The 72,089-nt window shown below is 43.4% G+C and overlaps 3 protein-coding genes and 2 pseudogenes across 3 annotated transcripts; 4 read left to right on the top strand and 1 right to left on the bottom strand.

Annotated features, from left to right (window-relative positions):
* Positions 1–3,302: 3,302 nt before the first annotated feature.
* Positions 3,303–6,149, top strand: LOC136521660 (putrescine hydroxycinnamoyltransferase 1-like). The gene is made up of 3 exons (XM_066515413.1): positions 3,303–3,565; positions 3,781–4,215; positions 4,915–6,149. The coding sequence occupies exons 2-3, from the start codon at positions 3,787–3,789 to the stop codon at positions 5,884–5,886; spliced, it is 1,401 nt and encodes a 466-aa protein (XP_066371510.1). The 5' UTR covers positions 3,303–3,565; positions 3,781–3,786; the 3' UTR covers positions 5,887–6,149.
* An 8,456-nt stretch (positions 6,150–14,605) lies between these two features.
* On the top strand, positions 14,606–15,455 carry LOC136522784 (low temperature-induced protein lt101.2-like). The gene is made up of 2 exons (XM_066516587.1): positions 14,606–14,829; positions 14,938–15,455. Exons 1-2 carry the CDS (start codon positions 14,737–14,739, stop codon positions 15,073–15,075), a joined length of 231 nt encoding a protein of 76 aa, XP_066372684.1. The 5' UTR covers positions 14,606–14,736; the 3' UTR covers positions 15,076–15,455.
* Positions 15,456–38,533: 23,078 nt separating this feature from the next.
* Positions 38,534–48,104, bottom strand: LOC136520239 (DNA-directed RNA polymerase 3, chloroplastic-like). The gene is made up of 19 exons (XM_066513693.1): positions 47,204–48,104; positions 46,244–46,441; positions 46,027–46,160; positions 45,796–45,862; positions 45,503–45,561; positions 45,249–45,366; positions 44,630–44,743; positions 44,371–44,502; positions 43,850–44,266; positions 43,541–43,591; positions 42,838–42,908; positions 42,270–42,354; positions 42,018–42,170; positions 41,835–41,909; positions 41,595–41,684; positions 40,390–40,437; positions 40,200–40,314; positions 39,443–39,546; positions 38,534–39,316 (listed from the first exon to the last, which is right to left on the bottom strand). Exons 1-19 carry the CDS (start codon positions 47,933–47,935, stop codon positions 39,206–39,208), a joined length of 2,874 nt encoding a protein of 957 aa, XP_066369790.1. The 5' UTR covers positions 47,936–48,104; the 3' UTR covers positions 38,534–39,205.
* Positions 48,105–49,057: 953 nt separating this feature from the next.
* Positions 49,058–51,140, top strand: LOC136520242 (uncharacterized; annotated as a pseudogene).
* Positions 51,141–52,787: 1,647 nt separating this feature from the next.
* On the top strand, positions 52,788–54,923 carry LOC136520241 (uncharacterized; annotated as a pseudogene).
* The last annotated feature ends 17,166 nt before the right edge of the window (positions 54,924–72,089 follow it).

Raw genomic sequence — 72,089 nt, 5'->3', positions numbered from 1 at the left:
TGCCGATAAGTGGCTTGTCAACTTCCCAAGTACCAACACGTACTACTTTTATCATTTTTTATCACCATTTGCCCTTCTCCAACTACTTGTCAATTGTCGCCCCTATCTCTGTTCTGTGCCAGGATGAATCGACTACCAAAACCAAAGCAGAGTTCTAGGCGAGGTTCTCGAACTCAAGCCAACTATGCTCTTGTCTTGCACCCTGCATCTGCCGGTGCTCCAGCCGTCTGTTGTTGCGGCATCTATTAGCACCTCATTCATGCATGATTTCTCTCCTAACAAAACATAATATGTCCCTTTACTTGTACAGTGCACAGTAGTACTTGCAAAACATCATTTGATGAAAGAAATAAAAAGTATCAAATAGGATAGCATCATCTGAATGTTCGCAGTCCTCACAAAGGCACTAATTATGTCATGTTAATTAGATGTTATTTGCGGGCATAGTTCCAAAATAATGTAGCTAAAACTGAAAGACTATATATATCGCTTTCATGAAAACCAGTGGTAGCTTCATCTCGTACATGATATGAGGGGAGCTAATATTTTTTTCGCGGCCGCGGTTCCAAAATTGTAGCTAAAACTGGAAAAAAAAACTTCACATGTCTTTTTTTTTTACTTTTTAGGAATTAGCTCGTCAAGCTTTTGTTTCTAAAGGTTTTTGTATATAGGTTGATAGGTTGATTCACCCCCTAGTTTAATTTTTCCGTGTTTATCAAATGATGTAACATTGTTATCGGTTGAATGAAAGATTTGCCTGAAGGCATTTTTTTTAATTTTTTTTAGGAAGTAGGTACCACTATCCCTTTATTTCTTGTCAAAGCCCAGCCGCCTGGTCCATACATCCCGGGCGTGGGCCTATGTGACCTACTCCGTATGCGACACAGGCATACGACGAAGCCCATATTGCCACAGATGCCGGGCCTACATGCTTAGTACCTTGGAATCCGTTCCTTTAAGTCCCAGCCAAGAAGCATGCAACCCCAGATCTGAATCGTGGAAGGCCACAGCAAGAGCCACGAGCTGACGAGCATGCAACCCCAGATCTGAATCGTGGAAGGCTGGAATTCCAACAACGATGGTTTAATAAATCACCATGCTTCACATGTGGCCTACGTAGTGTATATATATAGTTAAAATATGTTTTGCCCTCTCGAAGTCACGATCCAAAGCTCGATGCGTTTTGTGCGCGCCCGAATCCCAATGCGGTCGTGAACCAAGTTGTACTCCTACTTGCGATGCCACACGTTCTGTCACGAGGCTAGCATGGTATAGGGCGATGGCTATGTGGCTCCAGTTCGGCCAACACCAAGATGCCCACAATTAGTAAGGAGGGCCCGTCAACCCTTTAGCACGTTGAGAAGGCAGGGCCAGCTAGGGCTGGATGAAAAATTCGTGGCTCGCTAGATTGCTCGGCTCGGTGCTAACTCGACTCGACTCGACTTAGCTTACTTTTCCTAACGAGTCGAACTAGCATTTTATCTCATTGAGTTAATGGGCTCGAACAAGCCAAATATTTTATAGTTTGACAACCTAAGCTAGTTACAACTAAGCTCAATTTTATGTTATATGTATGATATTGAAGTCTAAAGTTGATGTATGCCATGCATTAAACTTATTTATTTACTTCTCTTGATGTATTTATAGAATAAATTAGTATCTATTGATTTATGCATTGGTTGCAATAGTTAATGAGCTAGCTCGCAAGCCAAACGAGCTGGCTTGCAAGTTAAGCGAGCCGAGCCGTGCCAGAGTTTTAGCTCGTTTACTTAACAAGCCAAGTCGAGCCAGCTCGTTATCCTAATGAGCTCTAACGAGCCAGGCTCGTTATCCAACCCTAACAACAACCCTCCTCGCCAACAGCCAACAACCAGGCACTCACCTAACGGCTATAGCGCAACTGTATAGCGGGCCGCCAGCGCTAGGTGGGGTAGCGGAGCGACCGCTTTAAACCCATGAAGGGGTCCTCTTCAAGTATAATATTGCATGGTTTCCTTTGGTACTTCATCAACTCATCAACCAAACGATCAGATCACCATACGTGCACAGCAGTGTGCCACTAAGTTAGCATCCCTACCCACCCATGTAACTCTAAAATCAACAAAACTCCTGTCTAGCTCTGTAATATGGAAACAAATACCTCCGATGGAGGACCTCATGCCTTCACTGTTCTCCAGAAGGGACTTCAAAATGCTGCAGTCAATTTCAATGATCACTCTTTCACAGTCGATTTCCATCGCTAATTCAAGACCCTCCTTTCCCGCCATCGCCTAGGTAGTGAGAGCATCCGGGACATGATCAAACCAGCGAGCAGCTCCTGCAATCACCAGCCCCTGTTCATCACGGATCACCACCCCACCACTGCCAGTGCCGGATGCAGCATTAAAGGCAGCGTCGGCGTTCACCTTCACCTAGCCCGCATCCGGCTTCTTCCACTTCACTGCCAAGCGTGGCTGGGCGTGCCCTTTTTTGGCTAGACTATATCCCGAAGTGGCTTGTGGGATTAGCGGCCGTTGATTGTACTCCTGTCATTGATTAAAGAAGCTCTGTATAAGGGGAAGAAGAGCTGAACAAAGGAGCCTTGCCTCTCACTCGCGTGGACCCAACACTCTTTTTTTTTCCGAGAACGCGTTTTGCATGTATTTAATTAAGAGAAGAATGGAGAGTTTTTTACACACACCGTCCACCTCCACATATGCATATCTAATAAATCCTGTTTGTTTTTTATACATGAGGGTTTTTCAATCAGATGAACAAATGCTAGGGACTAACAATGAATTCCAGTGGTGGGCAACGAATGGGGTCAAAAATAGAGGCAAGCCTTCAGGATTGTTGTTTGTTCCTAGATCTTACTGTATTTTGTTTGTCTTTGTCTATATATGTGCAAAATGACATGCAAAAACTAGAGGCGCATGCATGTATGTTTCGGTCTAACATCCAGTTCATTTGTACAGTACAAGTGAAGCAGCAAATCGGCAAAGAGCAGTTGCAGACCATCTCGCGCGAAGCATCGGCTCCGACTGCATCTGTGTGATTCCCTCTGTCAATTACTCATCGCTAGGTCATCGGTCGTGTCGGCGGCTACTGCGGGTGCAGCACGTCCACGCGAGGGCCTAGCTTGAAAGCCACCGACACAAAACCTCTAGCGCTACGGCTAGCCCGGAGCCCCGGATCGACTCCAAGAAAGCTCGCCGGTGATCTCAGCGCCGGGCCGGGTCCCTCCATCGGCATCTTCAGTGCCAGGTCAGGATTGGGGCTCTCACGATGCGATCTAGGGCATGTGCGTGCGCCGGGTGGAGCATCGATGTGCCGGGCCGCATCAACAACCCTGCGAGCCCCGCAAGCTGCTCCCGTTATAGTCGTCTTCCCCCGCTCGCTGCACATGGTGGGGAGCCCTCAACTTGGCTCCCCCCCATGTGCGCGCGCATGCAGGGACGACTCCCTTATTTAACTTGGCTCCCCGCAAGCCCGCAACTCCATCCTGCGCTCCTCCCTCTAGCTCCCCCGCCCGCGCTCGCCGGCCCGCTGCCCGTCTATCGGAATTGTCTGCCATCGCACAACGGAGGTAAGGTTCTTGGTTTATTGCAGACCATGCATGCTCACAGTCGTAAGTCCGGCCCCTTGCCTTTAGTTACTTTGCCGTTAGACATCTACTAGCACATCGATCCGAAACTCTACCTGTGCTGCATACTGTATTTTAGAGGTCGCCACACTATTTTCAGGAAATGGCTGATACATGTGATCTCGAGCATTATTCACTCTCTGTCGTGTCCCTTGCAGAAAACGATGGGATCGATGGCTTTCGATGTGCAGGTGCTAGAGTCGTCGTTTGTAGCGCCGAGCGAGCCGACGCCGAGGAAGGGGCTTTGGCTCTCTTCCTTGGACACCGTGCAGGCCAACAAAGGCCACACCCCAACGATCTACTTGTACAGCCCCAAGGATGTTGCCGCTGCGGCTGATTTCTTCGACGTGGCCAGGCTCAAGGAGGCTATGGCCAAGGCCTTGGTGGCCTTCTACCCCCTCGCCGGCCGCCTCGGCATCAACAACGGCGACGGTAGGGTAGAGATCGACTGTAACGATGAAGGTGCACTCTTTGTCGTCGCTCGCGCTGATGATCTCACCGTCGATGAGGTCAAGGAATTTAAGCCATCGCCAGAGCTGAGGAGGCTGTTTGTTCCACGCATTGAGCCATCGTCCATCATATTGGCCATACAGGTCCACTACTTCTTTCTCTGCTTCCATGCTTTTTAATATTTTTCAACTTTCAACCTTTTTTTTTTTTTAGTGAAACAGGAGGGGTTGCCTCTACTGGAACTTTATTAAAACAATAGTAAAAGCTTTACAGAGTAATCTCATGAAACAAAAAAGATCAAACAAATTACACATGGGCTTCTAGCCATTGAGAAATAAATTTCAACTTTCGACTACTTACACGGTAGTCTGTTTTCCGACATTTAACTATGAAATGAAGCAGATAAAATGGGTCCTCTTGTAGGTTTCAAAGATGGTTTTCTATTTTATAAAAATAATAAATAGTTGGTCTGCTATCTAAAAATAAAAAATAAATAAATTATTTTAAATTAGAAAAATATGAAACTAGTATGTATTTTTTCCTAAAAATGTTATATACCTATTTATGTTCTATATAATTATTGGGAACTGATTTATTTACGTTCCTATTGTCTTATTGCGCGTAGTCATGATTATGATTTATTTAAAACAAATAAGAGCAAAAGAAATTTAAATAAAACACTAACAGATACACAACAATTTTAGAAGAAAAACTGGTACTAGTCAAAATTTCCCCCTTTCAAATAAATTAATCATAAACTTTTAGAGTAAACCATACATTTTTTATTTTTAGAAAATAGAAAACCCTATGTTATATATCAATTGTCATGCTTATGATGGCAGGTGACTTTCTTGAAGTGTGGAGGGGTGGCGTTAGGGACAGCTCTCCACCACGTTTCCATCGATGCCTCGAGTGCATTCCACTTTTTTCAGACATGGTCGGCCTTCTCCAAGCATGGCGACCGCGCTGCCGTGGAGCTCCCGTGCCACGACCGCACCCTACTCCGCGCACGGTCCCCGCCAACAGTCCACCCCGACGCACTCTTCACGCTGCACACTAAGCTCGCCGTCTATGACCCGTCAGGACCTCTTTCCACCGAAGTCTTCACCATTTCCAGGGATCAGGTTGCCTCCTTGAAGCACCTCTGCGGTGGCACGAGCACATTTTCCGCCGTGAGCGCTCTCATCTGGCAGTGCACGTGCGTTGCGCGCCGGCTTCCACCAGATTCTGAAGTGCGCCTCGTGTTCCCGGCCGACCTCCGGTCTAGAATGAGACCGCCCCTCCCGAGACACTACTTCGGCAACGCGGTGTTCAGGCTACACGCCACCGGCGTGGCGGGGCATATTGGCACCATGGCGTTGGGATCCATCGCTGCCCACATCAAGGGCGCCATCAAGCGGATGGATGACGAGCTGGTGCGGTCCGCGATTGACTACTTCGAGATGGCCGAGATGAACAACAGCCGGCCTTTGAGAGGCAGCACCCTGCCACAGACAGACCTAAGTATTACCAGCTGGTTAGGCAGGCCACAGTATGATGCAGATTTCGGATGGGGAAAGCCGCAATTGATGTCGCGGGCGGAGTCCGCCCGCGGAGGCTTAGTGCACTTGATGAACACTGAGGGAACGACGAACGATGGTGGTGGCAGCGGCGACATCCGCGTGCTCGTGTGCATGGAGGCTGTAAATATAAAGGAGCTAGGGAGGCTGCTTTATGTAAAGCTCAAGCAAGCTGCTTGTGGAGTTGCTCCTGGTGAGCTCTCAAAGGATGCGCTGCTTCAGGTGCCTACTCCAATTGTTCAAGAATCAAGATGAAGATGAAGCCAATGGATCCTTTCGTCGGCTGGAATGGAAACCCTGGTGCTCGGCCAAAGTCTTCTTTATCTTCTCCTCCTAATGGCACCCCTTTGGTTATACCATTCCTCGTCTGGTTGTCCCTATTGTTTTTTTTTTTCTTTTGAACAACCTTTATATGCTCGGTGATGTAAACTTTAATGCGTGCACTTTTTCTGGGCCTGGTACTCTGCGGCGATCAGCTTGCGTTGTCCTGTTGATCTTCTATCTATCTTATTATGGTTTCCCTATGAATTCTCGTAATTGGCATATCTTGTGTTGGAATATCAATGGCCTCAATGCCTCCGATAAATGGGATGATGTGAGCAACAAGATATAAGAGACTGCATGTTTTATAATCTGCCTTCAGGAAACAAAGAGAGAACTTGTAGGTATATCTTTTATCCGTCGCTTTGCCCCCAAGCACTTCGATCGTTTTGATTTTGACCCCTTTGTTGGTGCTTCGGGAGGATCATTGTGGTATGGATGAGTTCTATCTTCTCGGCTGTGATCCTAGACAGGCAGCGCTTCGCCCTGACTCTGGCCTTCACATCAAATCACAATGGGGACTGCTAGAACTTAACCACAGCCTATGGCCCTTGTACTAAACAGGAGCGAATCGAATTCATCATGTGGTTCAAGGATCACAGTATCGTAGACGAGGTCAACTGGCTTTTCTTGGGTGACTTCAACTTCTACAGATCACTCAATGACAGGAACAGGCCGGGAGGCAACCTCCAAGATATACTGGTCTTCGACGCTATTGGGCTTGGGCACCTTGGCATGGTAGAATTGCCACAAGGGACGTGCCTACACTTGGAGCAACATGTAGGTCGATCCCCTCTTAGAACAGCTAGACGGGTTCTTCACTTCAGTGAATTGGACTCTCTCCTATCCGAACACCCAGGTCCTTCCGCTCGCCAAGATCACCTCGGACCACATTCCTTGTAAGGTGATGATTGACACTAGGATTCCAAAGACCAATCTCTTCAGATTTGAAAGTTTTTGGACTGGGCATGGAGGCTTCTTTGATACGATCATGAACTCTTGGAGTCAGCAAGTCCCACACACAGATTCAGCCTAGGTCATTGCCCACAAATTCAAGAATCTTAGGCATTCTATAAAAGCCTGGAGTAAAGATCTGTCTAACCTCAGAGTCCTCATAGGCAATTGCAACACAGTCATATATTTTCTGGACACGTTGGAAGACTTGAGAGTCCTTTCCAACCCTGAAGCCAATTTAAGGAACTTGATCAAGAAACAGTTGCCTACTCTTTGCGCTACAGAAATACATACTGGTAGGAGCGTTATACTGTAAACAGAAAAAAAATTGGGGATGAATGTACAGAATTCTTCCATGCAATGGCCACAGTATCTTTTAGAAAGAATTATATTACTGGTCTTCTCAATGATCAAGGAGTCTGGATCTATAATCATGACGGCAAGGCAGGGATGATCTGGAATCCCTTCCGAGGAAGAATGGGGATCACTACGGCACCAATCATGTCTTTTGAACTGGAAAGCCTCTTCACCCCTAGTACTGATTTGAAGGATCTGGTCTTACCCTTTCAACATGTGGAAATTTGAAAATGTGATTAAGCATATGCCACCAGATAAAGCCTCAGGGCAGACGGATTCAATGGGCACTTTATGAAAAAATGTTGGCCAACCATAAAATGTATATGTACACAGGCTCTGCAATGATTTCTTCGTGGGCAATGTCAACCTTGGCAGCATCAACTGCTCCTATATCACTCCGGTCCCAAAAACCAACAACTTAGGGTCGTGAATGCACTACCAGAATTTGTGAAGTTCCCTAGTGCTTAATAGATCCCCGAGTGTTTTCTGAAAACACTCGAGATATTTGCCGAGTGTTTTAATTTACACTCGGAAGAATCCAATACACTCAGTACATTACGTAGTTCCCGTATGTTTCTGCCAGCCTTCGGGATACTTTTATATCGCTTCATCAATGGCTTCATCTCATACATGATACGAGAGGAGCGAATCTTTTTTTGCAACCGTGTTCCAAAATGTAACTAAGAGCATCTCTAATAGTTCCAAAAAAAAGTTGGTAAATGAGTTTTAGAAGTGGATAAAAGGCATATTTGTTGGGTTCCTCCAACAATTTCCAAATTCTAGCTCCTAAATGTAGATGGCAGTTTTGTATCAGGAGTCTCGAACTACAAATCACCATAACCATTTTTATACATTTTTCCTCCCTTATACATTTGCGTTGGGGACCTTATTTTATTTCTTATTCTTCATCACGTCTTTCCATCTCCAGATTGGCGGATCGATACGTGGCGCGTATATTTCTGCATGATGGAGTCGGTTTTCCCAAGTGTGAAAAGATTGGGAGTTGAGATAGGAAGTTGTTGGAGAGCATTTTTTTCAATCTTGCCAAAAATATCAAGATTGGGAGAATGTGTTTTAGAAACTCTTGGAGATGCTCGATCTAAAACTGGAAAAGAGATAAAACAAACATCTTTTAACTTTTAGAAAGGTAGAACAACTATCCCTTTATTTCCTGTAAACCCCAGCGGCCTTGTCCATACGGCCCGAGCGTGGGCTTAGCTACGGCCTACTATGCGACACAGCCATACGACGAAGCCCATATTGCCACAGCCTACATGCTTAGTACTTGCAAAGCAATCACCACAGCAAGAGCCACGAGCACGCAACTCCCTCCAGATCTGAATCCTGGAAGGCTGGTTCACGATCCAAAGCTCGACGCGTTTTAGGCGCAGCGCCCGAATCACTATGCAGTCATGCAAATCCTAGAACCGCGTTGTACTTGCGATGGCACACGTTCTGTCACGAGGCGTCGGTCGGTTACTCCTACTCTTGCTAGCTGCTCAGTTCGGTGAGTGACTGAGTGAGGTCGTCAACACTCAACAAGCAAACTTATGTGCCACTGGCCACGGCCATAGGTGATTGTACTAGAAATATGTTTGTTTATTATCCAGGAGTTTAACTAATCGTGTACGCTTATATACGTAAGAAAAACTAATCGTGCACGCCGCCAACAAACGCCGTGTGTTACTCCTACTCCTATAATATGAGTAAATGTGGATTCATCTATTGGTGGCTGGCTCATATATGATGAGGAAGGAGGAAGTCACAGATGAACGGATAACACAGATGGCATCTCGAGTTCTCTTCTCGGCCAGGAAAAGGCTGCGAATATTGTGAAGTGGAAATTCGCATTGTTGTGGAAGGCTAGCATGGTATTGGCTCATGGCTATGGCTCCAGGTCGGTCAACACCAAGATGCCCAACTATAAGGAGAGCCCCGACAACCCTTTAGCCTGCTTGTTGGAAAAAAAAAACTTTAACCCTCTTGCAAAATCCCCACGGTTTGAGAATTTGAGATGGCAGGGCCAGCGATGGGTGGGGCACATGGTCATGTTTGGTAGTGTTTCTGGCACAGGCTTTTCAACCAAACACTTATAAATCTAAAACAGCTCTATTAGAGAAGCATCAACAACCATAATAAATGAAGCTACATACCGGAGGTCAGTGGCGGATGCACGATGCGGGATAAGGGAGGGCTAAAACAATGGAGATGTTGATTTGCACGAAGATTTAATGGTGAAATTAAGCTTTTGCTACAGTGATTAGTGGTGAAATCAAGCCATTAGGGGGGCTGGAGCCCCCCAACCCCCCCTTTGGATCCGCCCCTGCCGGAGGATGAGTTGAAAAAAGAAGCTTCATCTAGCTCCCTTCTCACTCCTATGGGCCCCAACGCTCATCTATGGCCCTGAGGGCACAGGAAGGAGAGGAGGGCGACGCGGGAAGGGGCAACGGGGGCCTACGTGAGGAGGGACAGAGGCCGGCGTGGAGAAAGAAGGAGGTCGACATGGGCATGGGAGGAGGTTGGAGGCGGATAGGGTAGAGAGAAGAGAAATGATGAAGGGAAAAATAAAGAAAGAAAGAAAATAATATATATATTTCATCATTTTCAATAACCATGAGAGATTATACCAAATGTTTTTCTAGCCTGATAAGCTAGAGCCAAAAAAAGCCGCATTACCAGAGAAACTAAACTCAAGCTATTTTGGCCGGAGCGAAAGCTCTACCAAAACATATCGTAGTAGTACTATCACTTCATATATATGGTCTAAAAGTTTAAAAAATCAAGAAGTAAGTTGTGACGTCCTATGACGCCACCTAAGCCATACACGAGTTGATCTAAATTGTGATACTCGTGAATTTTCTAACAGGTCATTATTTATTAGTCTAAAGACTATTTATCGGTTAAGTACTCAATATTATGAGTCATTACGAGTTTTGGTTATAAGTATTTATTAAGGGTCTCCGAATTTTAGTTTGTCTGACAGTCCAAAAAACAACCGTATGGTTGACGTAGATTCTTGTGTCTTCGGCTCCTCCTACTGCTACCAGAATGTGGCAACACTGTTCACATAAGCTTTTGTTTCTTTCACCTCCCAAAATGAATGTGGAGCCGGGAGAAGCCACGGTTCGTGGCTCCTCCACTTCGACTTCTCTAGATTGTAGTGTGAAGCCAAAGCTTAAAGGAGCTAGGCCAAACAGGACCTAAGGCCAAGGCTACGAGAAGGGATGTTGGCACGTGCCTTTTTTCCAAACTGTATTTACTAGCTCTGCCCAGGTGTCGCATCTGTATAGAGTTGCGGACAAAAGCAAAACACGAAATACTCTTTATGTTCTAAACTATATGACAATATAATTTTCAAGATATATTATTTTTACTATACATATAGACGGACATAGTATATCTACAAAAATAAAAAGGTCTTATAATCTCGAATATAGGAGTAATAAATCAGTAAAGCACAACGAGCTGACCGTTGTTAGGTTGCCGGATCTGATCCTGACCCGTTACCGGCTTACCGTGCCCGCTTGCCAAGATCTGGAGTAGCCACGCTGACCTGGCCGCATGTGTGTTGAGTGTATATATGTCCATGCAGCCCAAGCCCGTCGGCCTGGCCCAAGCACGGTCCGCCCCGGCGGTGAGCGGGCCTGGGCTGGCATGGCCCGGAGGAGCAGGCCGTGCCTGGGCCTTACCCCAGGCACGTGGGCCGGCATGGCACGACCCGCTCCTCACGGCAGGCCCGCTAGCGGCCCGACCTGCCGGCAGGCCGCCTCACCGCGCCACCGCAGCTCCGCTCTAGTATATAAGCGGGGAGCGTCGCACGCTCGCCCGCGTATCTGCAACCACTCGCCCGCTCCCAACCATAACCCTAATCCCCACTCAGTCTCTCTCGCTCGCCGCGGCGCAATCTCTGCTCTCTCTCTCTCTCTCGCCCGCATCGGCCGCATCCACAATCTGGCGAATCTGAGCTCTCTCTCGTCCGTTGTCCCCGACTCCGGTGACCTCGATCCGCTTGTCTGACCCTGTCTCCACTCTCCTCCCTTCTCCCTCTCTCCTCTCGACCTCTCGCTCTCGGTGAACTATGTGGGTTCATGATCGTGTTCCCGTCCGTCCCTCCTCCGTTGTTCGCCGTCGTTTCTAATCGGTGTCTCTCCTCTAGGTGGCCCTTATCATCTCCGACACCGGGCTCCTGTTGCGCAGGTAGTCCACGAACCCTAACCCTAACCCTAGATCCGTCTTCTTGTGTCTCTGAGACTGAGTGACTGATCCTAGATCTGGATCTCTATCTCTCTATTTTTCTCCTCCGCGTAGGTCAGTTGTCGATGCCTCGTCCTCTTCCTATGGCATAGACCGAGCACGGCGGCCACACGCACCATTGAGGAATGGTGCTGGAGATCAGCCGTTCGCGGTCAAGGTCGCTATGGCGGATGACGACGATGTCATCTATCCACTCACCGACAACGATGACCTGATCGCGGCAGGGCTGGTCCCCGAGGACGACGACGACATCCATGACGACGCTGTTGCGTTGTTGGGTATCGATGTCGGTAGTGGATCTGCTCTGATTGATCTGGATGGCGGCGACGGTGGTGGAGGGCGGTGACGGCGCCGTCGGCGACGACGACAGGGACACCGGTCGGCTCCAACAGCACAAATGGTATCTCATCTCTTGATAAGCGTAAATCTGGTGTCTGGGTTGATTTTGATGAGATCTATGAGACTATGAATGGTTCACAGATTCGAACTGCTGCTATCTGTAAAATATGTAAGAGTAAATTGTTGGCACTGGTCATTTGATTAGGCACTAGAAATCTTGTAGGAAAAAGGCTGATCACACTGCTAGGGTTCAGTCTAGGCTTTCTTTCAATCCTGATGGATCTGTGCATAACTAGAACTACAATCCTGTTGTTGCTCGATCTAAGTTGTGTCGGTTGATTGCTAGGCTTGACCTTCCATTAGGTATAGGTGAGACACAGGTCTGGGAGGATTACATTGTTCTTACTCATAACCCTAGGTTTGCCAAGGTTTCTAGACATACCACCACTAGAGATCTTGGTAAGCTGTTTACTGAACGTCGTGGTATGCTTAAGAATTTTGTGTTGCATGTTGCTTCTTCTGTTGCTTTGACTTTAGACATTTGATCTGGTAATACTAAGAAGGGCTATATTAGTGTTGTTGCTCACTATGTGAATGCTGATTGAGAGTTACAAAAAATAGTTATTGGTCTTAGGCTGATTGAAGTTAAACATTATGGTAAAAACATTACTTAAAGAATTGCTACTGTGGTTGAGGAGTATTGTCTGATTGACAAGATTTTCTCTGTTACTTTAGACAATGCTTCTTCTAATGCTAAGGCTATGAGCGCTTTGACACCTCTATTTGCTGGTTACTTAGGTCCTGATCCTTTAGATCCTAGTAACCGTAAGTACATTCTTGTACATCAACGCTGTGCTTGTCATATCATTAATCTTATTATAAAATCTAGATTAAAGAGGTTGAAACCTTACACAGAAGATTTTAGAATTGCAATTAACTTCTTAAATTCCTCTAATCAAAGAATTGCATTGTTCAAGGAATATTGTAATGCTAAAGGTGTTAGACCTAGAAAGTTTGACTTGGATATGGATGTTAGATAGAATTCTACTTACCTGATGCTTAAACACTTGCTTCCATACAAGAATGTATTTTTTGTGTTCATTAATTCCTATTATGGTTTACGATCGTTGACTACAAATCATTGGAATTTTGCTGAGAAGTTATTGGAGTTCCTAGAACTCTTCTACGACTCCACTGTTGTTCTATCTGATGTTTATTATCCTACAAGTCCACTTGTTCTGCACCATATCCTAGAGATTGCTTCTCATTTGCATGCATGTGAAAATGATCAAAATCTAAGAGCTATTGTATAACCTATGAAGCTTAAATTCGTTAAATATTGGTATGACATACCTCTGTTATATTCATATGTATTCATTTTTTATTCTAGAGCTAAGATGAGAGGTTTCTTTAATGTGCTGCAATTACTTGGTGAATACACTGGTTCTGAGTACAATTCATATTATGCTGATGTCATAACTGAATTGTATAAACTGTTTAACAAATATGAGAGCAAGTTTGGTGCAGCTAGGTCTCAAAGGGTTGCACAACCATCAAATCATACAGGTAAGAAAAAACAGACATAGAGAAGAATCTTTGGCCATGGATCGGGTGTTGTTGGTCCTTCTCCTCTCCCTGTCACTTCATCTTCATCTACTTCTGCTGTTTGTGAGCTTTAGCTTACTTAGACAGTGACAATGTCACTTTTTATGGGGATGATTTTGACCTACTTCTGTGGTGGCGTGACCACAAGCTAACCTTTTCAATCCTGTCTATAATGGCTACAGATATCATATTAGTTTCTGTATCTAGTGTGTCTTCGGAGTCTTGTTTTAGTTTGACAGGCAGGATAATTGAGGGACGACGGCGGCGCTTATCACCAGAGACCGTGGAGATGCTGACCTGCATAAAGGACGGGGAGTTAGGAGAAAAAAGGGAACATCATGTTGTTGACAACTAAGAGCTGAAAGACTCATTCAAGAACTTGTACCTTGATGAAGATGAAGCTGCTGGTGGTGCTCCTGGTACTTAGTGAGGTTGAGACTTGACTCTTGAGAGTGTGAGTGTGATCTGCGACTGTGAAAGAGTGTCTGTGAGACTTGTCTATCATTTGAACAATAGTTTGTAAGACTTAATTAAGAGCTGGCTGCACTCTTTTTTTCTTTCTAGGGTTTCTTACAAGAGCGAGTTTTACCTAGAAAAGTTTTTAATGAGGCAACATTGCACTAAACAGCCCGTTTTGGTTATTTCTGTTATCTGTTGGCTTTGGAGTTTGATATCTCTGTTGGACTGTGAATGTATTGGACTTTGATTATGTATCTGTATGATTCTGTGAATGAAATGAAAGTATGAAACTGTCAATGTATTAGACTTTGATTCTGTTTGATTATGTGAATGCAAAAGTAACGGGCTGTGGGCTGACACGGCTCATAATTCTGGTCATGCTTAGCGGGCCGGCATGGCACGAAAAACGGCCCATAGTGCCGTACCTAGGCTTAAGGCCAGACCCGTGGTCCTAAGAGGCACGGTCCGGAAGGCCCGGCGTGCCGTGCCGGCCCGACCCCCATCGGGCCATGCTTTCATGGGCCCGTGCCATGCCGTGCTGGGCGGGGCCGGCCCATTGGCCATCTATAGTTGTGTGGCGGCACGCTCACGACTCTGGCCCAGCAGCTCCTGAGTCCTGAGATGCAACGCTACCATCGGCATCTTCTCCTGGCAGCCAGTGTCGGATTCCGCGTCATTCCCTTGCCCAGTTGTCCCCTCGTATACAAATTAACATCGGCCAACCCCGAGTCCGGCAGAGACACCGGCTGGCCGCCGGCGCACTACCTAAGCTAAGCTTCCGGCCTTCTGCGGCCTCGGAGGCCTGGCACCGGCAGGATGAGCTCCGGCGGCTGCTCGACCTGCCTCGAGGTCATCTTCGCCATCGTCCTCCCGCCGCTCGGAGTCTTCTTCCGCTACGGCTGCTGCAGCGTAAGCATTCCTCACCTCCACCACACACCGCGACACCATTTGCACTCTCTGGCAGGGGGCGCGTAATCTAAATCTCTTTCTGTGCTGTCTGTTCCCGTGTGTATGCAGTCAGAGTTCTTCATCTCCCTCCTTCTGACGGCGCTGTGCTACGTCCCCGGCATCGTATACTCCCTCTACGTCATCCTCCGGACGCCGCCGGAACCGCCGGGCATCGACGGGGAGCGGCCCTACGACATGCTCGCCTGACGGCCTGCTTGTACACAACTCCACCCAATCCCAACACGTAGGCCTGTATACAACACACCCTCTCTGTAGTTTTGCTGTACTTTTCGTCGCCATTTGTGATGAGCTGTAGGTAGCAGGTAGTGGTTCACTGGTTCAGGACATTCCTGACTGTGTTCTCCAGTAGCGTCTCTGTTTCTCGTCCCGTGTGATGATGATGATTGTTTTGGGTTGGTGTGTGCATGCTGTGTGTAATTGGTCATTATTGGTTTGCTGATTCTTTCTACATAGAAATCTGATGTCAGTTTGTCACCTTCACCTAGGGTGCTGGTGATTTGTTTGCCGACGCAGCAGTTGCTAATTGGCAACTGATGTAAGATATATATGGGTGTACTCATGTATAAATCCGGACCAGTGATGCGTTTGGAAAAGAAAACTATTGTTTGTAATGAGATTACAAATCGTCTGTTTATTTCACTTTCTGAAAACTGCACTTTGAACCTACAGCTAGCCTATGACTGGACCTTTTCAATAGAATTGAGTTATTGAGGAATGCACGCAGTCGCAGAGCACAAGTTACTTCTGAAAGAGACTAATGACACGAGGCTGAAGCTAAAACAATGGATAGAAACACATCAGAGAATATCAAAGAGCACATGTATCGAATTATGCAGTAATTCCTTCACTATTTGCTAATCCGCAGAAACAATAGTAGCCTCATAGTCAAGCTCTGAAGAATTGTTCTGCGGTAGAGTACAACAGAAAAGGAACAATAACTAAAAACAACGGAGCAGAACTGCAGAAGCAAGCAATTCGAGCTTCATACCCTTCTGGGACAGTTTATGTTCTCTACCAAACAGGGAGGTCAGACTGGATGCATACACTTCCTTGGTGTTGCTGTCCAAAATCAGGACACCAGTTGCTCTGAAACGAGACTGCATGTTCAGAATACCACGTTCAAATATGGGATGGATGGAAGTGGAACCCCTTCAGTTTTCATGAGCCTAGTAAGATAGAGAATTTGCCATGGACCACGACACTGAAACTGCATTCGATCTGTTCAATGTCAGATTCAGCAGCAGCAGCAGCATGCCACTTGGCTCAGACAAATCAGCGAACAGTACTTTTCAGCCTAGCTTATTAGTCCATGGTACTAGTATTTTTCTCTCACAACAAATCAGCGAAATAGTACTTTTCAGACTTGTCTTTTCAGCGAAACGAACGGGAGCCTAGTCTCATGTGCCTTGTCGGTAGCTGCTGAATTACCAAGTACTCGACCAGCATGAGCGATTGAGCGGTGTATTTGACTATTTGTCGCCAGGGCTACATGCTAATCAAGTAATCATCATCCTCCGTCACACCAATCCACTAGGCATCGTTGCCCTCGCCGCGACCTTTCCCATCCAGATGTTCACTGCCACCCATGACTGACAGCTCTCGCGGTCTCGCCTAATTTATGTTCGACAACCATGAAATCCCTCCCCTAACTCCGCCCAATGATGTTGGTGCTGGCTGATTTGTGCATCGCCTGAAATTGACATCAAATTCAGATATTTAGACAATAGAAAATGTGTACCAGTTAAAAAGCATTCAGAGTTACCAGTAATATGCATGGCTTACATAATTCACGGTTTGTCCCATGATCACAACATCACACTTTAAAAACAAATCAGAGTTTGCATGTTCTATCTCAAATCAAGATCTAGATCTTGAGTCGCATATACTACATCAATACCTAATTATGTCATTTTAATTCTGTTCTAAGTCAAACTTCTCTATTTTAATTAATTCTATAGAAAATGCACAATCATCTATAACTTCAAATTCATCTTAAAAAATATTTATTTAGTATTACAAATATTAACATATATTTTTTTCAAGAAAACTCAAGTTAAGAGTATCTCCAAGAGTTTCCTAAACTTTCCACCTAAAACAGCATGTTTTCCAACTCCTAAAAAGATATTAAGAGAAAAAAAGAAGCTCATCTCCAATAGTACCCAATATTCCACTCCTAAAAAAATTAAAATTTAGTCCACTTGAGTTTTTTTCTTTTTCGGCAATTTTTTCCGCGCGAGAGTCTTCGAGGCCGCCGCCGCTCCTCCTTCCTTTGTCGTGCCCTAGCGCCGTGCAGTTCCAGCCGGCCGTGGCCACCTCCCAGCCACAGACTGGCGGCACCTCCCAGCAGGCCGGCCATACCTCCCGACCTTGAGCCACAGGCCGCCGGCCACCAGTCCCGAATTTTTTATTTTTTAGTCCTATTTTCGAAAAATAGTCACATTTAGACCCTTGGAAGTTTTCTTTCATTTTCGGGACCCTGAGCTCGGCGTCGTAGTAACTGACGGCGAGCTTACACGTCTCGGCGTCATGATCTTTGGTGCCGAGGTCCATGATATGGCTGCTTGCGTGGCGTGGACGTGGCGCTGGCTCGGCGCCGTTGATCTTGGCGCCGAGCTCGGCGCCACTTCTCCTTACGCCAACCTGACCGGATTGCTGCAGCATCTGGCAACTGCAGACATAGGCGTCCAGCATGGCAGGGCGCACGCCGGCTTGGCTCGGCTGCTCGGTAGCACCGCGGCAGTCGGCACGGCTGCTCTGTGGTGCTAAATCAGGTGGGAACAAGTGGAGGCCGTGGTCGTGATGCATTTGCTGCTCTGGCAGAGGCGTCTGGCTTTGGGTCCGCCGCTCTGAAGCTGTATGACTTCTGGTGCTTTGCTCTGCTTCCTGTTGCGGGGTCACACGTTGCATGTTGACCGGGGCAGCAGGGAACTGTCTCGACCGTGGCGCTGAGCCGTGTCAGCTGTGACTGAAGCAAAGTCCATGCAAGGCTGAGGCCCTGTTTAGTTCCACTTCATTTTGCCAAATTTTTCAAGATTTTCCGTCACATCGAATCTTTAGACGCATGCATAAAGCATTAAATATAAATAAAAAATAAAACTAATTACACAGTTTAGACAAAATCCACGAGACGAATCTTTTAAGCCTAATTAGACTATGATTGGACACTAATTACCAAATAACAACAAAAAGTGCTACTGTTGTATTTTGCAAAAAAAATTGCATCTAAACTGGGCCTGAGGTGATGGCACGATTGGTGGCTGCAGGGAACAGGTAACAGGTTATGGCTGCTTGGTGGAGCTAGGACTCTACTTTCTCTAATCTGACAGTTGTTTGCATTGTGAAAAAAGCCAGCACAGAAAGTACAGATTTTGCTAATTTTCTCACAATGAACAAAAGCTGTGATAAAGGATTCATGTCCAGTCGAGATTCTAATCTTGTCTATTGCCTTTTTGGTAATACTGATTTTGGCCCTTATTGCAATGATGCAGTCTTCATCTCTAAAAAGTGACTGAGGTTTGATTTGTTCTAAGTCCGGTTTACAAAACACCGACAATATTTATATACATTTTATATAAAACCCATATATATATATATAATTGTATTAATATCCATGAAAATATTTTATGTAATGTATTGATCGGAAAAAACTATACAATATACATTGAAGAGTTAAATGCACCGGACATCCATTAACTTGTGAGGAGGTTTCAGTTAGGTCCATCAACTTTTAAAGTGGTTTTTTTAGGTCTATCAACTTTGTATACCGTGTCACTTAGGTTCATATCCCTACACATGGGCTTCTTATGCTAACGTGGTCTGTTGACTTGTCCATCTGAAGCAACTATTGACCCTTCAATTCGTAAAACACTGTTGTCCAGCAAAGCACCAGAAGTCATACAGCTTCAGAGCGGCGGACCCAAGGCCAGACGTCTCTGCCAGAGCAGCAAATGCATCACGACCACGGCCTCCACCTGTTCCCACCTGATTTGACACCACAGAGCAGCCGTGCCGACTGCCGCGGTGCTACCGAGCAGCCGAGCCAAGCCGGCGCGTGCCCTGCCATGCTGGACGCCTATCTCTGCAGTTGCCAGATGCTGCAGCAATCCGATCAGGTTGGCGCCAGGAGAGGTGGCGCTGAACTCGGCGTCAAGATCCACGGCGCCGAGACAGCGTCACGTCCACGTCATGCAAGCAGTCATATCATGGACCTCGGCGCTAAAGATCATGGCGCCGAGACGTGTAACCTCGGCGCCAGTTACTACGGCGCCGAGCTCAGGGTCCAGAAAATAAAAGAAAACTTTCAAGGGTCTAAATATGACTATTTTTCAAAAAAAAGAACTAAAAATAAAAAATTTGGCCACCAGTCCGGCAGCTAGCCATCAGCGGAGCTACAGTATTTACCGGCCAGTAGCAGTTCAGTACCATCAGCAGAGGACAGTACCATGAAGCGGCCATCAGCAGAGCACGCTAGCATGCAGGCAAGCAGTAGCATAGTACCATGCAGCAGGCGAGTAGTCCCATGCAAAAAAAGCTGCTGGCTGCCGGCCACCAAGACAAGCTAGCAGCAGACGAAGATGGCGCGTAGATGGTGTAGTTCTTCATCCGCTGGAAGATGGCGCGGCTCGTCAGCACGACGCTGATGATGACGCTCAGGCCGGGCTCCGTGAGCACGATGTCCGACGCGCCCCGCATCGCGTTCGTCGCGTCCGCCACCCCGATCCCAATGTCCACCTTCTTCAGCGTGGGCGCCCGCAGAAGTACACTTCCGGTTAGGAAACCCCTTCAGTTCCGGTTTCCCAACTGAAAACATGAATCCGGGACTAAAGGATCCCTCCTTTAGTCCCGGTTTCTCGCCTGGGACTAAAGAGACCTCACGACCTAGCCACGTGGGGCGGTCCTTTAGTCCGGTTTCCTTTTTTTCTTTTTTTTTGTTTCTATTTTCAATTGATGATTCGTTTTGGTTTTTGAATAGGTTTTCGAATACGCATTCTACGCTGCTAGTAATATACGTATTCTACACGTTTATAATGTTCGAATATTTTGTACAAACTAAAGTATGAAACTAACGTATATATTACATGCATATACATATATTGTACTATATTTTATGTACATATAATATGTATATATATATATTACAAATAAAGCTTGCATTGTATATTCTATCATATCCTTGGGATAACAAATTCACTCCATCTGGTTTGGCTTCCATGTTTCGTTGACGTCATTGTAGAACTCGCCGGCGGGGTTGAGGACCTAGTCATTAAGAAATCCTACTATGGTCTCTTGAATTGCTTTCAGTTGGTCACATCGTATGACTTTTTCCTTCAACCATAGAGTCTTCAATAAAAGTTAAAGGAAAAGTATTAATATATATATATATGTGTTGGTCACGTGATTACTTATATATATGAGCAACAAAAGAAATTGTGAATATATGAATATATTTATATAACGTACTTTGAGGATTTCTTCAGGAGTTCTTTTTTAGTACGCCATAATGAACTCGCAAATATAGTATCCGCGGTAGTTGTTCCCCTGTTCTTGTCTCAGAACCCACTTTTACGAGAAAAAAGATCCGGTGAATTGAAAGCATGCATGGTGTTAATTGAATTATATATATATATATGTAATCGCACACAAAGTAAGTATTAGCTACATATATATATATATATATATATATATATATATATATAGCTAATACTTACTTTGTGTGCGATTACATCTAGTGGCGCTTTGCAATGTTTCATGTGGTGTTCCTTAATGAAACTTTTCTAAACACTGCGCCTAATAAAATAAAAAATTAATTTGGCCTTTAATAATTGTTGCAGTTAAGAGATCGGGGTATATATAGTTGCTAGAGAGACCAAATTACCCTTGGATAATATCTATCATGTCTTGGTACTCTGTTTGCTCTTTTCTTAACGAGTCTAAGATGCTCAACCGACTATTGACCATATCGATGACCATCAATATCCAGTGATTGCTGTATATGTTTTTATACACAAATATGATCGACATTAACTAGAGTCAACATATATATATATATATATATATATATATATATGGAAGATAGCTTAGCTAGTAAGCAAATAATTGAACAAATGTCCATACGATCGACATTAATTATTTAACACTCACTTGAAGTTGTAGGGGAAGAGTATGTCCTTGTTTTGTTGGTTCACTAAGAACCTCATGAGATTTTTCTCGAGTTCAGCTTTCCATTGAGGCGGGGGGTTATGGTGTTTGAATACAACATTTGGATCAACGAAACCAACATCATTATCCTTTCTCTTTCTGAGTTCTGTCATCTCATATCTGCATATATAAAAATATAGTGTGAGGATATATAATTTATATATATACATGTAGCTTTATATATATACACTTTAATAGTAGAAAATAATCATACTTACAGACAATAGCAGCTAATGAGACTTTTGTCGAGAGAGTCCAGGTGACATAGTTGGTGTAATTCTTCAAACTTGACATATATAACGTCATCGCCACGGAAGTAATGTTGGTTTCTAACTCTAACAGGAACAAAGGCCTCTCCCCATTCACACGCCGCCATGTACCACTTGTTTAGCAGGTACATTTGTGTACCTAGTTTACCTAAGGCCTTAGGGTTGTATAGACTCTTTCCATGTTCAAATTTCTTCCAAGGATCAACTTTCGGAGTAGATGGTCCTTCAACGAGCATTTGGGCAAGGTTCAAACCAGTTTCCTCGTAAAACCGAGCCAGCTCCTCAAAATCGACGTCTAAGTCTAAGTTCGAACCATATTCATTACGAACGACAAGAGGGGGGTTGATTATTGCGATTGTTGTCCGAGTTATGCAACACCTTTCCCTGGTCTAGTCTTTTTCTGCGCCGCCTCAAATGACTTGGTGAGAGAGCGGTCGTAGTCCGTTTTTGGCAGGGTCTTTTGAGATTCCTGTTTTTTTGGTCCACCTTCTTTCTTAGAAAATCTAGAGGTAGGTAGAAGTACGGTTTCTCCGGGTTCTCCCTCGCTTCTCATTGCTTTTCACTTTTTAGAAGAAACTGTCCACATCTTTTTGTACTGCAGCATTTAATTCCTTTTCACTTTTCTCGTAAGACAGTTTTTGGGGAATAACTGGATTAGATGAGGCTTTCTTCTTTGCCGGCTGGTGGGCCAATGGCTTTGTTTGCGGGGCGGACCTCTTAGGAGCTAGCTTCTTCTTAGTCATCAAGGGAGGCGGGGAAGCCGTTGGAGACCTCCTTGGAGGTGGCGGCGGTGGCGGCGTTGCCACCTGATTGCCCAGAGCACTATGATGATCTGAAGATTGAATAATTAGACTTAGGTTGGCGGAGACCCTGCTGTGTGAGTACAAAAAAAATAATTAGGTATAAGAAATTGTAATTTTTAATCATGCATGTCAATAGAAAATTAGTGAAAAAAATTTCGTTCACTTTTGTCCGCACCTATTGTCAGGCAATTGAGGAAGCGGCGGTGGACTAGAGACCCTAGGAATAATGATGTAGCGCTTGTGCCATAGTATGAACGTCTTCTCTGCTTCTCCTAGAGTCTTCTCCCCATCACCTCCTGAAATGTCAAGAGCTAGATCACTAAAACCTTTATTAACTCTATCCACTGAGACGCTAACATATCCAGGTGGTATTATTGCCCTATGGATTCTTGGTGTCTTGGTAGGATCTAGAGGAGAAAAAACACCGAGAGCCACCATGATTGTGGCATTCTCTTTTGAATTATATAGCTCACATGATGTAAACGGTGCAGTGATGTCATCCACGGAGAAACGTAGCATTACGTCATCTTGATTTAGCAACTCCGTGGAAGCGCAGTTGCTTTTCAACTGATTAGGGGGCCTAATATTAATGTTGATTTCTAGATCTGATGCCTGCCTTTGGGCACTCATTGCTATTTGCACTTGCTTTATGATTTCGTCCTGCATTCTAGCTTGCATGTTTTTTTCGCGCTCCTGTGCTTGAAGCAACGCCTCTTGTGACTCACAAACATATTCCTCCAACCTGCTGATCCGCGCTGCTTCCTCATCCTTCCTTCTCTACCGGCTTTTGTAGGTATCTCTGTCATTAGGGAAACCATGCTCTCAAGAAATGTTCCGTCCTAAACCTCTCGTTCGGCCACTGTGTTCAGCAGTCCCGGTGGCATACGTCAGTTCATCTTTCTCTCTATTGGGCCTAAACGCACCAATAGCTTTAGCTTGTAGAGCATAAGAAAATCTTTGTGTTGCTCTTTCAAGTTTTGGGCCATGAACTAGCTTTTCGGTCTCTAGGTCCAGTCTTCCCCCATGAGCGAAAAACCAATTCTTTGCGCGTTTGGGCCAATTGAGTGATTCTGGTGTGATGCCCATAGCAAGAATGTCCGCTTCCATTTTTTCTCACTTGGGAATGGCAGTCGCATAGCCACCAGATCCCATGCCATGGTGGTATACCTTATGTCGGGCATTCTCTTGGTTCCTTCTCACCCGTTCCTCACCCTCTTTCGATGTCTTGTACTGTATAAAATCATTCCAGTAGGGCCTCAACTTCGTGAGCGGGCCCCTAGTATTGAAATTGGGCGTTAGGTTCTTCTTGACGTATTTCGTGTATAGGGATTTCTTCCAAGTCTGGAATTGTGTGGCCATCTTCTTCATAGCCCACTTTTAAACTACCTCCTTCAATTCATCTCGTTGATATCATCATAATCATCCGCTTGCAACGTGAAATGTTGAAGGATATCATCCCAAATTAAATTCTTATCAAGATCAGAGACAAAACTAACATGAGGCTCGTTGATCTTTTGCTTCCATTCACGGACACTGATCGAAAGTCTGTCCCTTACAAGGTACCTAAAGTGTTGCACGAATTTCCTTGCATGTAGACAAAGTGGTTCGCCTGTCTCGATATTGAATTCTGATATTATGTAGTGCCCCTCCAATGGCTTTTTTGGGCCTCGAATATTTTTGCTTTTTGCCATTGTGGTCATCGATCCAGAGGGCTACGTATAAAAAAAGAATAAATAAATATCATGTGTACACATAATAGATGATAGATATTCAAATATATATATACAATATTCAAATATATATATAAATATATATAGCTCGCCAGTATTTTCTTGCACAATATTTTCTTGGTTATCTTCAAGAGCTAGGTATTGACTCCCGTCATCTACATCCTGCTGATCACCATCGGCAAATTGAGTACCAGTGTTGATAATATTCATCATTTCTTCATCCATGTTGTCTCTTGGGGCAGCCATCTAGCTTTTACTCTACTAGATATATCTATAAAAAACATATTTCAATAAATAATCATCCGTACTAGTTGACCTTTGCTTACGTGATCATCTCGGTGAGCATTTCTCCACCGGACGGTACCGTACTTGGCCAAGGAAGAGCTCCGATTCTACGAGGAAGGAAACATGGTCTTACATGACCGTTGTCGCTCTCCCTCGTAGAATCAAAGCTCCTCCTGGACGTCCGTTACCGCTCGGCAGAGAACATGCTCGCTGAGATGAACACGGTCCGCAAGTTCAACTAGTACGAATTTTCTACAATTTTCTAACTATTTTCTAAGTTTTTCATTGCATGGAAAAATTAATTCTAAAAAATAAAAGGCATGATTTCTAAGTATTTCATTTCATGGAAAAAATAATTCTAAGTGACCTGCTCGATATCGGCGAGCTCGCGGGCGTTTAGGTTGCCAAGGATAGTAACATTTATAGATGACATTTGTAGGTCTGAAGTTATCAAATATCCATCAAATTATAGCTCAAAAACATATTTCAATAAATAACCATCCGTACTAGTTGACCTTACTTACGTAATCATCTTGGCGAGCATTTCTCCACTGGACAACACCGTACTTGGCCAAGGAAGAGCTCTGATTCTACGAGGAAAGAAACACGGTCTTCCACGACCGTTGCTGCTCTCCCTCGTAGAATCAAAGCTCCTCTTTGACGTCCGTTACCGCTCGGCAGAGAACATGCTAGCCGAGATGAACACGGTCCGCAAGTTCAACTAGTACGGATTTTCTACAATTTTCTAACTATTTTCTAAGTTTTTATTTCATGGAAAAATTAATTCTAAAAAATAAAAGGCATGATTTCTAAGTATTTCATTTCATGGAAAAAATAATTCTAAGTGACCTGCTCGATATCAGCGAGCTCACGGGCGTTTAGGTTGCCGAGGATAGTAACATTTGTAGGTCTGAAGTTATTAAATATCCATCAAATTATAGCTCAAAAACATGTTTCAATAAATAACCATCCGTACTAGTTGATCTTACTTACGTGATCATCTCGACGAGCATTTCTCCATCGGACAGCGCCGTACTTGACCAAGGAAGAGCTCCGATTCTACGAGGAAGGGAACACGGTCTTCCACGATCGTTGCCCCTCTCCCTCGTAGAATCAAAGCTCCTCCTTGACGTCCGTTACCGCTCGGCATAGAACATGCTTGCCGAGATGAACACGGTCCGCAAGTTCAACTAGTACGAATTTTCTACAATTTTCTAACTATTTTCTAAGTTTTTCATTTCATGGAAAGATCATGTAAGCCACCGCTTTGTTGATCCGATCCGACGGGGTTTCACAAGCGCTGAGCATCGTTTAGGTTGCCTTGTTTGATGGTTCATTCATGATCGATTCACGCTACTGATAGGCACATATAAGAGATAAAAAAATAGCATAATCATGTCCATTATTTTGGTTGACGTAACATGACACAAATGTAATATGACACAAATGCTACTGACAGGCACATACAAGAGAAAATAGCATAATCTTTCCTTGGTTTCCAAAACATGTCAGCAGCCAAAACTTGTGAACAGACAACATCTTTCCTTGGTTTCCATTTGTACCCAGCTGCAGTGAGGCAGCGCGGGAAGGCTCGAGCGCCTCTGGTTGTCCAGCGAAGAAAAAAAGATTGACACTTAGTAAAATCTCAACATGAACTCTATATCCTTTATGTTTTGAGGGGATGTATGCTGATTTTTTTTTCAAAACCTTACTGTCAGGACATTGTATCATGGATTATAGCAGGCATAACACTGAAGGAAGCTGTCCGAATGAGTTCGGTATGCAGCACGTCGAGAAAAGCCTGGATTTACCATCCTAATCTTGACTTTGATATTTTCTCCACATCTGGGACAACATGAAAATAATAACTATAGCTTCCCATGTCATCTTTTTAACAACCAGAATTCATCTCACCGGTGAGGCAGCACGTGCGGGGAAGGCTCGGGTGAGCTCCGGTGAGGCAGCGCGGGGAAGGCTTGGCCGTGCTCCGGTGAGGCATCGCGCGCAAGGAAGGCTCGGGCGAGCTCCGGTGAGGCAGCATGGGGAAGGCTCAGTCGCGCTCCGGTGAGCACGAGCGAGGTGGGGGCCGGGGATGAGGACGGCGCGCGCTCCAGCGAGGACGAGCAAGGCACGCTGGCTAGCTGGAGAAGAAGCACTCGTGTGCGTGGGGCCAATGACAGCGTGCGCACATGACGAGGCGAGGCTAGCGTGGTCGCCTGGGAGCGGCGACACTGCTGGATCGATCTGGTGGAGAAGATGAGGCGACGGCATGGCGGAGACAGAGAGGAAGAGAACTAGAGCATGGTTTATAAAGGGAGACCTTTAGTCCCGGTTAGAGCTACCAACCGGGACTAAAGATTCTTTAGTCCCGGGCTATGGTTAGAACCGGGACTAAAGGTCTGAGCTTTAGTCCCGGGTGTAGCCATGACCCAGGAGTAAAGGGCATTTGGGCGGGCCACGAAAAATGCAGCTCCACCTTTAGTCCCGGGTGGTTGATCCACCCGGGAGTAAAGGGGGAGCTACAGTTTTCATGACCCGCCAAAATGCTCTTTACTCCCGGGTCATGGCTACACCCGGGACTAAAGCTCCACCTTTAGTCCCGGGTGGTTGATCCACCCGGGAGTAAAGGGGGAGCTACAGTTAGCTTTCTCCAATTTCCATAAATTTTTTCCTTTTTTATATATTTCTTTTATATAAATATGCAGAGAGTTATTAATTGCCTAATAAATAAAATATTATCTAAAAAAAATTATAAAAAAAATTTTTGGACTTCGTTTTGCATTATTATACACAACAAAAATTTGTAAACTAAACTCTTTTGTTTTACTGTATAAATATTTGACATAGTGTAAATAATAATTATAATTTGCACCATGCAAAAATATACTACTTAATTAAAATAATTAAAACTATTGTTTTTCGACAGGAAATTAGTTTTCACATCTTACTAACGTTCATCATTTGGTTTTTCATCACACATTCTCCACGGGAAATCCACCGTCTAGCAAAAAATTCATTTAAACCGTAGAAAATATGAAAACACGACAAAAAAATCTGAAGTCACAATTATTACATAATAGGTCTAATACATCACTATATATATCAAGCGGGTACAGTAGTGAACTTCTTCTTAATATATATCCCTTGGTTATGATCGTGCCGTAACCATGGAGTGTCCTCATCATTTAGCTGGATGCTTGGGTCTTTGTTCACTGTGAAGGGTGGAATTCGGTCATCCTTTTCATAATCTTCTGATATGTCTGACTTGTCTTCAATTCCGACGATGTTTCTTCTCCCTGAAAGAACTATGTGGCGCTTTGGCTCATTGATTGGGTCATTGTTGTTTTTCCCTCTCTTCGATTTTGTAGACATGTCCTTGACATAGAACACCTGATTCATATCCTTAGCAAGGACGAATGGTTCATCTTTGTACCCAATATTGTTGAGGTCCACGGTTGTCATTCTATACTGGTTATCGACTGCTACCCCGCCTCCAGTCGCCTTTACCCATTGGCACTTGAACAAAGATACCTTAAAAGTAGGTGCATAGTTTAGTTCCCATATCTCCTCTATGCGGCCATAATATATTTGCTTATTTCCATTAGGGTCGGTGGCATCTATGCGGACACCACTATTTTGGTTGGTGCTCCTTTTTATCTTGGGCTAGTGTGTAAAATATATTTCCATTTATCTCGTACCCTTTGTATGTGAGGATATGCCACGATGGCTACCTAGCCAATAAATAAAGTTGCTCATCAATACTCTCATCACCCTGACATTCTTTTCGCAACCAGTCGCTGAAAGTTTCCATGTGCTGATGCGTAATCCAAGCTTCAGACTTCTCTGGAAACTCGGATCAGAGCAACTCTTTATGTGTCTCGATATACGTATCCACCAAAGAGGAGTTTTGTAGAACTGTGTAGTGTGCTTTATTAAAATAATTGTCCTGTATACCAATATATGGTTTCTTCCCTAGTGTCTCCTTTCCACTTAGTCTCCCCTCATGTCGCGATTTAGGAACACCAATCGGGTCAAGGTCGAGAATAAAGTCAACATAAAACTCAATGACCTCCTCTGTTCCATAGCCCTTAGCGATGCTTCCTTCTTGTCGAGCACGGTTGTGAACATATTTCTTTAGGATTCCCATAAACCTCTCAAAGGGGAACATGTTGTGTAGGAACACAGGACCGAGAATGCTAATCTCCTTGACCAGGTGAACTAGGAGGTGTGTCATGATATTAAAGAAGGAAGGAGGGAACACCAACTCAAAGCTGACAAGACATTGAACCACATCATTCTATAGTTTAGCTAGATCCATTAGATCGATTGCCTTCTGAGAAATTGCATTGAGGAATGCACATAGCTTCACGGTGGCTAGACGTACATTTGGAGGTAGAATTCCTCTTAATGCAACGGGAAGCAATTATGTCATAAGCACGTGGCAGTCATGGGACTTCAAGTTTAGGAGTTTCTTCTCTAGCACATTTATTATACCCTTTATATTCGAGGAGAATCCAGATGGTATCTTGATGCTTGCTAGGCATTCAAACATGCTTTCCTTCTCTTCTTTGTTAAGAGTGTAGCTAGCAGGACTTAAGTAATGGCGTCCATCATCTGTCTTCTCTGGATGCAGGTTGTCTCGTTCTTTCAAAAACCATAGGTCCTGTCGTGCTTCAAGTGTGTCCTTAGGTTTCCCATACACACCCATGAAGCCTAGCAGGTTCACACAAAGATTCTTCACTAGGTGCATCACGTCGATCGCGCTACGGATCTCTAGGACTTACCAATAGGGTAGCTCCCAAAATATGAACTTCTTCCACATGGGTGCGTGACCGTCGGCATCGTTCAGAACAGGTTCACTGCCATGTGCCTTTCTAAATACTACTTTCACATCCTTGACCATATTGAGTACATCCTTACCAGTTTGGTTGCCCGACTTGGTCTGGTGGTCTGCCTTACCTTTAAAATACTTGCCTTTCTTTCTTAGAGGGTGATTCGTAGGAAGAAATCGACGATGGCTAAGGTACACGACCTTTTGATATTTTTTCAAGAATATACCTTTAATGTCATCAAAATAGTGCGTGCATGCATTATATCCCTTGTTTGATTATCCTAAAAGATTACTTAGAGTAGGCCAATCATTGATTGTTATAAACAACAATGCTCACAGGTCAAAGTGCTCTTGTTTATGCTCATCCCACACACGTACACCTAGTCTATTTCACAAAAGTAGAAGTTCTTCAACTAGTAGCCTTAGGTACACATCGATGTCATTGCCAGGTTGTCTTGGGCCTTGGATGAGCACTGACATCATAATAAACTTACGCTTCATGCATAACCAGGGAGGAAGGTTGTAGATATATAGAGTAATAGGCCAAGTACTATAACTACAGCTCTGCTCCCTGAAAGGATTCATACCATCCATACTTAAAGCAAACCTTAAGTTGCTTGCATCATTTGCAAACTCTAAGAATTCTCTATCGATTGCTCTCCACTGGGACCCATCAGCAGGGTGTCTCAACATATTGTCTACCTTATGGTCTTCTTTGTGCCATCGCAAAAATTTTGCATGGTCTTTGTTTCTGAACAGACGTTTCAAGCATGGTATTATAGGAGCATATAATATAATCTTGGCAGGGATTTTCTTCGTGGGACGTTTGCCCTCAACATCACCAGGGTCATCTCGCCTGATCTTATACCACGATGCATGACATACCAGGCATGCATATAACTTCTCATACTCCTTGCCATGGTAGAGGATGCAGTCATTAGGACATGCATGTATCTTCTGGATTTCTAATCCCAAAGGGCAGACTACCTATTTTGCTTCGTACGTAGTGGCGGGCAATTCGTTATCCTTCGGAAGCACCTTTTTTGGATTTTCAGTAACTCCCTAAATCTCTTGTCAGATACATCATTCTTTGCCTTCCATTACAACAATTCTAGTGTGGTACCTAACTTTTTCTGCCCCGCATCACAAGTTGGGTATAGCAATTTCTTGTGCTCCTCTAGCATGCGCTCGAACTTGATCTTCTCCTTTTCACTTTCGCATTCTCTTTGTGCGTTACGAATGGCCTGACCAAGATCATCAGTGGGCTCATCTTCTGCCCCTACCTCTTCTTCAGCTTTCCCCATTGCAGTATCATTGAAGGCCCCATATTCAGCAATAATGTCATCATCGCCCCATTGTTCTTCTTCACCTTCTTCCATTATAACCCCGGTTTCTCCGTGTTTCGTCCAACAAATATAGTTTGGCATAAAACCCGACTTCAACAAGTGTGAATGAAGACTTCTTGAGCTAGCATATTCCTTCAAATTCTTACATATGACACATGGGCAGCACATAAAACCATCGCGTTTGTTTGCCTCGGCCACACGTAAGAAAGAATGCATGCCCTCAATGAACTCTTGGGAGCGGCGATCAGCATTGTACATCCAATGCCGACTCATCTGCATTACATGACATACATACCATATTATAACCTAGAACATAATTAGTTAATTATACGACATGCATGCCACCATATAAGGTATTAATTTATGAAAGTCTCGCTACAATGTAGACAATCCCAACTACCACTAAAAAACTAAAGCTAAAATGCACTTCAGCAACATAAGGATTTCGCGACCAATCCCAACTAAAACAGACAGATCATGCATTTGTTCAACATCTATGGGCTTCTTCCATAGGATCACTACCTCATCAGCCACCGTAGCCACCTGTGCAAGAGAGTTTTGCACGTGTTCAATATACTCTTCCTCCCAGTACCAGCCTAAACATCCAGTGCCATCCCACTAAAATTAAAACAAAAAATTAGAACTTTAATCACAATCATCATGAAATTAAGTATAAATTAACCATAATCATCAAATGCGACAAAATAACTCACATTACGATCCGGACACTTGTAGAAGATACGACCCTTGTTGGGACACTCCTTCCTCACCCGGTACTCCATCACAATCTTCTCCTCACACTTGCCGCATGCAATGAGAGGAAGGTCCGGCCTCAGTCGCTTTGTAACCCGATGAGAGGCCAAGGACCCGGAAGCAGTTGCCATCTACTCTCTATACTCATTTTTAATATAATATAAATTTCTCATTTTATAAACAAATAAAATTAAAAAAACTCTAAAATTCTCTATATCTCTAAAGCATGAAGTGTGCTATGCATGCTAGAAATGAAAGCTCAATACTAGTTTTGAATAACTACTTTAACCTTCCTTCATCCAAATATGCAAACTTTAAAGTGATTTTGAGCTTAAATGGCTTACAAATAAAAAAAATCTACCATAAAAAAAACCACATATATCTAGTCCACAAAATGAAATAAGCTACTGATGAAACATGAGAGTATAAAATTGGTAACCTTTAGAACCGGAGAATCGATGGAGAAATGGAAGAAATCTTGTGATCACCGGTGATGAGGAAGAAGAGAGGCCGGCGATGAAGCAAGAACACTGAGCTCGAAGTGGCTCGGGCTCGGGGAGGAATAAGGGGTATATAGGAGGGGACCTTTAGTCCTGATTGTAGACAGAAACTAGGACTAAAGGTCCCTTTCTAGTCCTGGACGGATCCTCCAGCCGTGAGTAGACTTTTACTCCCGGTTGGAGGGACAAACCGGAAGTAAAAGTGAACCTTTAGTCCCGGTTGGTAGCTCTAATCGGGACTAAAGGTCCCCTCCAGCAAAAACCTGGCGCAGTAGCCGTTGGGCAGGGACGTTTAGTCCTAGTTGGAGCTACCAACCGGGACTAAAGGTTTCTCTAGTCCCGGGCGTGAAAAATACTGGGACTATAGCCAAATTTCGAAGTGGATCAAAGGTCGTTTCTCTACTAGTGTCCACTCCTATAGCCGCCAAACGATCTCGTACTTGTGCTGCGGGAACATGCGCGCAAACCCGTCCGCCTTCTCGATCAACTCGTCCATGGCGGCGGTGGCGTGGATAAGCCCTACGAACGGCAAAATACCAGAATAGAGCAGTAGATCGATGGAGTTTTTACCTCTTCCTTGGTCAGCGGTGGCGAAGATCCTCTACCCTCGATGAAGAACAATGGTGCGATGACGGAAACCGCGGCAAAGGAAGGGCCAGGAAGGAAGAAAACATCACGGGAAGGAGAAAACCGCGCCATGGCATCAGATACGCGCAGGCTGATTTTTTCCAAGTTCTAAAAGATTAGGAGGATAGATTATGAGTTGTTGGAGAGAGATTTTTTCTTATCTTGCTAAAACCAAGGATTAGAAAGGGAAATAGAGAACTCCTAGAGATGCTCTAATGAAACAGTTTTTTTTATAATAACTCCAACTTCACTAGTTAGGAGAACATTTGGTAAAACATCTTTACATAAAAAAATTCATAATTTCTATTGTATCTTCCTCTACCTTTTCATTTTTCTCCTCCCGTTTGCCTTATCTCTCCCTCTTCCTTTCCTATATGTATCTCTCACTCGCACATCCAGCCTTCCTCTTCCTTTCTATTTTATTTCCCCCACCCCCTCCCCCAAGCTTTGCCTCGGTCGACGACACCCGCCCAAGTCTTCACCCGACCGCCGCCATCCAACTGTTATCCACGTGCAGATGGTGAAGCTAGTTTTTCCAACTTCCTCTCCGCCCTGTCGCTCCTGTCGGCGCAATTCAAGGAGCTGTGCTAAACATACCTTACAATACCAAATTAGTATCATCAGAAGATATATAATAAAATATTCTTTTATAATATACTTATTTGATTTTGTAGTTTTGTTACTCTTTTGTATAAATTTTATCAAATTTGAAATAGTTTTTAGTTACAGAAATTTTAAGAATTGATTTATTTTGGGATAGAGAGCGTACACAAAAAATTGTCGCCTCGAGGATTGGTGGTCCTAGCCGGCGCCATTAATTGGCGCTCGTTCATTCAAACACATGTCAGCGAATGACTCTCCGACCAGCAAACTTGTCTTAATAGAAAGAGACTTTTCCCTGTGTGCCATTATAAAAGATCGTAATCCCCTGTGTGCCCCTGAAAAAATTCAGCGGTCTTCAGCGCCACTACTCCAACTTTTTTATGTCCTCCATGTCACTTCCATCAGTTTAGGCACTAACGCCGTCAAACTGCAGGTGTGAAAAGACGAAAATGCCCTTAAGTTCAAATATGTTATTAATTTTTTTGAGCATCTTAACGACTTCAAATGAAAAAACTCAAAACTAAAAAGTTATAGATCTCATCGAGATCTATAATTTTTATAGAAAATTTATTTTCATTAAATTCCACAAAAAAATAATATGATTTTTCTAAGATATATTAATCATATCAAATCATATTTTTTTGTGGAATTAAATGAAAATAATTTTTATATGAAAATTATAGATCTCGATGAGATCTACAACTTTCTAGTTTTGAGTTTTTTCATTTGAAGTCGTTAAGATGCTCAAAAAAAATTAATAACATATTTGAACTTAAGGGCATTTTCGTCTTTTCACACCTGCAGTTTGACGGCGTTAGAGTCCAAACTGATGGAAGTGGTATGGAGGACACAAAAAAGTTGGAGTAGTGGCGCTGAAGGCCGCTGAATTTTTTCAGGGGCACACAGGGGATTACGATCTTTTATAATGGCACACTGGGAAAAGTCTCTAATAGAAAACCATTCATCCCCCGATACCTTTTCAGGATAGTCAGATGGCATTCCATTCTCTTTCGCTTTTTGGGCAGGCATGATGGACGCGTAGACATTTCATTCTCTTTTCGCGGACGTGGTGGATCTCACGCGCTCCCATATTTTCTTTTTTAGAACCATGCGCACATAACTTAGATAACTGAGTTGGACAGCATAACTTCGATGAATAACTTAGCAGTGCTAAGTTATACAATACTACTATTTCTTTTAGCGCAAAATTTACATTTTGAAAATACCTACGAGAATAACATTCTCTTTAGGTTGCATCAATATTTTTTTCTTTTCAGAAACTAATCATTCGGGAACATGGAAAAATGGTTTAAAAAAGGGTAGGGAGAGCAAAATAAAAGTAACTTTTACGACCTATACTACACAATAAATTCTATAATATGATGCAAACTTCCAAAACCAGATAAATAATAACTTTCATAACTTCTGCAGCGATAGTCTCTGCATCTCTATAACTATGACATTCAGCATATCTGTTTCTTCAATTGGAAGATCTACAAGATATTTTAATATTTAAAATAACAAATACAAAAGAAAAGTTGACAACAAAAGAAAAAAACATAAGTCAATAGGAAAAGTAAGATGACTATCTAACATACACATAAAAACATAAGTTAAAGACATAACTCTTAACAGTAAGTTAATCAAATAAGTTAGGTAGCATACACATGAAAGCAAAAGTTAGACACATAACTCTATATAGTAACTTAGTCAAATAAGTTAGGTAGCATACACATGAAAGCACAAGTTAGATACATAACTCTATAGAATAAGTTAATCGATTAGGTTAGGTACCATAGACATGAAAACAAAAACACCTATTTAACATAGCACCACAAAAAATACTATATAGAACAAATGTATAGAGCAAATTAAGAAGTACCATTGACCGAAGAATCTCATAAAAACAGAAGAAATTATTTCAATAATAATGAATGTAATAAGTTAAGTAGAAAATCATACTTGTTATACCTTGTTGATACATAATTTGAAAGCTACATACCCTGACAAGTTTAAGTAGGAGCAAAGATAAGGATTCCATCAAAGACAAAAATCAAAGGTACAAATATGAAATCTTACATGTTGCTCAGCTATGTCACGTACTGCAGGCAACAAGAATTGATTCTCCTCATGGGTGCATAAATAGTATGTCAATGCCTCACGAATAGGCTTTGCATGCTCCTGTATGACATAAAGATTTGAAAGAAATTTTTTTATAATAATTTATGCGTACTAACTTATAACATATAACTTACAACATATAACTTACGCGAAAACTTTGAAGCATAAGAGTTATGAAAACACAACTCATTTACAAGAAGTTATCAAACACAAAGAAATGAACTAACTTTTAACTTATACCAAAAGTTAGTAACACAAAAGTTCTTAAACACAAAAGAACGAATTAATTCATAACTTATACCAAAATGTAGAAACACAAAAATAATGAAACATAACTTATGTGCAAAAGTTACTCTATACAATTTATGTACATAAATTATCAATACAAGTTATGTGCATAAGTTGTGTTATAAGTTATACTTATAAGTTATATATTATAAATTATATGTTATAAGATAATATACATAAATTATTACTAAAATAAAATTCTTTGAAACATATGTAAGTGGGTCTAGTTTTGTTCATCTCGTCGCAGAACACACCGGTGCAGACAAAATTAAAAATTGATACACCGTTCAGAAGTTATAGCAATTTCAAATAAATATTTTATTTATTTATTTTAAATGATGTCAGACACATACAACGGTGATTGTTCGCTGGAATAGATTTCGGTGAACAACCGCATGAATGGAATCGAGATCCTAGCCATTTTGGCGTCAGGAACAGACTCGTCGGGCCACGGCCAACGCGGGCATACAAAACTAGTGGTCTCAACATCCACATATATAATAAGAAAAAAGTCTACTTAATTCCTTACCTATCAACCATGGTCTACTTCACCTCCAAACTATAAAATCGTCTATTTTACCCCTGAACTTTTCAAAACCGTCAATTTTACCCCCCGGCGGCTTTCGACGGTGGGTTGCTACAGTAACGATGGTTTGCTACAGTGCCTGTGGTTTCACCTTTTCTTTTTTTATTTATTTTCGCTGAATCTTTGAAAAATCATAGTAAATCATAGAAAAGTCATAAAATGGAAAATCCAATTTTGTTGGACTCCACATGAGTAGATCTACATAGTTAATATATAATGTGGTATGCTTTAGTACAAAGGTTTTGCTGTACCTTTAGATTAATTAGAAAATCTAATTTTGTCTATAATTAATTGGAATTTATCTATAACTAAGTTATACATGGTCCAATGAGTACGAAATTTTTACTATAGTTCAAGCATACAATAATTAGTCTACCATAAAAATTTCACCATAATTGGACCACAGAAGCTGCAGTTATGAATTATTCTAATTAATTACAGATAAAATTGGATTTTCCAATTAATCTAAAACTACCGCAAAAATTTTGTACTAAAGCATATCATATTATATATTCATTGTGTAGATCTACTCATGTGGAGTCCAACAAAATTAGATTTTCATTTTATAATTTTTCTGTGATTTACTATGATTTTTTAAAGATTTACCAGAAATAAATAAAAAAGAAAAAGACAAAACCACCATCACTGTAGCAAACCACCGTTACTGTACCAAAACCACCGTCGAAAACCGCCAGGGGGTAAAATAGACGGTTTTAAAAAGTTCAGGGGGTAAAATAGACGGTTTCATAGTTTGGGGTGTGAAGTAGACCATGGTTAATAGGTGGGGGGTTAAGTAGACTTTTTCCTATATAATAATGAGCTGAGGCTGTAAGGGGCTGTTCAAACTTCCAACGTAGTTGTGGCTTTAATTTTATTGGGGGAATTTCTTGTGTGTGATTAAAAAATATCGTAGTGGCTGGAAAAGTTTAGCGGTCTTCAGCGTCACTACTTCAACTTTTTGTGTCATCAATGTCACTACCGTCAGTTTGGGCTCTAACGACGTCAAACTGCAGGTGTGAAAAGTCGAAAATACCCTTAAGTCTAAATATGTCATTAATTTTTTTAAGCATCTTAACGACTTCAAATGAAAAAAACTCAAAACTAGAAAGTTGTAGATCTCGTCGAGATCTATAATTTTCATATAAAAATTATCTTCATTTAATTCCGTAAAAAAATATGATTCGATATGATTAATATATCTTAGAAAAATCATATCTTTTTTTACGAGATTAAATGAAAATATTTTTTATATAAAAATTATAAATCTCGACGAGATCTACACCCTTCTAGTTTTGAGTTTTTTTTTCATTTGAAGCCGTTAAGATGCTCAAAAAATTAATGATATATTTAGACTTAAGGGTATTTTAGACTTTTCATACCTGCAGTTTGACGGTGTTAGAGCTCAAACTGACGACAGTGGCATGAATGACACAAAAAAAGTTAGAATAGTGGTGTTAAAGATCGTTGAACTTTTTCAGAGGCACACAAAATATTATGATTTTTTTTTAATGACACAGGAATTCCCCCAACTTTATTCCCCACCCCAGCAGCAGGTACGCGCAGAAGGCTGACGTAGTCTGAAAATAACGTGCGCCAGGCATTCGATCAATGGTTGGCCACAACCAGTGCCGGCCCTAAGGGTTGGACAGAGGTGCGACGGCCGAGGGCCCTCGCGGGATGGGGCCCAAGCCCAAGTATATAATACTCCATACCCTTTAGCTATAGTCTATTAGGATTTAAGATTAATGAGAAGATGCAGCGGCCCATCAGCAAAAAGGAGTCGTCGGCCTCTTTCTTTCCGGGAGGCAAGGAGCCGAGCCGCCAACACCCACACATAGCGATCGCGAGTCGCGACTTCCGGACTTCTGGCGAGACGGGAGACTGCGAGAGACGCAACGCCGATCACCAGTTCACCACGCGATCACCAGCGCAGATCACCGAGACACCGATACTCGAGTTCTAGTCTTCCAGAAGCCAGACGACGGCGGCGACCAGGCAGCTAAAGCAGGGCTCGACGAAGACGACGACATCTGATCTTGGTTATTGTCTTCTGCCCTTTTTGTGATTTATAAATCTTGGTTCTGAATAAGTTCATATCCAAATTGTCTGGGCCCTGGTTTTTTTTCCTTAGTTCAATTTTTGTCTAGTACTTTGTACTCATATAGTTATGTTTTTCTTGTAATTTAGGTCAGATGTTAGAATTTTAAAATATTATCTAAGAAACATTTATCGAGAGGAGCCGTCGCGACAAATTCGCTAGAGGGAAATCCTAGGACCGCCACCGGCCACAACGCGCGCTCCGATGAGAGCTTCTGCTGTGTGTCAGACCAGGCACTCGGCTGCCACCCTGCGAAAAGCCAATACTGCCGCTGATTTGGACGCTAAACGAGTACGTGGACCTTGAGGCTACCATCCACGCTGGTGCGCCCCAACGAATGTTGAGGACTAGTGGTCCTCCTTGCCTTCCTGGCGTCAGGAATGGCAACTTTTTTTACGACGTCTGCCGTGGAATGTTTAACTGCGACCGACATCACCTGTGTGCCTTTGCCGACCTTTCAATGCAAATTCAATTTACAGCGGTATTTCAAATAGCATGCTATTCGCAAAAAATAAACATGGCACCTTGAGCGTCATCCTAAATGGATAATCCAGAACGATTAGTTTATAGGATTAGAAAATCTCAACAATTAGCAAGACCAAAATAATACGATTATTTCAGGAAGAGATCAGAACATTAGTGAACCGGTGAAGTCTACCTGATTCATGTCTCTCTTTTCAAAACTTGCTGTCAACAGCAACTACAGTTCTCGTATACATTTCGCTTTGGCTATTATATTTTACACATTTATTACAGGGCGATGCCGCAGCATCATGCGATCATCAATTACAAAGTCCTAAGACAACAAAACATGATGGTACAACGTACACGTATATACAGCGAACTTTGTGTTCCTCTGTCGTCTATGATCAACGAGGTCAGCACGATCAAGACTACTATCAGTCAGTATTCAGAAGTTGGTTCTGGCATGTCATAATTTACTTTTGCACTCCAGGGCGGAGTATACCATGAGTTCTCACGGCAACCAATGACTGACCTGAACATCCAAGTAGATTCTGCATCAACCTAAAAATTCAGCAGGAACTACTTTAGGCTTGTTCATTTCAAACTCCTTGAAACCACTTGGCTTGGTCTGTAGCGCAGATCATTGATTGACTCTTGTTTCTTGCTTATGCTAAAAGCCCTCCAAGAATTAGTTCGGTATCAACTCCTATATATGGCTCAAGCATAGAATGATTTCACGATCTGGCTACTCCAAACGTCCAAGGACACTGAACTTCTCACCATGTTTCATGTGCAGAACTTCCCCTGTTAAGCTTAGTTGAAGAAGTATGTCGAAGTCAGAACTTCCCTCACGTCAAAGTTACCTTGCGGTGGGCAGGGTGGAAAGTCTAGTGTTGGGAATGCCGTTTGGAACTCCTCCAGCAGCTGAATCGCCAAATATATGCAAAATGCATATAAATAAAACATTAAACATAGGCAATTATTGCTGTAAAGTTGTAGAATGAATGAGATAGCTTTAAGAATATGTAAGAACTAGTTCCAGTGGCATACATTTTCAAGAATAGGCATGCTGTAAAGCTCCACAAATTGTTGTCTCAATATCTGATTCATTTGATCAACATCACACGCATGCACCCAAAATGAGTCATGAACTCCTGCATCAGAAGTATGTTGACAAAACACAACATTAGTAACAAAATTGAACATAAATCGAAGATGCAAAATGCAAATGTTTATACTCCACACAGGAAGACAGATGTAGATACAAGCTCTTAAGGAAGAGATGGTTGCGGACAATTGGGCGAACGTCATATGCACAGAGACGAAAAAGCAATGGCTCTCAAGTCAGAATTCAGAATAGATTCTGCATGAGACCTTTTCAATTGGTCATTTGGCAATGCAACACTGCCCAGGATTCATTGCACATTAAAGCTACATAAAACGAACAACAAATAGTGAAATTTGCAGCTTCAGAGCCATCAGGTTTTGACGGTAAGTTGTTTCAAGACTTCATGCTATGGGGAAATTTAACAAGCATTAAAAAACAACTCCATCTGAAATTTAGGGCCTAAAACAGTTTCACCAGTTTTTGGCTAAGAACTATGCTCCTGCTCTCGTCTGCCCCATGCTAAAAGCAGCAGCAGAGCTAGCAGAAGTGGGACATCAAGAACACAACTACACACGATAATCTTTTGATTGATATCAAGCCAGATGATTAATTGAACCATATAATGGACTTCAGATGCAGCGTACTGCTCATTATATGTGCCTTGCAACAAGAGCTAGTCGATCCCACTAAGAAACGAACCTGCAAAATGAAGGCCAGCCTCCTTGCAAGCAATCGCTGTCATCATCATATGTGAACTATCCAGTGAGTGCACAAAATTCGGTGGAAAAGCTGCCTTTTGCCTTTGGATTGCAATCTGAAAATTATGTCAATCAATTAGCTATAAGAATGGGAAAAAACAAGAAAAAGTTTTTGAAATAGCTCAACTCACTGCATCACCCTCCCGTCGTAAAGCCAGGCATTGCAAAGAAGTTCGTATCTGTATGATAGGTGAAGCAAAGTGTTAAAAAAATGAAAATGTATTAACTAAAAAGATAGTCGTGGTTAGAGTCGAAAGATTAAATCCAGTGTCCCTGAACCTTGCCAAACTATAATAATATCAAATCATGTACTCCCTCCCTCCCCAAAAGAATGTCATTCTCGCTTTACAAGGAGTCAATCCATCTCAACTTTGACCAATTATATACAAAGAAGCATTAATATATTTTTTTCTCGAACACGCAGGAGAGCTGCGTATCACACACCTCCAACACACTTAGGTTCCTAAAACATGCGCAACACATAAACACATAGACCGACCACAACCTCTAACACCGACAAATTAACCTTCAGGAGGCACTAGGGCAAGGAGGTGAGTAATACCTCGCGCCCCGGTCAAATCCCAAAAGTGGAATTCCTCTACAGATAGCATCAACGCACGAGCAACACTAGGAGAAAAAGAAGTATTACTATTTATAATGCGTAATAAGTATCATTATATATAAAATGAAATACATTTTTATAGTAGACTTGTTTGGAGGTACAAATGTTGATACTACTTTTTATAAACAGTCAAACTTAAGAAAATTTGACTTAGTCCAAATCTAGAATGACATTCTTTTTGGAGCGGAGGGAGTAATAATTAATCAGGTTGTTCATAAGATATTAAAAGGAAATGGAACTCATCACTAACTCTCAAACACAGCTAGGGCGTCCTTATGCTGGGTACAACTTTTTGAAAGAACTATTCCATGAAAGTGAAAACAATATGTAAGACATAATAATACTTAATTTGCACATAAATAAAAGAATAGTCATCCTGTCGCATATTGGTGCCAGTGCCACCAGCTGTAGGAGGCAGAAACAGAACACAAACTGCATTTTCACAACCACAGCAAGCCCGTGCAAGAGGACTAAGACACAGATAGTTTCTATTATATAAAATAAAAAAATGAAGCATTATACCAAAACTACATCTAATCGTATATGTGTTCTATTTTTCTAGATTGTTTTTTCAACATAAGTAAAATATTTGTTGATTCATTCAGATTCTGAAGTCCAGGGAGGCAAGGATGCATAGCATGATGCGTCATGGTGTTGCAAAAATCCAGGTAATACCGCAAATTTAAAGAACAAAAAGATTGCTAAGTAACTGACCATATAATTCTTATATTTCTTGTAGGGCTGAACAACTGGGAGACCAACAGGACTTGTCCACTTGACTGGTTGATTTTTTGAAGCAATCATCTGTAAGGAATTGAACACAATTATCAAATAACTACCAAAAATTGCTGTGCTACAAGTGTCAGAAACTGGATGTCTATGTCAAGAACTTTTATATAAGAAAAACAAATGGAATCACTTCGTATATGAGAAAAGCTGGGAGTGTGAGTGTACCTTCGCACAATCACCAAACCAGGCCATTATACCACGGGCAGATTGGAACATTTGTCCCAGTGCATCCAAAGTTACCTTCATAAAAAATTCAGAAGTCACATCATGCCTTTGTCTCTCTAAAGGTGTCAACCTGAAATCACATATACACGAGAGTACACTAAATACTACTAGTAAATCACTTACCCGAGTAGCGTAACAGGATACATCATACAGCAATTTATCATCCGCAATCAGCCCTTTCTCTTGCAGTCTCTTTGTAATCTGCTGACGAGCACCAATGTATGTAACACCATAGACTGATGTCATGACTGTCTGCTTGACAAGCTTCCTATCCACCTGTAAGCTACCAATGCCCATGTCCTCAACTGTTTTGGTGCAAGAATATGTCTTATAAGAATTTAGGAACACAGAAGAAGGATGGGAGAGAAGGCTAACCTGATCAACTAAAACTCTTGCTAATGAAGCAGTTGGGTTAGTATCAGGATCCTTCATCGAGTCTTCACGTACAACATTCAGTACCCTTCAGTCGATTTCACCAAGAATTATTATTAATTCATAATTCATACCTGCTGGAGTGAACCTAACACTAGGATTGTATATGTATAAAATTGATTATCTATAACTACAGAGTTGATCATCCACTAAAGAAGGTACACAGTTGACAAGTTGACTTTTTGGACAAATTCTGAACACAAGCTATGCTGTTCCACCAATCAATGCATGAACATCAAGCTACTTAACTTTTTAAAGAGAGTAAATTCAGGTATCCTTCCTTCTACAAAGTTAGCCAGAACGTATGTAAAAAAAGAAATTATTTTGATATCTGCTCTTTAGAAAGGTAACTTTGTGTGAATTACTGAAATGTAAAATTGTTTACTTTCATATGTGAATCATATTTGTGAGCAGTTAATTAAAAAAAAGGTAAGTTACAGTAAGTTAAATACATTCAGTACAGCAAGAGAAGTGATAGGAGCAACAAGGGAACCAGCAAGAAGAAACCCACCTAGCAGCTATTTCTGAGTAGATATCTGCAGGTTTCTTTGCGGGAACAAGGTCGACGGCAACCGCGCCCATCTATAGCAGAGCATATATTAGTGTACGAAACAACTTATCCATAGTGTATATCTGGGTAATTGCAGATTCTAGAATTTCATATGACATCACAAGATAATCAGAGCTTTGTAAGATGAGGTTTCAAAGGTACAATCCAGAAAGTGTTTTCTGTTGCAGTTGCACATAGCAAGAACCAAGATATGATCATACTGGGGAAATGGATTGACACACTACAAGGCTGACTCTAGCATATTGAATATCATCATCATTATATCAACCATGCACATGAGGATTTTAAGACAGTCAATATGCTCATCAACTAACAGGATGACAAGAAGTCAGCAAACTTAGTGCTCTCACTTGAACAATGCTTGCAGAAATCAGAATACTTACTGCTTTCAAGAATTCTTAAAAGATAACAGAAGATTCAATGCAATGCAACTATTTATGACTAAGAAAAATAAAGCCAAACTAATAGTGAAACTAAAAGTTAAGTCCTTTTTACTCTGATGATTTTCAGGATGCTGTTGGGGTAATCAGACTGTATCACAATAGATAAGCACAAGTGCTAATTCTACTCAAACCACATCATGAGGTGCATAATAATAAAAGGATCAAAGGCTGAACAGAATTCTAAAGTTGAACACACTTACATAGTCCCTTCCAAGAGCGGCATAGTGTTGTAAACCATTGCATGAACCATCCTGACAACAAAAACAATGATAACCAACAAATTAGCAGTGTCACGAAAATGTAGGCTATGCAGAATGCTCAGAGCATCAACAAATGTGCTTTCTAGGCATATGACATTAACTCTAAAATGGACTAGGGTATCCTTCAACGTATCCACATCAGAAGTGATTAATTAATACCAAAATCCTAGATTGCGTGCCTCATTTTCAAAGTCAAGAAAAACAATATTGTGAAAGGCTAATCCAAGGACATACAAAACAAATCAATACCTGATGAATAGGCAGGTGAGAGACAGTACGGTAAGGTGATGGACTTTTTAAGGCATCAGAAAGGTCCATACATGCAGCTAAACACTGAAAAGGATCCTCAGCATTCGTCCACCAGCAGTTCCCATCAACAGGATTTGCTGCTGAATCAAATATATCGAGCAGTTGGTTCTCCACAAAAGCTAGCTTGCCCTCATGAGAAAGCTTTTCAACGCCTCCACCATATTTGTTAGCCAAGTGTATCTTCAACCAGCACAACCCGGACTTTCCTAGTGGCCGCCCTTCAGCAAACTCTAGAACGCCCCGACAAAGATCTGAACCTAGGTGACTCAAATGAGGATGCATTGGGTATGCACGACCACGAAAATCTAAATTGTGAGGGTAATAAAATCCATCCTCCTCTCTCATTTTACGAGCAACCTGTTTACAGAAAAGGAATAAGTGGAGTTTCAGAAATGCGATAGCATATAAACTGCACCACAGTATCTCAGCAAGAATGAACAGTAATTATTCATACTGCATACCGAGAGTTTGAGCTCAATGTCACATCTCTCAGCATGCAGTTCACGGTTAGTTTTCTTTGCCTTCTTTAAACTCCACTTCCATTTCTGCATTTCATCTGGGTCCTCTGATTCTGGTCGTTCAGGCAGAGGAATCTATAAATAAAAGAGAGATAGACAGCATGTTTGAAAAGGTAAACGAGGAGAATGAACAGAATGGGAAAGAAAACATAGTACAAATGATTTCAAGATCCAAAAATATTAATCATATGCAGGAACTCACATTTGCCTTGTCCACCAGCCCTGCAATGCCTCCACCTCGACTCCAGATAGTCTCAACAACATCATGAACTCTTCTATTCACCCTCCATTTAGTACTCCCAAGGATATCTAATGCCTGGCAACATGCTAAAACTTAAGCAAGCATGAAAAAATAATGGTCAAAGGGATATAAAAAAAAGGGCAGCCCCAGTGCACGTAGCTCCTGCTTGCTGCAGGGTCAAGGGAAGGGTCCGACCACTTGGGTCTTTTGTACGCAGCCTTTCCCTGCATTTCTGCAAGAGGCTGTTTCCAGGACTTGAACCCATGACCTCATGGTCACAAGGCAGCAGCTTTACCACTGCGCCAAGGCTCCCCTTCAATGGTCAAAGGGATATAATCATGCTAAATATCATGTGAAGCATGGAGTGCATCTATAGCCCTGAGGGTTTTATCTTTTGAACAAAATGAAAAAGGATTTGGTAAAGATAACTATGGTTATTGTGGTTTAGAAGACCTCATATTGTCAGTCTTATATGAAGTATAGAGCAACAAAGAAACCATGTGTAGTATTTTTTATGCCAAGGACAACAACAATAAGAAATATAAGTGCACATTGTGACATAGATGGGAGATCAGTAAACCTCAAATACTTTTCGCAGCTGTTTTCTAGGAACACTATTAATGGCATACTTTTGGTCCTTCACACCATGTGTCCTCATAATGTATGAGGGCAGAAAAAGGTGACCACCTTTATCATAACTGCAGCAAATTATGGTTGGCGTATTCAAATCACCCGCAACAAGAAGCAGTAAGTTCTATAAATCAATACAGTCATAAACAGTCTCAATATATAAGGAACATGCTGGAAAGGTACAAAAATTGAACACCAACATACCCTTTCCATTTCTTCGGAGGTACCAGCATAGGAAGGTAGGGTATATCAACATGTCTAGCCTGCAAGTTCGAATTAAAATAATCCTAAATTCCCTTTACTGCAAACAAAAAAAGGTGTCGAGCAGAAAAAAGAAATTTGCAATTTGTCATCCCCATTTTTGATGTGTGAGACAATGCCCATGGAAAGGAAGGTGAGTAGAATTGTTTTCCATTTAATCTTTTGGTTGTCATGATCAATAAATCTATTTTATATCAGAAAAAACTGATGTGGTTGGCAGTGCAAAATAAACTTACAGTGCTTTCAAACCCCTGATGCACAAGATGGTCACACTCTATCACCCAATGTTTCTTCTTTAGCCTCCTGCAGGTTGAAGAGAAATATCACAAAAAGACTCTTTATACATCTGCACATACATTCCTATACAAGCATAGGATGGTGATGAAACAAGGCACGCTAGTGCTGTAGTGCGACCACACAACATGGAACAGTGCAACACAATTGTAAAGAGAAAAACACAGCCCTACCCATTTTCTATTATTGGCTGCCGTAGCACATGCTTAAATGCAGGTCGAATATCTGGAGAACTATCTGGTGTTTGATCAGCTGGTGGCTGCACGAATGCTGAATCCAGTAATAATTCAATCAGGCGACTACCCAACTGTATACACGAAATTAGTGTTAGAAATTTAGAATGTGTGTGAAAAGGCTTGTGTTTCTGCTTGCACTGCACAGAAAACGAACCTTCACTTGGGCTTCTGTGCCCCATTCCTCCAATTCCAACTCCTGTTGAACTAACTTCTGCGCTTCACTCATCTTCCGCCTCTTAACTAAACTCTTAACACGTTTACGGCATTTAGCTTGCTCCTTCTCCAATGCTGGGTCATTTTCACATTGGTCTTTCTTCTTCCTACTTTTCTGAAAGAATGACTGGACTTTGAACTGTAAAGAAATGAAGGGGAAACACCAGCTTTCAGTGGACTGCCAAATCAATTTCCAATGGGGAACACACTAATAGGAATTATAATGAGCGGAAAAGTAAGGAACCAAAAATAGCATTAAGTTACTTCCAAATTTGATATAATCAAACTTCAGAACTTTACAAAAAGTACGGAAGCTGCACTCTAGTGTACAAGGCAAGTAACTGATTCTACAAGGAGACAAATTTTAAATCTCACTTTAATAGTTCCAAACTTTTTTAACTCTCCAATGCTTTGTGATGTACAGACACATATATTGTCAAGTACATTCAGTGATCAAATTACAGGCTACAGGGCATGTATGCACGTTTTTTATGGATTAGTCGGTAAAAAATCTCAGATCATAACGGCACAATTCTCAGATCATATCATTGCACGGTTTAAATCTAAACTGCAGATCTTGCCTAATGCCCTCATCTGTTCCTACAACTTCAATTAGCTCTCTGAGCCTGATTAACCCTCTTGTTTGACTTTGGCACTTAGCAGAACTGTTAGCTAAACAGATGGAATCATGTCCACTACCACCAAACATTGCAACCCGTCTAGTGTTAGGTTCTTTAAGACTACGGATCATCATTCATCAATCAAACATATTGTTTGCAGACAATGAGACAATTGTAAGTCCCACATTGCTGTCCACAAGCAGTTCAGGAGTCCTGATCGGTATCAAAATGGTCTAGTATTGCTCCAAACCTCCTAAAATAGCAGCAAACAAGCAACTCACCTCGCGCTCAACAGCCTCACCGATGCAGTGCGCGGCCTGTACAACGCGGACACTGCCAGTGCCGTCCTTGCTGGACATGAGCAGGCCCATCATCTTGTGCATGACGATGACGGCCACCTTGTCGGCGGGGAGCAGAAGCAGGTACTTGGCGTAGACGTGCTTGACCCGCTTCCGTCGCTGCACGTCCTGGTCCCTGGCGATGGCGTCCCGCAGCGGCTCGAACCAACCCACAAAGAGTGACTTGACGTAGGGCAGCGCGGGGGCGAGCCTGCGGTCGAGCATCTCGCGCTCGATCTCGCGGTACTCCTCGGCGGCGCGCGCCCAGGCCTCCGTCTCCGCCTTGACCTGCCGCTGCCGCAGCCGCCGGTGCTGCGCCCTCCGCGCCCGCTCCCGCTGCCTCTCCACCTCGGCGTGCCTCTCCAGCTCCAGCTCCAGCTCCAGCCCCGCGTCCCGCTCCTCCTCCTCGTCGTCCTGCGGCGGCTGCGGGGGGATCTGGTGGTGGTAGGTGTCAGCGGGGGAGTTGAGGAACGCGAATAGGTCGAGCCAGTGGAAGTCGTCCGTGGGCGGGGGCGGGAGCGCCGGGAGGTCGGTGAGCGTTCCCACCGAGGGAAGTATGCGGACGGCGGGAGGAGGCGGAGCGACGGCCGCCATGGGTGGTGGCGGCGATAGGCGGCGGAGCAGCGCCCGCGGCGGCGGCACGCACGCGGAGAAGGGGTAGAGGAGGAGCGGCATGCGCGCCTAGTGTCCCGCTTCGGGTTCCGGCACCAATGGCGTTGGTCGTCAGATTGGATTGAAGGTGGAGGAGGGGAAGAGGAGTGGGTAGGAAGGGGGAGCGGCGAGAGCGAGAAACCTCGGCAGAACCTTGGAGAGCCCGAGCACACGAGCGAGGCGGAGCCGCGGAGGCGAAAGGCGATAAGGGGGAAGGGATCCCGGGAAATATCGGAGGTAGGAGACCGTTTCTCCAGGCCGCCGCCGTTGGATCGCCTTCGCGTGCTCATATCGGACGGCCAGGCTTCGTGTCAACGAGCTGGCGCCGACCACAAGGCTCAGTCGACAAGCTGTTTGGCAGGGCTCCGGTAGCTCGGGCTTCGGCCCACTGTCGGCCACCCAGCGGTCGACACCTGTCACTTCACCGGAGTCGATTTTCTCTTCCTTCTTTATAGACGAAAAAAATAACTAATTGCACAGATTGTGACTAATTTACGAGACGAATTTTTTAAGCCTAATTAGTCCATGATTTGACAATGTGGTGCTACAGTAAATATGTGCTAATGACGGATTAATTAGGCTTAATAAATTCGTCTCGTAAATTAGTCTGCATCTGTATAATTAGTTTTATAATTAACTCATATTTAATTCTCCTAAATAGCATCCGAACATAAAATGTGACATGAACTAAAATTTAGTCCACGAACTAGGATAAGAAACTCATATTCCTTCCATTCCAAATTACCTTGTCTAAGTTTTAGTCCCTTTTAGAGAAGGTACAAACTAGAGCTGTTTTGTTGGAGCTCTATCAAAAAGACACTAAATATTGGTGCTAGTTTCTATTAATTTGATCAAATTTAAAATAGTTTTTTTTAGAAAACTTAAAATAGCTGACTTATAGAACAATTAGAAAAGTTGATTTAATTTGGAAGGAAAAAAGATATATTAATTATCCTAGCATTCCGGGAGCGATAGCCATAAGATCGGTTCAGTGCGTGACTTCGCTCCCACGCAAGCAACTGCCTCACCCTCGACTTGGTAAGCCCTCCTGCTTTCACGCCATCATCAACGCCGTTTGCACCCCAAACCCCAGATCAACGAAAGCAAAACCCCCGAAACCCAAGCCTAAACCCTAGACGAAGACCAATGGCGGCGGCTTGCCGGCGAGCAGTGTCCTACACCCTCCTCGGCCCACCAGCGGAGAGCCTCCGTGCCGCGGCGAAGGCGGCAGCGCCCGCGACCGGTGACACGTTCCTGGATCTGCTCGACGCCAACTTCAACAAAGCGACTAAGGCGCCGCCGGCAAAGACGCTCACGGAGAACGCGTCGCCAACGTTCGCGTCCTCGGGGGACGCCTGCCTCGACTTCTTCTTCCACGTCGTTCCCGGGACCCCTTTGTCGACCGTCACCTCGCTCCTCGCCGACGCGTGGGCCGCCGAGCCGAACACGGCGCTACGCCTCGCGTGCAACCTCCGCGGCGTGCGCGGGACCGGCAAGTCCGACCGCGAGGGGTTTTACGCCGCCGCGCTCTGGATGCACGGGTGCCACCCCACCACGCTCGCCCTCAACGCGGGCCCCGTCGCGGAGTTCGGCTACCTCAAGGACCTTCCCGAGATCCTCCACCGTATCATCCACGGTGGCAAATCGACGAGGACCCCGGGCAAGTAGGCTCGCCTCGCCGCTTCAGGAGGCTTCGTCGCTCGCCGCAGTCGCGGATTCCGGGCTGGCCGGGGCGGCCGCAGTTCGACTCGCACGTGGTGGAAGGAGTCACCACGCCCCTGGACCACGAGGGCGGCGCGCATCGCTGCCGCCGACGAGCGTGATCGGGAAGGTCGCCGCTGAGGCTGCCGTAGAGCGGAGGAAGAGGCGCGCGGAGGCCGCAGCGAGAGCCGTCGACAGGTACGCCCGTGACCCAACCTACCGGCTCCTGCACGACTGCACGGCGGATCTGTTCGCCGACCTCCTCGCTAAGGACATGAAGAAACTCGCCGAAGGGAAGATCAACGAGCTCTCGCTGGCCGCGGAATGGTGCCCGGCGATTGACACCTGCTATGACCGCTCCACGCTCCTCTGCGAGGCCATCGGGCGACGCCTCTTCCCTAAGGGCTCGTCGCCTGAGCTCCCCGAGGACTTGAAGGACGAGCACTACGCCTACCGCGTGCGCGAACTTCTCCGCAAGAAGGCGCTCGTGCCCCTGCATCGCGCCCTCAAGGTCCCCGAGATCTTCATCTCGGAGAAGGCGTGGGGGAACGTGGTTTACCCGCGCGTGGCGTCTGTGGCCATGAAGAATTACAAGGAGTTCTTCCGGAAGCACGACGCCGACCGCTTCAGCCTCTACCTCGCCGACGTTAAGACCGGAAAAGTGAAGATCGCGGCTGGCGCCATGCTCCCCCACGAGATCCTGGCGTCCGCTAGGTACGACGCCGAGGTCGCCGACCTGCAGTGGGATCGCATGGTGTCTGATATGCGGGCACTCGGCAAGCTCAACAACTGCATAGCCATCAGCGACGTGTCGGGCAGCATGCACGGCCTCCCCATGGACGTCAGCATCGCGCTCGGCCTCCTCATTTCCGAGCTAAGCGACGAGCCTTGGCACCACCGGCTCATCACCTTCAGCAGGTGGCCTCAGCTTCACCAGGTCACCGGCTGAGTCCCTCTTCGAGAAGACAGAGTTTATCCGTCGAATGGACTGGATGGTGAACACCGACTTCCAGGCCGTGTTCGACAAACTCCTCAGCGTTGCTGTCGCTGGCAAGCTGTCTCCGGAGCAGATGGTGAAGAAGGTGTTCGTGTTCAGCGACATGGAGTTCGATCAAGCGTCGTTGAGGCCGTGGGAGACAGACTACGAAGCGATCACGAGGAAGTTCACGGAGGCCGGGTACGGCGCAGCAATCCCGCAGATAGTGTTCTGGAACCTGCGCAACTCAAGGTCCGTGCCTGTGACCTCAGAGCAGAAGGGGGTGTCGCTGGTGAGTGGCTACTCTAAGAACATGGTTAAGCTGTTCCTTGATGGTGAGGAGGTCGTGCCAGACAAGATCCTGACACCGAGGGAAGTGATGGATAAGGCCATCTCTTGGCCGGAGTACGAGAAGCTCGTCGTCTTCGATTGATGGGCTGAAGGGTTGCAAGTTTTGGTTCTTTCTGTCGTTCTATATGAAATTGTTTCTACCTCACTGAAAGAACTGGATCGCTATCTCTAGTTCGTGTCTCTTGGTTTTAGTCAGTCCTAGTCCAATTTTCTCTAGTTTGTGTCTCTTGGTTTTAGTCAGTCCTACGTACAATAAAATTGGAGAAACTATGGACTGTTTGGAAATGGAGTTTTTATTGATTTCGTGCTGAAACTTGTGTTCTCTATATTGATTCAGAAATTTCAAGTACTTAAATTTGACCTCTGCAATTCTGTAAGAAGAGTATTGTGCTTCTTATCTTCCTGCTATGACTTTGTTGCTCCGGATTTTGAATTTGTTACCCAATTCTGTTTCTGAAACATTATATATTGACCATTATTTTTCACCATCACTTATATCTAGAAATTTAGTACTGAAACACAAATCTAATATTATAATATATTTGTTGGAATAAGAATTTCACAAATACCAATAAAAAACGTAAACTTTTGACGTTTTAAGATCAATTGGTGTTTGTTGTACAAGTAGAGGGACTCTGTATGATAGCATATGACACTATTTTGTAGGATCACCTTTCATAAATATGGAGTAAATCACATACTTTTTCTTTTCTTTTTAGAGGAGTGGAGCAAATTACGTTGGTCTTCTTTTTTATTTTTTTAGTATAATGGAGCAAATTATGTAGGTGGTAGTGTTTTTTTCCTTTTTTTCTTGCTAGGAGTGGAACAAATTACATTGATATTCTTTGTTTTTACAGTAATTAGAAAATATGTACATGTGTTGCTCCGATACGGTGGCACCGGTTTAGTCTAGAAACTAGAAAAACGACTATCATGCTTAACAGTGTTCCTGTCAGGTGGACCGCCTCATGAAAAAATGGTAGAAAAACGACTTGCTAAATCCATAATTATATCAATTGAACAAAATAAGTATGAAGCTTAACTTTTAACTCTCTCTAATTGTGGCTCAATAAAAATAAAAAATCATACCCACCACGTAATTTTCCTTGGTTCTCCCCAGCTAAGTCCGCGGGCTGTTGTCCCGTCAGCGTGCCCAACGACCCATTGGAACAGTGTGGAGGAGAGACGAAGGAGCATGTCGTCGGCTGCAGATGCTTGTGGTGTGGACGTGCTGAGGATGATCAAATGACAAGGTAGAGTGAAGAGAAAACCATGCCACTTTTACATTTGACGGTCAAGAGTTAGACAGATTTTTAATAGCAAATTTGTCCTCAGATAGGGTGAGGCCTAGAGTTTTTTTTTTTCTTTTTGCTGTCCTAAGTCAAAACTATTTAAAGTGTGACTAATAAATTTATACAAATAGAAAAGAGCATCAATATTAATATGACATAAAAAACTAGACATATATTTTTGCAATATACATATTTGGTGTCATGGATGTTGCTACATTTTATTATGAAGTTTGTCAAACTTAATTTAGTTTGACTAAAGGTGATCCTAGAAATTGATTTATGTTGAGTGAGAGGGAGTAATTTGCAACTTTAAACAACTTCATATAGGCATTAGAGTCGTACCAAATCAGTTGATGATGAATTGAAATAAGGAAAAATATTGCAAGCTAGAGTCGGTACCAAGTCAGTTGATGAATTGAAGGAAAAATAGCATACATGGAAGCCGGAACAATAGAGTCGGTTCAAAGCACCGACTTGGCCCTCAATCCACCGCCTCACCCTGACCTTTAAATAAATCCATCCCCTTCCCTTCCGACCTACCAGATCATCACGAAAATCACGAGCACCGTCATCGACCAAAAGAAAATCTCCCGACACCCAGAACCCAAACCCTAGCTACCAGCCTACCACCCAATGGCGACGCCGGCATGCCGGAATGCCGTGTCCTACACCCTCCTCGGACCACCAGCGGAGAGCCTCCGCGCGCGCCGCGGCGGCGCAGAAGGCGGCCGCGGTCATGCCCACCACCGGCGACGCCTTCTTGGACCTGATGGACGCCGAATTCAACAAGCCGACTCCGAAACCGACGCCCGCGCCGAAGAAGGCGCGCACGGAGAACGCGTCGCCGACGTTCGTCTCCTCGGGGGACCCCTGCCTCGACTTCTTCTTCCACGTCGTCCCCGGCACCCCAGCCGCGTCCGTCGCCTCCCTCCTCGCCGACGCGTGGGCGGCCGAGCCCAACACGGCGCTCCGCCTCGCGTGCAACCTCCGCGGCGTGCGCGGCACCGGCAAGTCCGACCGCGAGGGGTTCTACGCCGCGGCGCTCTGGATGCACGGCTGCCACCCCACGACGCTCGCCCTCAACGCGGGCCCCGTCGCAGAGTTCGGCTACCTCAAGGACCTCCCCGAGATCCTGCACCGCATCATCCACGGCGGTGTCTCCACGAGGACCCCCGGGAAGAAGGCCCGTCTCGCCGCCCTGGGAGGCTTCGTCGTCCGTAACCGCGACGGCAGCCGTCGTCGTTTCGTCCACAACCGCCAAGAGAGGAGGCCACGGCGCAAGGGGAACGCGCCACGCGGCGCCGAGACAAGGGATTCGCGCATCGCTGCCGCCAACGAGCGCGACCGCAAGCTTTCATCCGACGCGGCCGTTGAGCGCAGGAAGAGGCGCGCGGATACCGCGGCCAGAGTCGTCGACCGGTACGCCCGTGACCCCAAGTACCGGCTCCTGCACGACTGCACGGCGGATCTGTTCGCCAAGCTCCTCGCCGAGGACCTGCAGAAGCTCGCCGACGGCAAGCTCAGCGACATCTCCCTTGCCGCGAAGTGGTGCCCGTCGCTAGATAGCTGCTACGACCGCTCCACGCTCCTCTGCGAGGCCATCGCGCGCCGCCTCTTCCCCAAGGGTTCGGCGCCTGACCTCCCCGACGACTTGGAGGACGCGTACTACGCCTACCGAGTGCGCGAACGCCTCCACAAGGCGCTCGTGCCCCTTCGCCGTGCACTCAAGCTCCCCGAGATCTTCATCTCGGCGAAGGCGTGGGGGGACGTGGTCTACAAGCGCGTGGCGTCGGTGGCCATGAAGAACTACAAGGACCTCTTCGTCAAACGCGACAAGGAGCGCTTCGAGAGCTACCTCGCCGACGTCAAGTCCGGCAAGGCGAAGATCGCGGCGGGCGCCCTGCTACCCCACGAGATCCTGGCGTCGATCGACAGCGAAGGCGTCACCGACCTGCAGTGGGAGCGCATGGTCACCGACCTGCGGTCGCTTGGCAAGCTCAACAATTGCATCGCCGTGTGCGACGTGTCGGGCAGCATGGACGGCCTCCCCATGGACGTCTGCGTCTCGCTCGGCCTCCTCGTCTCCGAGCTCAGCAGCGAGCCGTGGCACCACCGCGTCATCACCTTCAGCTCGCGGCCTCAGCTGCACCAGATCCCTGACGGGACCCTGATGGAGAAGACCAACTTCATCCGTCGCATGAATTGGAACATGAACACAGACTTCCAGGCCGTGTTCGACAAGCTCCTCCACATTGCGGTCGCCGGCAAGCTTACCCCGGAGCAGATGGTGAAGAGGGTGTTCGTGTTCAGCGACATGGAGTTCGACCAAGCATCGTCGAGGCCGTGGGAGACGGACTACGAGGCGATCACGAGGAAGTTCACGGAGGCCGGGTACGGTGCGGTGGTGCCGGAGGTTGTCTTTTGGAACCTGAGGGACTCCGATTCTGTGCCTGTGACAGCATTGCAGAAGGGGGTGGCGCTGGTGAGCGGCTTCTCCAAGAACATGGTGAAGTTGTTCCTTGATGGCGACGGAATCGTGACGCCCAGGGACATCATGGACAAGGCCATCTCTGGGCCGGAGTACCAGAAGCTCGTCGTCTTCGATTGATCGTCTGTCTCAAGTGTAGCTACTTTTAATATGCTTTCTGCTCTTTTTCTCTCTCTCTGGTTCTAAGTGGTACTTGTATCTCCCTAAAAGAAAAAGAATTCTATCTCGTCTTATGTCGCTCTTGAGTAACAGAATGTGAACTCTTTGGAAATTGAATGAACTCTTATGTGTTCTTTAGGCTGTGTTTAGTTCGCGAAATTTGAGAATTTGGCTACTGCAGCACTTTCGTTTTTATTTGGCAATTAGTGTTCAATCATGGATTAATTAGGCTCAAAACGTTCGTCTCGCGATTTTCAACCAAACTGTGCAATTAGTTTTTTTCGTCTACATTTAATGCTCCGTACACGTATCGCAAGATTCGATGTGATGACTACTGTAACACTTTTTGGGAAACTTTTTGGGAACTAATCACAGCCTTAGTTGATTTCGTGCTGAAGCCGTACTGACTGCCTGTTCTGCTGCAAGCTCAGCAATCATGTGTATCAGTGTATATATACTACTCTGTATACACAATACACTATGTAGCCCGATGCAGATTTTGTCCTTCATTGGGAGAATTTAAAAATATCCAAATGAATTAATAATGCAAAGGGAAAAATAAACATTATGAGCTAGGTTTCTTAGAGCATCTCTAAGAGCATCCTATTTTTTTCTCCCAAAAACATGTAATTTTGTAACTATCCTAATTTTTTTCCTCTCCAAAACATATAGTTTTGGAACTCCTAAAAAGTATTGAAAACGTACAGTACAGGTACTGAGGTAGGTAGTACAGCAACGTGCACGCACGGCACACGGAAGGGAGAGGCGCGGCGAGCCAAGATGGGAGTGGGGACAGGTGCCGCGCCGCAAGTCCGCAACAGCTCGCGCAGGCAAAGAGATGGCCGTCGGCAGATGCAAACGGCGGCGGCCGGTGAGGTGGATGTGACGAGGGCCCTTGTTTCTTGTGTTCGGCTCAATTAGGCCCATGATACAGATTGGGCTAAAACGAAGGAAACCATGGCGGGCATGTTCTTTTAGTGGGCTTGTTGTGGTCACTGATCCTTCTTCTGTGGGCTCCCTTTTTTTTCTTCTTCTTCTTTTTCAGTCTTAAGTGCGAATTTGGATTTCGTACGTGGATTCTTATCATCGTCCTCTGAAGGTTACGGAGACTTCGGATTTCCTTTTTGTTTCTCTTGTCAATCTATCCTCACTAGCTCAAAGATTGTGTGAACCTAGCAGGGAAAAAACAGTTAGCTGTTGGTGCTGCCAAACATAATTTTGAGTACTTGCCGAGGCAGAGGTATAGGTGTAATATGCCGTATGCACAGCATATGCGTTCACATTCGCAAGCACCCCCAACCGACACTTGCGTCCGATGGATTCCTTCCAGCTAACGTGTGTTTGTTCAAGCTACTAAACTTTAGTACCTACTAAACGGTTTAGTCACTTTTAGTAACTTCAGAGTTGCTAGAGAGGACTAAAGCTTTTTTTAGTAGCTTTTAGTCATAGCGTTTGGTTAAAAAGTTACTAAAGTAACTAAAAGTTACTAAATTTAGTAGCTGCTAGGCGAACCAAACAGGCCCTAAAACCTGCAATGCAAAGCTCAAATTGACACCCATGCACCTCTCCTTGCTGCACCGTATGCATGAGCTGTCCAATGCAAATAGACTAGACCTAATGATAACCAACTGGCCGGTACCCAACAACTTGCATGCCATCAGTCGGTCCAGGCACATGCATGATGCGCCGTCTGGACCTCACCTGAAGAGGAATAACGATCCGGAGGGTTGAGGTGGAGTGTGTTCGTTATTATCTCTGCTGCATGTTCGTTACATCATCTTAGATTCTATAGGTGATGCTGGGCACCAAACCATATTCGTCCAGTTTAAAATCCTCTTCATATTCTCGAATTTATGTACTGGTTTTTATATTTATGAAAAGCCATCTAGTTTTCCCTAGATTGGTCATATTTTTTTTTCTTTGCAGTTTCCTCGGACTTTGATCTCCAAATTGCTTGAATAAGTTTTTTTTATGTGTGAAAACATCATAAAAAAAACTCGGCCTGCGGTGGGTAGACAGCCCCGCAACTTTGTGCTTAAAGAAAAAGACCTCTCACGCAGACCGAGAAAACCCTCGAACCCCTGCCCCACCCTCACACAGGGGCCATAGCCCTGTGAGTGGGCCGGTCTTTTTCTTACCTATGCTTTGGGACGCGGGACAGATGAGGAGATTTTTTTCACCACCCCGCAACTTTGTGTTTAAAGAAGAAGACCTCTCACGCAGACCGAGAAAACCCCCGAGCCCCTGCCCCACCCTCACACAGGGGCCATAGCCCTGTAAGTGGGCCGGTCTTTTTCTTACCTATGCTTAGCCCTGTGAGTGGGCCGGTCTTTTTCTTACCTATGCTTTAGGACGCGGGACAGACGAGGAGATTTTTTTCATCACCCCGCAACTTTGTGCTTAAAGAAAAAGACCTCTCACGCAGACCGAGAAAACCCCCAAACCCCTGCCCCACCCTCACACAGGGGCCATAGCCCTATAAGTGGGCCGGTCTTTTTCTTACTTATGCTTTGGGATGTGGGACAGACGAGGGGATTTTTTTCAACTCGCAGATAAACTGCGCTACCTCCGGAATCGGACCCCGAGGGCATCGAACTTGGGCCGGCAGGGTGCAAGTGCACCGTCCGACCAACCGGACAGGCGCTCGCTTGCATGTGAAAACATCATAAAAATGAACTTTTGTGGAGATGGCAGTTCAGTAGACAACACACACATATATACATCTGTGTGTGATTTGGTTGCTTGCATTAGTCTTAGCATTATTCAATCTTATGTAGCACAAAACTACGTCTGGTTGCATTGCTTGTGTTTCATGTAGTTAACTCCATGTAGAGGCATGTGATGTTAGAATACTTATTGTGTGTGTTCATCATTACTTTGTGCAAATCTGCATTACATAATATGATCAAATTTGGTATACTAGTGAATGGTATATTAGACATACTTTGAGCACCGTGCAAAGCTACATAAAAGCCAATGTGCGCAATAAAATATGGGAAAACTGCACTATATAAATCTAGATACAGTCTAGGCTCTATTCGGCTGCCATTATAAGCCGGCTTATCAGTCATGGTACAATATTTTTCTCTTCCAATAAATCAGCCGTACAAATCAGTATAAGCGGCTTATAGACCAGCCGAACAGAGCCTATGGAGAATATTTGGGTATATATAGAGAGCGAGGTGAGACTTGTACCCACACGGACACAAGTGTGTGACCTTGAGTCCCCGACTCCCCGACATGTTGGCCACCCCTTTGCTCTGCCACCCACCACGGCCCAGCTCTAAAGTCCATCAAATGTGCCTCTTCCTTGCCATCTTCTTTATCTTAGCCGAGCTACCCCGCCAGCACTGCCTCCTGTCAACTTCTAGTGGCGCCTCACCGCCTCCCCGCTGCTTACGACCGCCGCCATGCTATCCGGTAGAGGATGCTAGGCTATCACTGTCGTGCCTCCACCCTTGCCTCACCCCTCCTTCCTCCACTACTCGGATGGCGGTGTCACTGCCGCCTCGCCCCACGCCGCCCCCACGCCCGCCACCAGTGCTGGGCCGACCTTCTCCCCCCGGCAACCCCTCGCTCTAAGCTCCTGAACCCCCAAACCCTAACCCTAACCGTGCTGGAATTGGGGAAGAAAAAAATGTGGCATCCTTGGATTGGGCAAAAAAATCTAAGTGAGAGGTGAGGAAGCCTTGAGTCGCTCGAGTGAAGTTTAGCTTTACTCAAAAAATCGGATGTGGGAGAGAAGATTTTCAACCGTGTGCAGATCGGAGTTGACAAACTCAATAATAATTATTATATTTGCCAAAAATACAAGTTACTATGCTGAGTTGGAAAGTAATTAACTTGTGGCAATTTTCATAGTAGGAAACCTAACTAATGTTGCTATATGCTTGTTTCTTATATAGAAGTTTGTTAGATTAGAAACACTACTCCGTAAGAACCATCATGAAGGCTGCTAGCACTTCTATCGCTGTCAACCTAACAAAACACCATGCATCTTAGCGCGTCAGCACCAGCTGCGTACTCGGAGAAGCTAGCATATCAATTGGTTAGAACCAGCCTCAAGCCCTAAACTTATCAACAACATGGGTCCATCTTTCCCTAGAAATTAAAGTCTGTTATGAAATATATAGTAGGTGCACACTTGGATACATCTTCTGTTACCTTAGTATTTTGGTAAAAAAAGCCTTCATGCATGTTAAGTCTCATGATTTAGAAATTACAATGTTAACCAGAGAAAATAAAATAAGTATCCCTCTACACATGATATATTATTACACAACATTGCCATTATGCAAAAATAACCTAGAAATGCTCTTATTGTATCTATTTGTCTATTACCAACACATGCCATTGTTAACAAAATCTCTTCTTTATGTTGGCTAAGGATTAAGTCTTATCTTGAAAAAGGCGATTGAAAATTGCCGTACCAATTTTGTTTAATATTAAATAAACATATATAGTTTAATAGGAGAGTTCAAAAGATAATCATGGATAAGCTTTAAAAGATAAGAGCTGATAATGTCAACTACGTAACTGAGGAAGACCTAGTGCTAATGAAAATTTGACATTTGGTGACGAATAGAAACATCTACGGACCATACTAATATGCAAATCGAGGATACGAGTCATTGGACAGGTTGGGCCAACATAAACGCTGATGCCGCTTGTTACAATAAATACTAATAATAAAGCCATTGACTCTAGATTAAGACATGGGAATAAAAAAGGATGAAAAAGTGCAAGAGCATCTTGAACAATTCTTTTTAAATGCACTTGTTAAATTCTTATTTGGAGAGCCATTTAATAATAAAAAAACATTTTCTATATCTCTTTGTCCCTCGATAATTCTTCTATATCTTGCTTTTCATTTCGGTAATGCTAGGAAGCGGGCGTCCATCCGCCCTGACGCTTCATTGGTGGGCTGCGACGCCAGCCAACTATCCCCTCGTATCCGCTCGGGAGTTTCTAAAAAAAAATCCTCTCATTCAGTCGCTCCTACCCGCTCGTCCACTCGCTCCTAACCGCTCCAGGGGCAATGACCACCGCTAGTGCCAGGCGCGAAGCACCCGTAGCGTCCTCCACCGCCCAGGCGCAGAGCGGCGTGGCCTGCTGCCTCCGAGGCGTAGCGCTTGGCCGCTGTCCCTGCCAGGCGCGGCACGCTCAGAGTCACGGCGCTCGGCTGCCCTCTCCTAGTCGTACGGCCGCTGCCTCCCCGCTGCGTCGTGGAGCCACCACCGCCTCCGGTGAACTCCACACGCCGACGAGCCTCCATTCTCCCAAGCAGCAAGGAGATGTTGCGCTGAAAGCACATGTTGCAAGCGTATGTTTCAAGTGTTTCAGATGTTTTAGATGTATGTTGCAAGTGCTCCATACGGATGTTGCAAAAGTAGATCAGGATGTTGCATGTGTTGAAATGGTTGTACACGTATGTTGCAATTTTTTCCCAATGTTTCATCTATTTTTGAGACGTATGTTGCAAGTGTGTTTATCTGAATGTTACATATGTTGCAGGTGTTTTATCTAGATGTTGCATATGTTTGCAACGGTTTTCAAGTGCTTTCAGGTGTTTTTGCAAGTGTTTCAAATGCATATTTTAAGTGTTTCATTTGTCTTTCTTTGAATGTTGCAAGTGTTGTATTGGGATGTTTCAAAAGTAGATTGAGTGTTGCACATGGAATGCACGTGGGAAGGGGGGCGTAAGTGGTCCCCGCGCAGGCGACGCCCGAGTGCCGTGGGTTGGGCGCGCAAAACGTACACACGGGCGGGCGATGTCTGGGAAGCGCGGGCCCCCGCATGGACGCATGAAACGGAGGTGCGGAAACAAACTACAGCAGCAGGTGTCCGGACATGACCGTCCGTCCGAACATCCAGGCGCTAGCCGTGCCGTTTGCATTTTGCCGGCTTTTTATCTTTTAGCGAGCGATAAATCAGGAATCCAGTTGAGAATGTCGTGGCTTGTTGTAAAAAATTTGAGAAAAGTAGTGCGTAGAGCATTGTGAGCACATGAGCGAACCCACGAAACAAAGGATTGAGAGTGAGTGCAAGTTGAATCGAATGGACGGATAACAACAGATTTCGTAAAAAAAAGGATATAACAACTATAGTGGAGTGCCCTTAGCATTACTATATAAACAGTACTAAGTGAGCCACCCTGCATTGTGCCCATCATCGTCGATGAACAGCACGCCATAAATAGTTTGTGTACTCCCTCCGTTTCGCTACTACTCCCTTCATCATGCAATATACGTCGTGACTTCTAAAATTTATACTGATATACAGTACACTATATAATAACTATGTCTAGATTTGACAAAGTTTGATAAAAAGAAAACCATGATTTTAGGAGAAAAACTCCTTATTAGAATAGTCTATGGGCAAAATGCGTCATTTGAGTGTTTCCTTAAATTGTCTTAAAATTTTTAAAATGCACTATATTACAGGACGGAGAGAATACGCAGTTCTTAAGGGTTCTTAGTTTGAGGATATATTTGATACTATGACTAATTATTAGTTATTTAAAGTTTAACTTTTGGCCAATCAAATTTAGATAGACTAATGGATGGACTAATTCTTTAATTACTTCACACCTCAACTAATAACTACTCTTTCTGTCTCAAAATAGAAGTCATTCTCGCTTCTCGAGAAATCAGTTTTTTTTACTTTGACTAATTATATATAAAAGAATATTAATATTTATAATACATAATTAGTACCATTACATACATCGTTGAATATACTTTCATAATAAACTTATTTAGAGATATAAATGTTGCACGCATTTTCTAAACATATAGTCCAAGCGGAGAAAGTTTGACCTGCACGCATCCACGGTGGGAGTATTTCACTAGCCGGCAAGAGAAAGCTAAAGTGATTTATAATAGCTCTCAGTCCATATATCGCATAGGGTTAAATTTTAGTTGGCTAAATTTTAACCATCCAACAACAATTAGCTCTGGCAACTACTAGACAAACAATTAGTTTTAGTGATCCTGGATCCTAAGAGCATCTTTAGCGGTAGGAGAAAATGTCAACCCCAAAGTGTAGATAGATGTGCTTTTGACGTAGAAGGAAGCGAGGTTGATGATAATGGGAGCGGCGAGCTGCCGGGGCTACAGCTCCCCCAGTGAGCCTGGTTTCTTTATTAGACCGTGATTACTTAGCCTTAAATTATCATTAATCTCTAGCCTTAGCCTTAAATCTTTATTATTTAGCCTCCCCTTTCCACCCCGCATCTGTCACTTGGCGTAGCAGCCACCACTCGGTCAGCTCATGCCTGCTGCCCTTGCCCTGCTGGTGTTAGGTGGATGATGCCTGCCTTTCACATTCCTGGACGCCCTAGATCAGTGGGGATTTATTATCTGCGTGTAATAGAGATACTCGTAGTCCTAGCAAGCATCGATCACTGGCTTCTTCCAAGAGTCCGGCACGACGTCTTGGCACTGCCGCACGGTTTCCTCCGAGATACGTGCTCCCCGGTCGATGAGGTTATGGCACGTTTAGATTGGTGTCCTCACCGTCACCGGCCAGCCAAATTCAGACTTTGACCATCGGCGGAAGGTTATTCCTTTGGATAGCTGAACCTCCCTAAAGATTTGCTACTTGTCGTCAACCGAGTTTCGTTTTAGACTGTCTCCGATGGATGAGCCATATGAAGATTCAAATCCAAAATGAGTCGTGGCGGTATTGTATTAGCCTTCAACAGAATACCTACATGTGAGACTCATTTTAGGTTACAGCAGAGGCATTACCCAAATATGAGTATCCTCTCTCCTGAAAACTCATTTGCAGAAAAAAAATCTCTTTTGGATCTTTTTGCTGAAGAAGACCAAAAATAGATATTGAATCATTTGCCTGTAGTATTATCAAATATGAAATATGTCTTGTAATTTAAGTGATGTCGTTGGAGACAGCCTTACTCCCTAAAATGAAAATGGAAGCACCCATTTGTTGTTTCCAGTCATGCATCTGGGGAAGCCGCGCTTGGATTGTCTTTTGCGTTTTGCACATGGAGTAGGTTTGGTTTTGCTCTCCTGCCCGTTTTTTTTTTTTTTTTTTTTGAGACGTGGACTACAGTATGAGCCAGGGCCCAGGGGAGATCAGTGGTGTGCTTTGAAGTCGCAGGCTTTCCCTCCACCACCGCTGCTTTGGCCCCGTTCGGCTTGCTGAATCTTGGCTGAAACTGGCTGAAAACACTGTCCTGGCTGAATTGTTGTGAGAGAAAAATACTGTTCCGGCTAAAAAAACAAGCTGAACAAGCCGAATATGGGGTAAGTCGAACGGGGCCATTGTCGTGCTTTCCATCGAGCTGGTTCTTGTTGGCGCCCAGCGCAGCCGCGCCTCCGGCCAGTTCTCCTCCTGCCAAGCTGCCTGCAGAATGCCCTGCTCTCCAGCTGTGCTGTGCCGTGCTCTGGCGTGCCGTAACCCACCTTTGTCATTGTCCTGTTGCACTCCTGTCCCCTCCCTCTGTTCCATATGCTAAGGGTTTGTTTAGTTGACGAATTTTTTAGCGAAATGGTACTGTAGCACTTTCGTTGTTATTTGACAATTAGTGTCCAATCATAGTCTAATTAGGCTTAAAAGATTCGTCTCGTGAATTTCGTCTAAACTGTGTAATTAGTTTTATTTTTTATTTATATTTAATGCTTCATGCACGTGTCAAAGATTCGATGTGACGGAAAATCTTGAAAAATTTTGGGAACTAAACACTACCTAATCCATAATCACACACACAGATAGCAGAGAAAATTCTATTGCATTCTTAATTCTCCCCTCTCTTGTCTCCTCTCCTGGTGGTGATGTCATGTATTGAGGGGAATGCTAGTACAAAACATAATGGAAGGATATTACTAGTCCAAAATTGCTAGTCCAGTCAAGTACTCCTGCCGCCTAATAAAGAATACAACTATAGGTTGCAGTGGTTCACACTATAAATTTTCTAGTAAATGGTATTCATATTTATGGCTTCAAATCAATTTGCTATGAAAAATACATTTTGTAATTAATCTAATCATCTTTATTTGATATTATAAATATTAATATTTTTTATCTTTAATTGGATAAACTTAAGATACTACTAAAACATAATATTGTGCTAGAATTGCATTTTTTCTTGGACGGAGGGACTACTAAGAGCAACTCCAGGACTCTCTAGATTCTCTCTAATTGCTAACAATCAACATGTTCGTTGATTGGTTTCTGGGCTGATAAGCCCGGTTGGTGTTGAATTGTTGTGAGAGAAAAACACTATTGGCTGGCTGATAAGCCCTGGCTGAAACCAACAAGCGAACAGGCTGAATATAGATTTTGATAAAAAAAAATTCGCTCCAACATATTTTTTTAATTGGTTATTTAAATATAGCTATCATCTATTTCGAATTTCTCGCTAGCCAAAGATAGAAAACGAGAATGACACTCTAGAGTATAAACAAAATATATAAAAACTGTTGGAGAGTGAAAAAATATATAAAGTGATTTGTATGCAAATGACTCTCCATATAATGGTTTAGAGAGTGAGCTTTACAAAGACTTTGAGAGATGCTGTAAAGACAATCCATTATTAGACTGTGAGAGGGAGGGTAAAATACCGAAGTAGGACTAGCGTGATGTACTATATAGAGATTACCAAATTTCATTGCTTGAACTAATCAAGCATGCCCGCTGTTTTTTCGGCTGTTAGCAACATAATATAGCAAGCATCAATCACATCAGCCTAGCAAAAGGCCGTAATTATCCAACAAGTGAAAATGACAGGGCTCTTTGGATCCGTGTCGGACCGACAACACACACACAAGACGCAACCGAATCTATCAGCTCAGCTACATATGGCAAACCCCATTGGCTAATGACTGGCCCATGCTCTGGGTCGGGTCACTCACCCTAGACCCTACTAATCTACTACCCAGTTTCATTCGTCACACAGGTCACGTTGATATGGACCTTAACCTTACCCTGCATAAAAGCGGCATGAATATATCGACAATGACGTGAAAAAAAAAACACAAAGACATCCCACTTTTTCTTCTTTCACTAGCCGAGCACACTTTTTCCACCGCCGTAATAAAGCGCCAAATCAAGGTTACAAATTATGCATAAAATTGTAATGCTACTATTGTCACGTGGGTGATTTTCCCCCTGAAATATTAGTAGAGACGTAGTAGATATATATTGTCTACCAAAGAAAGATAGCACTATTTAAATCTAAAATAAATCAAATATGAATTCGAGAACTTAAACTTATATTAACGTATTCAGTATTCCCCCTACAACATTACTAGCTGAGTTAGCCTCAATTTGTTATCGTATGGGTGATTACATGCTATACAAATATTCAACATTTTTGTCTTGGGAATGAATAGTATGATGCACGCGCAAAAAAAAAAAAACACATTCATAAATCCACATGTCCATCACCACACCTATCAAATTATCACATGGCCACTAGAACTAGAATCAAGATTTTTCCTTGTGGTAAAACATGCCCGTGCCATTTCAGTTGAAGTTTCCCACTCAACATGGTTGATCACACGTTTATGCTAAACATCCCTTTTAGTGATAGGCAATACCCACCAACAACGAGATGCAGGTGTTTGTGGCGACTTCATTAACCTTAGGATATTTTGACTAGCTCCTCGCCACTGGAAACGGAATATCCCTAATGGTGCAAATTCTATAGAGAAATTGAAAACTGAAAGACGGTCCATCGTTTGAAACTATTTCCGTATCGGTATATAACTGACAAGAAAATAGAAATCTGACAGGTCTAGAAATCTACCTCCGTGGTCAGAAACTGATAGAAATGCCTCCTTATGTAAGAAAAAGCATTTACCTAATGATTTGATGCCGTCAAAACAAAATGAAGAATTTCATGTTAGGATTTGTACCGTCAAAACATATTGCATTTTCTTTGTTGTTATATCTTTTCTTGTCACCGTAGAACTGGTGAAATTAGTTAAAATTAGCTTAAATCCATCCAAACAGAAGAATTAATAGATGGAATAATATGTTTAGCCAAGTTTCAGTAAGTTATTAACCAACTAGCTAGCTAACCTCAACTAATTTAAGCTATTTTTTAGCCTATACTAGTCTCACCTAATCAAACAGACCGTCAGCACATTTTATATAAAAAGGCATAGATGACATCAAACCAGGGCGATTTTAAGGATTTGGTCAAGGCTAACATGCATGTTCTCCCCCACAAAAATCAGACATCAATGATGGAGAGAGATAGGGACCACAACCACTGTGCCATGTGACCTCATTTTCCTGGGCAGAGGTTTTCCAATTTGTTTTTCTTCGTCATCCTACTAATTGCTCAACTGTCCTCCACCGAACAGTATCAACTAGGCAAATTTTCTCTCCAAATTTCACTTTTCACAAGTAGTAGGAGACTAGCGTAGTAAATTTTGGCAGTGAAGCACCTCACAGAAAAACGGGGTCATATATTTCCTTCTAAAATTTTTTGTCGCCATGTAAATAAAAAAAACTATCTCATCAATGACGATATGCAAGAGTTTTAGAGGGTGTTTGGTTCCACGGACTAAATTTTAGTCCATGTTACATCGGACGTTCGGATGCTATTTAGGAGAACTAAATATGAGTTAATTATAAAACTAATTACACAGATGGAGACTAATTTACGAGACGAATTTATTAAGCCTAATTAATTCATCATTAGCACATATTTACTGTAGCACCAAATTATCAAATCATGGGCTAATTAGGCTTAAAAAATTTGTCTCGTAAATTAGTCACAATCTATACAATTAGTTATTTTTTCGTCTATATTTAATACTCCATGTATGTGTCCAAATATCTAATAGGACATGCACTACAATTTTCGTGTAGAAACCAAACAGCCCCTTAATATACCGACTTGTCTGACATGGCATGGCTTTCTTTCTATTATTATATCACCTCAGGTGACAAGCACCCTATTTGCTTGTTGGTTTCAGCCAGGCTTATTCAACCAGCCAACAGTGTTTTCCTCTCACAACAAATCAGCACCAGCCAGCACAAACCAGCCCAGAAACAAACCAGCGAACACGCCGAAGATATATACTGACTTGTGGCAAGTTGCTTCAGTTGTTGTTATTGTTAACATTCACATCCAAGAGAACATGGAAGTCACCAAATCCACATGCATGTGTTAGAAACATGAACCTTCATCATTTGATAAATTCACACTATTTGTATCTGTCCAACGTTTTGGGAGATCATGCTTTTATGCCTTGTACACGGTTAGTTTAGCTGGCCACAGCCATAATGGGCTTGGGAAACCGTGTAATTGAGCTCTCATCACGGCGCAAATGGCTCCAGAACTGCTATCATGGTTTCACTCAGGACTTATCAGTCCGTCAACTGTATTTTTTTCTCATAATAAATCAGTACTAGTCGAACTTATCAGTCCAAAAACCAACCAGCGAACGGGCTGTATCACTGGTTGCCAAGAAATAAAAAAATGTTGTACTTGACACCTCATCTATAGTACAAGACAGGGATCAGACTATTGAAGCCCATCTCTATATAGGAATCCAGCTTCCAAAAGATGGGCAGCCGATCGGGCCACGTCGCCCGACCACCCGTCAACTGTTCGATCGGGCGGGCTCGGCATGTGGACCGTCAGATTTTGGATCGGATCGGGTCTCCGCCTGTTCCATCGTGCTCCCGCATCGGGAATCTTCTCGGCGCGTCGGCCCGTAGGCTCCCGTGGCGTCGATGAGCAGAGCTGCAGCGCGGGCCAACGGCGCGGGCATGGTCCACCGGCGAGGCGGCCGAGCTCACCGGCGAGACGGCGCAGGCGAGCCGAACGCTGGATTCCTATATAGAGATTTCTCAGATTTTTCCTTTACATACCTGCCCATCTCTGTTTTCTCAGCAACTTGTTTGGTTCATCTGCAAAATCCGTTGCTGAAGGAGCTCTGAAATCGATAGTGCCACTGCCCCATCCCTGCTCAAGCTACACTTACAATACAATGTTGTGTGCTATTGTTTATACTTAAAATAATATCAATTAATTGCTCAGTTTCAATGACTGCCCCTAACATTGTTCTTATTTCTAATCATCTTACTACATGTTGTGTTGTGAAAGTAAATATTTCTCTCACACATAAACTGCTAAGTTAAACACACGGGCCTAGCAACTCTGACACAGTTATAGCTCAAGAACTCGAGAAGAATCAGATGATATTTTTCATACTAATGACAGGCTCGCTATCTATACTAAAACCACCACCACAACTATATTCACAATGTTTGTAGCCCTATTGCTAGCCATGTTCACAATGTTTCTAGCTCAAAAATCTATTCCCCTTCTGTTGCCTTGCCTGTATATACTGTAACCTACTACATTCACAATGTTCCAAGCCCTGTTGCTATATGAATGGGATTAAGATATAAGGCGAAATGCAAGGGAATGTATGAATTACATTGGCTTTGACTACTCCATGGATGTCTGTTGGCTGATTGGCCATGAAATGAATTACATGAATCTTCTTGTATAGTTAATTAACAAGTCATTAACATGGTTATTTTTCTTAAGAATGTTGCTAACATACAAAGGTAGCTATGCTGCAATTGACCTCCAAGTTTCTCTTTTTATTATCTCTGGTTCTGTGATGATCTTCTATGTCAGATGTACTTCTGTAGTCTTATTTTAAATGCATTAGTCATTACAGAATATGTAAAACCCAGCCACTTTACAAATTTTCATGATATTGGTTTACAACATAGCACCCCGGCCCTCTTACAAAACAGTACTAATCTCTGTAAACTCAACCATCTAGCATATATATATGCAGTTCTTTACATGTGCACTAACTTACAAGCTGACATCAAAGTTGCTCTAGGACCTTTTACTACCAGGATGAAATAATTGGAGAAAGCAATCTACGCAGCTAACCCTGTCCTCTATTCAAGCTTTAAGTACAATATAGTCTCACAATTGCGGAGCAAGAGATGAGAGTGCATATTTTGCTTCATAGTAAAAATTTCTTTCGGCCATTCTCGGTGATCCCTGGCTGGCCAGCGGAGCCTACCGCCATGGAGATCTCGGAGAAGATTAGGTCCTGCAAAAGGAGGCATCGTGGCTGGTAATTCATTCTGAGCTTCAAACATTTACAACGCAATTTCAGTTGTCATAAGTTGTAAGGATGGGAGTAATCAATGTATGCCACATCAATATATGTTTGATTGAAATGAAGCTCCATACTTTGATACATTTGCTAGCTTCAATATTGAAAGAAAAGGTGTCAACTATCAAGTACTCAGCTCTATTTTTTCTGTTATTATCAATTATGTTGTCATTATACTGCATATCCAAGAGTTGCTGGTTTTAATCATGTAATATCCAATTTTTTAAATTATCCAAAATTCCCATGAAAGAAATCATTCCAGTGATACATCCAAAGCTCATTGTAACTATGACCATTATTTTTCTGCACATGACACTCTAGCTTGCAGTGAAAGAGTTGCAGATGATTAATACCTTCAAAGCACAACACGAGACGCTTCTATACATCATGAGCTGTTGTCAAGTAATCAATAACTTGCTTCTCAGCATATCAATGTCAAATGATCGAACATTATCTGGGGCTGTTGAATTCCTTCCTATTCTTATCTATATTACTATCAAGGCAAGGGCAATCCTCAGCTGCACTCAAATCTGAAGAATTATCTGACAAACCTCATTTCACCAAAGATGTTTATAATAGATGTCAACTCTCGCTCACTATCGATGGAGTAATCGAGTTTCAAAAACATATGAAATCGGCAAGACTAGCTACTCAAATATCTGTTGCTAGCCCAAGTACCTCACACAATCATATGCTTCTCAACTCCTACTTTTTGTGGAATTACATGTACTTTATTAATTTGCAGAGATGCTTTCCATCAGTCTTAAAAAGGTTATCATCATGTAAAGTACCTAACAGGCTAGGAGCCCAAGCAGTGAGTTCATGTCCATTCAAAACAAATCAAAACAGAGAAAAATGAGTCATATCATTGAAAAAAAACGTGTTTTACTTGAGCAATTTAAATGCAGTCATGTTTGGCTCTGCTCAAAGCTTTGAATTTAAACTCAAACAACATATAATATTTGCTTTATATACTATTTCAGACATTCTCTTCCATTGCAACATCTTTGACTTTGAACTATAAGGCAGGCAAAAAAAAATGCAAGTCTACTATATCTCCATCTTTGTTCTGCTATATTTTGTGCTGATTGCTAAAGCTCTCCACATAACTTTCTCAACTCATCGACTTCTCGTAATTTGGATTTTAGCTGTGCTACTATCTCCTTCTGTAAATGATTTGGCTAATCTGTGTAGTTAAATTTTTTACTTTGTTTTAAAAGCTTCAGATCTTAATACAGTGCTAGAGTGTGAATCTTAGACAACACTGCCACTGCTGTAGTTTTGATTGCGGTGAATGTGTGGATTGTCATCTCGAAAACAATTTCTATCTTTCTTTGAAATTATGACTCAAAGGTAATAATTCTACGCCTTGTATTTTTATTTCAGATTTAAATAAATATCAACTTCAGACTTCAGACAAAAAGGACTATGTGAAAGGTATGCACTAAAACATTTGCTCACGCTTATATGCTCTTTGATATATGTGACTGATTATACCTAATACTAATCAATTCTTAATTTCACAATGATGGGTGTGTCGTGCATAGTTCTTAATTGAAAAAAATGAGACTCCAGCTATTATCCTCTGCAATGGCAACGATCAACATCAACTCCACTGATCTGTATAATTATATTGTACTACTGCTATTTATTCTCCACAGAAGCTAAGTAATACTAATTGCAATATAATTATTAGCTTCATGATGCAAGCACCACACGGGACCGCGCGGCAAGGCCGCGCGGCTTTCTAGTGTTCCATTATTCCAACTAACGAAAACGGCCGTACCGACTCATATTTAAAACAACAACCACAATAAAAATTGCAGGAAAAAGACAAACGGACATTGATTAATTTCTTCATTCATTTTTATTCAGTTGTCTATGTGTTTTACAATTTGAGAATTTGAGTTTCGGCGTTGACGAAAAGCACTTTTGAAGAATAACTAGGCTGTCAAGGAAACCTTTCCAGAATGTCCACACTTCCGTGTCCACCAATCCCATAGTATTCTCGTGTAAATGAAATGAAAAAGATACTAAAGCCTCTGAAACAATACTACAAGCTCTGAGAAAAAAAAACTACAAATGACTTTGACCAGCCGTTCTTCTAAAATCTAAAATATATAAAAAGAGAAAGAAACACAGCGAGACGTGCACAGCACACATATTGCTAGTTGACCCTTGTTTAGTTAGGCCGAATTTGGCGTCGCCAAATTTCCTATAGCGCACTGTAGCATTTCGTTTGTATTTGGTAATAATTATCCAATCATTAACTAATTAGGCTCAAAACGTTCGTCTCGCAAAGTACAACCAAACTGTGCAATTAGTTTTTGATTTCGTCAATATTTAGTACTCTATGCATGTACCATAAGTTTAATGTGGCGAGGAATCTTCTTTTTACATAGTGCCAAAGTTTAGATTTTGGATACTAAACACACCCTATGGATGTGTGGATAGGGCAGCGTACGTAGCCACATGAGCCGATTTTTTTTTGAGAGAAGTGCAAATTTTAACTTTATTCAACAACATACCCTATTTTCCTTACAAAAGAAGTTATTTTTTCTTGGAAGAAACCAAAGACTTCAATCACTTCTTGGGAGCTGGAAACTGGAATAGATATGATTCATTAGTCATTACCCAGGGTTTGCACGAAATGATAGCCCTGTCACCGTACTAGTAATTCATTATTATAGGCCTTTTGGACATGGTTTAGGTTTCTTAAAAATGGTGAAGCGAAGAGAAGCCACATTTCATAACTTCGATTTCTGATTAGAAAACGGTTTTGGCTTCACTATTTTTATTTCTATTTTAGCTTCAGAACCATTTTTGTTTGGGGCTTTTATGTTCTTGCCCTTACTTTGATGTGCAATTGTGATTTTATCATCGTTTTTCTAACTTTGTGATTTTGCACTTAACTGTTCATAAGTCAACACGATTTTGCCCCTGGTCAATGAAAAAGACAGGGGCAAATTCGCGTTGACCAGGGCCTTGTTTAGATTGCAAGAGTTAGAAAAATTTGGCATTGTAGCACTTTCGTTTGTATTTGACGATTATTGTCCAATCATGGACTAACTAGGCTCAA

Source organism: Miscanthus floridulus, chromosome 18 (genome assembly GCF_019320115.1).
Source record: "Miscanthus floridulus cultivar M001 chromosome 18, ASM1932011v1, whole genome shotgun sequence".
NCBI lineage: Eukaryota > Viridiplantae > Streptophyta > Magnoliopsida > Poales > Poaceae > Miscanthus > Miscanthus floridulus.
The sequence above is the reverse complement of the archived record's forward strand: the minus strand, read 5'-3'. Positions and strand labels throughout refer to the sequence as shown.

Bases quoted from the DNA above. Each gene is read 5' to 3' on its own strand.
- LOC136521660 (XM_066515413.1), top strand. From the start codon at position 3,787: ATGGGATCGATGGCTTTCGATGTGCAGGTGCTAGAGTCGTCGTTTGTA. The intron at 4,216-4,914 runs GTCCACTACTTC...TTATGATGGCAG, and splicing joins CCATCATATTGGCCATACAG to GTGACTTTCTTGAAGTGTGG.
- LOC136522784 (XM_066516587.1), top strand. From the start codon at position 14,737: ATGAGCTCCGGCGGCTGCTCGACCTGCCTCGAGGTCATCTTCGCCATC. The intron at 14,830-14,937 runs GTAAGCATTCCT...GTGTGTATGCAG, and splicing joins TCCGCTACGGCTGCTGCAGC to TCAGAGTTCTTCATCTCCCT.
- LOC136520239 (XM_066513693.1), bottom strand. From the start codon at position 47,935: ATGCCGCTCCTCCTCTACCCCTTCTCCGCGTGCGTGCCGCCGCCGCGG. The intron at 44,503-44,629 runs GTGAGTTCCTGC...TTTTATTTATAG, and splicing joins GGCTGGTGGACAAGGCAAAT to ATTCCTCTGCCTGAACGACC. The intron at 40,315-40,389 runs GTGAGTTGAGCT...CATAATTTTCAG, and splicing joins TACGACGGGAGGGTGATGCA to ATTGCAATCCAAAGGCAAAA.